Source organism: Nannobrachium achirus (assembly GCF_963921795.1).
Source record: "Nannobrachium achirus genome assembly, chromosome: 1".
NCBI lineage: Eukaryota > Metazoa > Chordata > Actinopteri > Myctophiformes > Myctophidae > Nannobrachium > Nannobrachium achirus.
The window spans coordinates 51206234-51257714 of NC_137810.1; the positions used below are offsets into that span (position 1 = coordinate 51206234).

The following is a 51481-nucleotide window of genomic DNA, read 5'->3' on the forward strand; positions in this document are numbered from 1 at the left end:
GCATTAGCATCATTTTCCATTGACTTAACTGAAGAGAAGACCAGAATTTCTCCATCCATTACATAAGAAATCTCATTGGAGGCCTATCACATTTTATGAACTGAATAGTTACAGTACTTTGCACAGGAAGTCATAAACAGATAATAAACACAGATTAAGAAACACAAGATACTGCTGTGTTGGAGTGAAAGAATTGGTCTATGACCATGGGATAAGGATCAGAGCTACATTCCGAGGATGGGCAAACCACATTAACACACTAAGAATTTCCAAAAACAGCCATAATAGCTGATCTAGAGCTCACATTGCATGCAATTTGGCATGAGCTAGTAGAACGGACATTCTTGGTATTATTGTACAACTAAATATAGGGCTTAATTGTCTTGTGCAAGTTGTGCCTGTCATTCTGTTGAGCAGAGGTCTGCAATGACAATGGGATTTGTAGTTATCATGACTAATTGCATGAAAGGTGAATGTATAATCAAGTGGTGCTTAGAGCTTGGTTGGCTCTCTAATGAAAACATTAGAACATCTTCACAGCAGCTATTTTGACAGATAAAAACAGCTGAAGTTAATAACATTAATTGTGGCTGTGTTTCATTTAAGTGTTCTGAAAGCCGAGCCACCAAATGCGTCAATTACCGTCTTCTTGCATTTTTAAAAAATATATATTTATTGATAGGACATTTAGACCAACAGGAAACAGGGGGAGAGAGACAAGGAGTGACACGCAGCAAAGGTCAGGAACGGGACTCGAACCCTCTGCACTCAGGCATCAGAGCCAATGTGGTACGCGCCTGGACCGCTGGGCCAGCCGGCACTCCCTTCTTGCAATTTGTGTCCAGTGCTGATTTAGTGTGTACTGTAGCTTGCTACCACACAGCGTATGTTGTGCGTTTACTGTTTATCTCAAGTAGCGTGGTGTCATTTTCGAACAACTGTGATTCGTCTTTTTGGGCCCTTGTCACTGCACTAGGGACTCTCTCCTTGTTTGTCAGGGTGCCTGTTCAACAGGGAGGGGAACTACGGAAGATATTGTGAACTCCCATGTGTGTCATACTCTCTTGCTGTCTGGTGAAAAGAAATGCCTCTATCAGGAGGCACACCCTCCCTGAGCCCAGCAGGGGCGTCAATTGGGTATGGCAGGGGTATGCAGCTGCCATACCCTGGGGGGAAATAAAAGTTACTTTTAAATGTAAATCCATGAATGTCTCTTTGTCTATCTGTGCTGGTTATTATGTTGTTAAAATACAGTAAAATAACTACAAATGCAAAATTTAACAAAATGGTCACTTTAACAAAGTATTATAATTATATTCTCCACACTTTTATTCTCCCCATCTTGACAAGATGGTATATTCCCAGGTTCCGTAGGTCAGCTGCACAGGTGAAATGCATTATTGTTAATTGTGGCACATTTACTAACATGCCAAGTTTAGCTGCACTTGAACAACTGTTCCAGGCTGCCATATCCAGCCCAAGAAACCGTAGAAACGGGGGAAAATTTTAATGTACTTCAAATAAATGTATCATGCCTGTTGCTAAGGTGTTGCCATACCTTAGGTTTTTCTGAACTGACGCCACTGGATCCCAGTAGTTAACTTAGTTAGTGGAGCCAGTCCAGATCCCTTTATTTCTGTGACAGGGGAGTCAGAAATATGCCAGTGAAAATGTAAGAACGTTTAAAAATGTGAGGGTTGAAGAGAACGGTTAAGGACTGGAAATGAGGAGGAGAGATGGATTTTGAGAGGTAACTACCGGAAGATGAGGAAAATAAACTGTAGGGGGGGAAAGGAAACTGAAAAAGTGGAGAAGAGCATAGTGGAGAAAAATGTGGAATAGACAATTTTAAGAAGTGAGGGGAAATGGATACAGAATCAATGAATCAATATACAATTCACAGATGATGGAGTGGAAGGTCAATATACAATGAAAAAAAAAAAAAAAAAAAAAAAACATGTTGCCTGGCTTGACGCAACTAATAGCAACACATCAACCCTTTTGTTTGAGGATGAGTCACACAGTGGAAGGCCATGGCCATCACTGTCAAAACGTATACAGTCACAACATTGAAAGACCATGAATATTTCAGGGCCAGTCATCTCCTGCATGCTTCATCTGAACCTCCGCCATGGCTGTTGATCCACTGGCAGGACCCTGGGGTGAAGCAACCTCACTAGAATACACAGAGGAAAGTCAGGAGAACAGCATAACAGTCCCTGGATCTCCAAACGTGATGAATTTTGGATTCCTTTTCTGTTGGCCTCTGAACTCCTTTCTTGTTATTTGTACGTTTGCTTATATATTATGTTTCGAGCTGCGACCTGGAGTTTCTAGTGTAGTCCAGCAGTAGCCTACAAATCTTCCTTTATATTGTGTTTTTTTAAAGTCCACTAGAGGTAAGCCACAAATCATCTTGCCAATATGTTTCAAGCTGAAGGCACAGGGGTCGTAAAATATCTGTAGCCAATTTAGCTTTCCTTGTAGGGCAATTTTACCCAAAAGACTTGAGATAGTTACCCACACAAGCCATTAAATGTGTGAAGCTAATGACTTATATGAGCTTTCATTTTGAAAAAGAGCATCGATATACGCATACATCCTTGAAATGTTCTATTGTAATGCCCTTTGGTGCACGTAATTAAAATAGTTTTTCACTCCTTTGTCTACTTTGCTTTTAAATGTGGACAGATTGGAACAAAGTAGTAGAGAACAAAGGCGGTCTAACACAGACAGAGAGAAAGAAACTTCAAATTGGTATGCTTTTTATTCTAGCTTTTCAACATATTCTTATCAGGATGTTCAAGGAATATTTAGTTGGTCCAACAAAAGAGAGTAATCTAGAGAACATAAACCACAATACAGCACCAAATTGACAAAACCTCCATTGACAAACCTCCTAAACTTAACCCTCAGCTAAGAAATCACACCTATGCTATTTTTGAGTCCTGCAAAGCTTGGCCAACGTGACCCTGGGCGTACAACAAACTTTGGGCGCTTTGTGCAAAGATGTAGGCCAAGATTCGTTGGCCAATGTGACCCTGGGCGTACAACAAATTTTGGGCGCTTATTTGTGCAAAGATGTAGGCCAGATGTACATGTAGGCCAAGCTTGACCCTTGGCATACAACAAACTTTATCCACCTGTTTCCGTGAGAATTTACTGTAGAATTATTTGTGGTACACTTCCGGAGAACAGCAGACATACAAGCTCACATCGCGTTGCAGATGCAACCGTTGTGAGCTAGTAGATCACTCTTGGCTGCAGCACCGGAACTGCCGCACTCCTTCTGCGCAATGCACGATGGGACGTTGGAAAGTTGTGGATACAAAGCCAGATTTTGGAGCTTAGCTCCTTCCAGGAGCACCACTCAAACTGGATATGACCATATTGGTGTTAGTTTTCCATCAGTCCCATCATTTCTTATGAGCAGCTGTAGCTTAGCGTTAGGAGAGGCTGTCTGGTAATCAGAAGGTTGCCGGTTCGCATCCTGGCCCTGGTCACTCTGGCAAATTGTCCCTGAGCAAGACACATAACTGCTGCTCCCTGCGCCCTCATCATAACCATCTGAACAACCATCAACTGGGTGAAGCTGAAACTCAATCCCCCCGCGGGACTAACAAAGGTCTCCTAAGTCCTAAACCATGGTTTTTCTGACCAATTCAGTGGAGGAGCAACATCGCTGAAAACATACACACGATGCTTGCCAGCATGTGATGCATTGTTAACTTCCTCTCTCTTGATATCATTTCCACATGAGTGTATTGCTGCTCATGTAGCCTACAACTACTGCACCGGCTTGTCCAAGGTTACGCCTTATTAATATGCTATTGGGCAGTATATCACAGGGGCAATAGTTCATATCAGGTTTCAACCTTGGGATGTGTCGTACGCTGTGTTGTATGTTACTGATACCTCATGTTGCAAGCCTCCGGAAATTTGTTGCAGGATGTCGGAAATAAGATTCCCATCAATGGCGAAGTGAAGATAGTTGCCGTGTCGAGATGAAATCAAGCTGCATCGGTCAGATATGAAAGGCTGGACAGTAATTGCTGTAGATTGGGGGTCTCTGACCTTACAGACACAGAAGCGCATCAGTTTAATAGGAGGGAAACAGTGGTGTAAAGGAAATAAGTACATTTACTGAAGTACTATTAAGTACAATTTTGATGAGGTATTTGTACTTTACTGGAGTATTTCCAATTTTCAATACCTTTAGTCTTTTACTTCTACTCCACTACATCTCAGAGGACAATATTGTACTTTTACTCCACTACAATTATTTGACAACTTTAGCTATTATTTACTTTGTAGATTTTGATTATTATTAGAAAAAATACATTAACCACTATCGGCCATTTGGAAAAAGCTGATCTACAATGCGTCGCATCACACGTATTGTGAGCTTGTAGAACTGCTATTTTCAAAGGATTTTAATTCATTGTATACATTTGAAAACTTGTGAAATGAGACATTTCTGCGTAATGAGCACTTTCTACTTTTGGTGTAAGTACATTTTGATACCACTACTTTTGTCGGTATTGAATTCCAGACTTTTAATTAGTAAAAGGCTATTTCTACATTTAAGTATTGATACTTTTACTCAAGCAAAAGACTGGAGTACTTTTTCCCCCCCGCTGGAGGGAAACAATTAGAGGAAAGACAGAGGGACAAAATAAATGTTTTGGAAACGATTCCCATGCAGGACACCTGAGACATCTGTTATGCATGCTAACGTGAAAACGGAACAAATGGTTTTCATTACGTTATAATTGTAGTCGCTGCTTTTGCTAAGACCACATCCTGGCTAAAGCGCTCTTTGATGATAATGGATATCTTATTGAAACAATTAATCTTTATGTGTAGAAACACATAAAGCTCCATAGTCTCGAGTCGTACCTGCAATTCAAAGGTCCTTGAAGTATCGATAGTGTTTCAGGCAGGTTCTTTTTGTTCACTTTCAAGTTGGGTTTTTCTTTGGGTTACAGTATGTGGCGTATATACATGTAGGCCTATAGACTTTAAATCATATGTTTTGTATTGTCAGTTACATTGCATTACTGTTTATCAAGCTCGGCGTTCTTACTCTTATACTGCCATACTGGTTGACTTGTCTTATTTGTGAACAGAATAAATAATCATTTCCATGAACCTTGCCAAAGCTACTCTCTATTTTGAATATTGATAAGTATGTGGAATTGATCCAGTGGTACTATCAACCGAGCAAAACATATGAGATCATCTGCAGTTAATATTTACTTCATGGAAAACAAGATAGGCCTCCTGGTTAGTGGGCTTATCATGATTGGTATCTCTCCAGGCAGAGAGAGAGAGAGAGAGAGAGAGAGAGAGAGAGAGAGAGAGAGAGAGAGAGTTGGGTGAGTCAGAGTGATCATTTTCTCCAAGGGATGAGTGATTTTCTTGTTATCTACTAATCTTCAATTACTCAATATCCAGAACTATTTTGGCCCCAATCAACTGATCCAGTGGAGCAGAGTTAAGAGTTAAGGAGGAACAGATGAGAGCCTTCGGGGCACTATGTTGGTAACCCCTCAGTCCTGGGAGAGAGAGAGAGAGAGAGAGAGAGAGAGAGAGAGAGAGTGTGTGTGTGTGTGTGTGTGTGTGTGTGTGTGTGTGTGTGTGTGTGTGTGTGTGTGTGCGACGTGCGACGTGCGTGCGAGAGAGAGTGATTTGGAGAAAAGCAAATCACCAATGGGAGCACATTAAATTCAAATTCATAAAATTATCAAACTTTACACTTGGAAAAGACTACCTGCTTCAGAAAACACATCTACAGTGTGTCCCCTGCCTCATTTATCAATATTATTCCCCACTGTCAAATGCTTACTTTCACCACGGTCCCTGCCTGGTGTAATCAAAACAAATCTGACACGTATGGCATACATTTCAAAACTGATAAAAACTGAAACTATTACAGCAAGACCAATTCGGTGGAGTGCTGATGGTATTGGGAGAGTATTTTGCCTCTTTTGTCTAGAGAGCCTAGAGGCTAAGAAAACACAAAGGTACACAGTGGAAACTCTAATGGTTTATGTAATGAAAACCTCGCCTAATGAAATAGAGGAGTTTAGGGAATTGGAATCTGTAAATAGAATTATAGCACGGGCCACTTGTGTTGAGGATACCCGGCAAACAGCGAATAGCTTTTAAATTGATGAAAAACCTAAAGTCACATGGATGTAATTTGACCAAAAAAAGAACATGGAACACCTGCAGAATTCCCAACATATTTGCAGAATTGGAGTCGAGAGATGCAGGTTGTGCATTTAGGCAGTGGTGGGCCAAGTAGAAAGTAAGTAAGCCTTGTCGAGCCGTGAGGCCCATAGAGCAGGAGCCTATCTAATGTTTCTGTAGCGTGAGGCAGCTTGATGTACAAGTACACCCCATGGACATGACACTAGTATGTCGCAGGCACTATACTCCAATTAAAAATTCTATAGGTATTCAAAAGTATATGCACTGTTAATGATTTTCCAGAACCTTTCGAAAAATATAAAATAGCAGATCTACCAGCGAACACTTTGTGATGCAACATGTTTGTGTGCTTGCAGATCTGTTATTTTCACTATAGGCTATTTGAAATAGGGCTGAATTGTTCATTCTGTTTTGTTTCTTTCTTAGGAATGTAGTGGAGCCAAATAATAAATATATATACAAAAATACAAACAAGTAAAGTAGCAAAGCGCCTACTCAAAAAGAAAGAAAGAAAGAAAAAAAAACTTAAGTACTGTGGTACTGAAGTAAATGATTAGGTAGCCTATAATTCTGAACAGGAAAGATTGCAAACTGATGCATGTAATAGTTTTAAGGTTATCTGCCATCAGTGGTGCCATGCAGTTTGGATGTTATCTCCTCTATAAAATGTCTTGAGTTCATCCCAGGCAGCAGGAGTAGGCCTACCCCTGTCCCTGTGTCCCTGTGTCCCTGTGTGTGTGTGTGTGTGTGTGTGTGTGTGTGTGTGTGTGTGTGTGTGTGTGTGTGTGTGTGTGTGTGTGTGTGTGTGTGTGTGTGTGTGTGTGTGTGTGTGTGTGGGCTGCAGCAGACAGCTACATTGAGTTAATGGACTGGCCAATACTGCCCTCGTGGGGTGCACTTGGGTAATTGCATAAAACATGCCATCCTGAATAATGTTGAAGTGAACTAGTGAGTGTGAAGTGGATAAATACTCAATAAAGAAGCGATCATTCAGATTGACATCTGGTGCGATGATGATGATGATGATGATGATCACATTATTGCGTACATTTTCCCATCTTTTCAGACGTTACTTTCGCTTCTGTATTCTGTGATATGATTGGTTGAATATCCAGCCACCATGTGCTCCCTCCCCGCCCCGCCCAGTGGTGGAAAGTAACTAACCAAGTACATTTACTTGATTACTGTAAGTATAATGTTGAGGTATTTGTACTTTACTTGAGTATTTCCAATTTCCCATTCGCATTGCGACGCATTGTGAGCTTGTAGATCTGCTATTTTCAAAAGATGTATATACATTTTGAACTTGTGAAATGGGATATTCTGCTCAATGAGTACTTTCTTCTTTTGGTAATTCAAGTTCAAGTACATTTTGATGCCAATACTTTTGTACTTTTACATTTTGAATTCGGGGACTTCTACATATTTCTTGCAGTATTGATGACACTTTTACTAAAGTAAAAACATTTGAGTACCTTTTTCCACCGCTGACCCCGCCTGTCTCTGTCATGTCATGTGTTCAATGGAGTTGCACAATAGTTTCTGTTGAAAGAACGGCTAAAAGTTGCTGGTTACTTCGTCGGTTCACGGGAGGACAGTCACTCACTCCGGACAGGAAAACATCAGTAGCCGCATCAGAGAGAAAGGTCAGTCCCATATTATAAACCTTTTTGTTGCTGTTCTAACCCCCTGATCATCAACTTTACGTTCATGTTTTTGTTTGTGGAGCTGCTTGCACAGCTGCTAGCATGACAAGCCATGTTTGTACTGTACACAACATTAAAGTTGATTTTGAAGGTTATTTTGTATGTTTTGTCAGTTGGGTTCTGGAATGAGAGAAGTGATGTTCGCTTACCATAGAAGGATGATGGACCAGAGCTACACTTTACCCCAGTGGTTCTCAAAGTGGATTCCAGGGACTCTGTGGGTCACTTTATGGGGGTCTAAATTGACCCTCAGAAGTCAGTAACTCTGACAGTGTACAAATGGAACCAAATGAACCCGTCATTTGGTTCCATTTGTACACTGTCAGAGTTAAGGGGAGACCTTGAAATGTGAAAGTTTGCGAAACACTGCTTTACCCAATGTTGATGAGGCCAGGGTCAAGTTCATGAATTGGACACGGCTACTACAGATTGAAAGCATGTTGGATTCATCATTCTGATCTGCAGAATGTAATTAATTCAGTTTTGTACTGAATAATACATTTGCGTGAGAGAGGTAAAGACAAGTGCTAAAGTAAATGGAGGGTCCCATATTTATATTTAATTAATTACATTCTTCCTTCCCTGGTTAGTAACTTTACCATGGAATTTGTATCTGTTGACAGTTGACCTAATCAAAGTTGGACCACTACATGATATGATGATGATACATACATTATGATACTTTGCCCTACCTGCTAGACAGCCAAGTAGTGTTACACTACCTTCATGTCAGAGATCATCTGGTCCAGATGGGAGAGGCAGTACCCCTCCCCTCCCCTCTCCTCTCCTCTCCTCCCCTAGACTTTGTAAAGAGACATTTTTTTTGTGATGAAATTTGAAAGGATCTAGAAGAGTGTGATAGGAACCCACCAGACAACCCTTTTGGCTCCTTTTTTATTAGTATAATTTGTCACAACACAAGGTGTAGGACATTTTGATAATAATACTAATTATTATTATAATAGCTGAGATTTATACAGTGCCCAAAGTCACTTTACACAAAGCGACTGCTTGATCTACTGCTTGATCTAGCGGTGTATTATAGTCTTCCGTATATAACTGTAATATAGCTAGCTACAACAATTTTTTATCTAATGTTTTATCGTGAACTTATTTATCAGGGAGCAAAATCTCAGACTTTGCTCTGGGACTGTAATGATGGAAGGGAAGTTTTCACCCATTGCCTTCCTGAACAAACCCCATCTTGCTTAACAAATATCTTCTACTGCAATTTTTGCAATCACTTGATGAGTCAAAACAGATTGCGTCAAGCACCAAGCTTCATACTGCCAAGATGGTTTGCTGACCAGACTATAATTGAGCAATTTTATGTCTTTGCTTGTGCCATCTGGAATTCTCTATTAAAACTGATCAAAAGGAAATAGCTTTAAGTCCATAGCTGTTATTGAGGCTGTAGTGTAAGTGTACTTAATTTGAAAGTGAAGGAATGAGTAATCAGTGATTGGACAAGGGACATGAGGCCTATCTCTATAGCCCATGGGTCTTCAACAGGGGGTCCGGGACCCCTAGGGGGTCCTCAAAGTTACTACAGGTGGTGATTTTCTCCTTTCTTATATTGACCACTTGAACCCTAGTGTCCATATTCTGAGAACTTTAGCCCAAAATAGCCAATCTACAAGCCCACAACGCCTCGCACCGGTGTTATGAGCTTGTAGAGCGGCTATTTTTTAGCAAAGAGCTTTGGTGTAGAGGGGGAAAAGAGCAGTCTAAGTACAGAGAGAAAGGTGAAGTTTATTAAGTATTGACGGTTCAAGTGGTTAAATATCTGAAAACACCAATTCACATGAATCCGAAATACACTGATGATTGAGCTGTCAAACGATGAAACTATATGGAATCTATGATAAGGTTGTTGGGGTCCCTGCTTCATCTCTCTCTCTCAACTAAGGGGTCCTTGGCCTGAAAACGTTGAAGACCCCTGCTATAGCCCACTACCACATGTTAATGGCAAATCCCCCCACAACACAACTGTCACACTTTGGCTGTTAGGAAGCCACGCAGCCTCTTCTTCTTTCCTGGCAATTCAGAACAGAGAGCATATTCTCTTGAGAAGAGACAGCTGGTGACAGCTGGTAGGCCACGCTCCGCACATTTGGCAGTGCAATCACACGTCATGTGCCTCCATGACCTTGTACATCAGGTCACAGATGTAAAAATGTTAATTGACGTTGCTTTGTGTTGTGATAGCTGTGAAGAGGGCAGGGTGGGTGGTAGAGCTGCCTTGGTTTTTGCCATCCACAAGTGGTGAGATGGTAGAGATGGTAAAAGACAGGCACGTGCACACATAGACATCAAAGGGGGCTTGAGCCCCTGCCCTTTTACCCTGCTGTAAAAAAAAGTGCCCACTCCAGACCATGAATGCATGCTTTTACTATGGAGAAAGAAATGCAAATGCCCCCCTTTCCATGTCCTATACCTATAGCATTCAGGAGACTTGTCTTTTCCGAACTCTCCTGAACTTGAATGCAACATTTTATGTTGAAAGAATGTGTCCTCTGTCTAGAAATCCACGTCGTAGGCCGCACAGCGAAAATAGCTGATCTACAAGCCATCGACGCGTCACAGCGCGACACGTTGAGAGCTTGTAGATCTGCTATTTTCGCATTCTTTGCCAAAAGAGCCCTTTTTTGGACATTTCAGCCCCTGCCTCTCAAACATCCTTTGGTAAAAGGGAAGATATCGCATAGACAGCAGTGGTCAAGGATTGATGAAGGTTCACCCACTGTCCCGTCCCCACTAGGGCTGGCATCCTTGAGGATTTTTTAACGATTCCATCTCCTTAGCGATTCCCTCTAGTCGGTCCGATTCCTTAACGGTTCCCTATAATGATTCCTATTGGCGGTTCTAAATGGCCTCTTACAGTCTTTAACTCAGAGAGTCTCCTTGGTGGTCAAAAATCATAGACAAAATCATAGCACCTTGTCTTAGTTTGAGAACCACCAGTATTGTAATTGTATAGCAGACGTGAAGTCCCCTGCCTCTCTAACATTCTCTGCACGTCCCTGGTAGAGGCCTTGATGAGAGAGCGCCTGAGGCGGCAGGCGGGGTCAATGTTGTGTTTATTCTACACAACGACACACTTTGCAGCAACTGTCTGGAAAGTTGTTTCAGACAACATGGTGTACATTTTTTATACAGCAGCAGGCTTTCAATTTTCACCAATAAATCATACATTCTGCCCCGCCATTGAAGCTAAGATGCCACACTGTGTTTCAATCCAAATCTAGTTGTTGCAAAACTTTTTGCTTGAGGAATAAAAACAAACCATGGGAAAGAGAAATCCATCATGTTATATTTCTACAGTACCTTGCTTTTTATGCAGTGTGGTTTCATCCCTCTTGCATCACACTGCTTGATAAATTAAGTGAACAACATGGTTGAGTTCAGTTGCCATCTATATTAAACCCAAACTGACAGAAAACTCCTCAAAGCATGAATCTCATAGCAGATGAAGTATTAGTCCTGAGAACAAAGGACAGAACGTTTCATCATGACGACAGATGCCAACTGAGGTGAATCTGTCAGTCTGTTTACACAGCTCTTTTCCGTGTCAGAGTTCAGACTTCAGAGCTTATTGATTGATTGAATCACTTTATTAACAGTTGCTTAAAAGTACAGTTAGGGCTGTCACGATTATGACATTTTACATGACGATTATTTGTCACTCAAATAATTGCGATTAATGATTTAATTGTGTTTTTGTCGTTGACAATTACATTTCTGTTTGGCTTTTAGGCTTTGAAGTTGCACATGGAAATCATGGCACATAACTTGAATATACAAAGAAATGACATATTTGTCAATTTTATACTTAAAAAAAGAACATTGATAGTGGAAATAGCCGTCGCGACGCGTTGTGAGCTTGTAGATCTGCTATTTCCACTACTAAGTATTTGTAACTATATTAACATTTCTCAACATGGAAACGATTATGTAAAATAATTGCGATTACCTCAAATAATTGCGATTAGACGATTATGTAATAATTGTGACAGCCCTAAGTACAGTTATACAATAATGCTAAAAGGATAACACAAAAAGCCCTGAGGGCTTGTTTCCATTGTGGTCCTATCTATTCAATTCATCAAGACATACAGTATATATACTGTAGTGTACACTTTAAAGACAACACAAGAAGTCATCAATACTAGGAGCAGTAACAGTATATTTATTCATTATTAGGTTGAAAGCAACAGTCACAATGGAAGACAGTGAGAAGAATGGTGGCGCGCCAGCTACACAGCCGCCTAATGAAGACCAACAGGTGAGGAGTGCTGTTTTCTCAACCACTTTCATCCTGGCTCTCTATTTTCCCCTAGGTTTGTGGAGTATGTGAGCATATATCTACAAGTGCATTAGCGCACACCATGTCATCATATCACATTGTTAGCTTGTAGAGATTGGCTATTTCTTTGCCACGCAACTGCAACACCATCGCACAGTGAAGTATTGTATGAAACGGGCTAGTGGTTAAGCCTCTTAGAAAACTTTTGGTATATTACAAGATAATCATTTGACCTTCAGAATCTCAGTTGGCTCACGTGTCGGTGGGTGGAAGTCCTCATTAGCTGACACAGAATACTGAAAAGCTATTCTGTTTCTGTGAAAGCAGCAGCTCACACAGAATACAGAAAAGCTATTCTGCATAAGCTATTGTGTGTAAGCAGAATGTCATACCCGTTACTGAGGAAGGCTTTGTGTGGGCCCTGAATGTTTTTCTCTTTCTCTTCAATGTGGGCCTTGACAACTACCATAGTCTCAAATATCTCCCAAGTCTTCACACTGTATGTCTTGTTGTTAACGTTGGTGTTGAACTCTTCCCAGAATGTTGTCTCCAGGGTGGGCAACCTGCCCCTGGTGAGTTCAGCGTGTGGAGTGGTGTCCAGCGCCTACAGTAGTACCAAGGACAGCATTCCCTTGCTGAAGGGGGTGATGGACGCTGCGGAGAGTGGGGTTCGAACCCTGGGAGCGGCTGCCACCACAGGGTCCAAGCCCCTTATGGACATGTTGGAGCCACAGAGTAGGTTCAAATTAAAGTGGTTACAGTTACATGTTAGTACTCTAGGTTATTTCCATAGTCTCAGCATAAAATAAGTGTGAGGTGACATTTTTAAAGAATCCAAGAATTGGACAGCATTGAGAAGATTGAGAAGAATTCAATGTTTTACTACTACTAATAGTGTAAATACATAAAGATGCCACATGAATTACAATAGTTCGATTTCTTCTTAACTCATTCCCTGCCAGGCCCGATAGTCCCGAGATTATTCCAATGTCTTTCCCCGCCAGGCCCGATAGTCCCGAGAATTTAAAAAAAAAAAAAAAAAAAAAAAAAAAAAAAAAAAAATTTTCAAAAAAATATTTTGACCCCCAAAAATGGAGTAGGCATGATAGCAATCGCGAAATTGCATGTTTAACCCCCATAGCAACCCCATCTTTCAAGCATGGCAGCCATTTTGGCAGCCATCTTTGTTAAACATAGTGGCTGTTATCTCATGAATGCCTGAACGGATTTCCATTCGGATTTTTTTGTTTGAAAGCTGTGAGCAATGTGGACACACGTGGTGCATTATCTAGACATGGGTGTGCATGATCCGTGCACACCCAATTACATGGAAGTCTATGGAGACGAATGGCAGGTGGGAGTACGGAGGTATGTTAAAATGGCGGTCAATGTGTTAATTACACTCTATTTGAGCGGTGGTAAGTCTCCTTAGCGTGACCGTGTGTGTAGCTATGCGTGTGTCTATGCGTCTGTGTGTCTGGAGCCTGGAGCCTGGCCTGCAATACCACTGGATGACCAGAGAGCTGCTGTTGAGCAGCCTTGAAATGTACAGTACATGCATGCACGCATGCACACATGCGCACGCATGCACACACACACGCACGCACACACACGCACACGCACACACACACACACACACACACCTTGAAATTAATGGACACCACGCTCAGTTCACACTGGTGTGATTTTTTGTAGTTTCTGCTGTGAATGACTATGCCATGATGGGAATGGATAAGATGGAGGAAAACCTGCCCATCCTTCAACAGCCGGCTGACAAGGTTAGACAGAACGCCATATATTCCAGTTCTACCACACAAGCAGACATCTTGAAACGTATCTATAACGTATAACATACAGTAATACAACTACATCAGTGCTTGTGGTATAATAAACTGCATGTAATCTTAACAACAATAATAAACACACTTTAACAGAAGGTGTTTACCAAGCAAAGGCATCTTTTGTTTGCTGTTTTTTATATTCATATTTTCAATTGTGAATTTTTGTTTAGTATGTGGTTGTAGTATAAGAATGACAATGCACTCCGAGGTGTCCTGAATTGATAAGGCAAAATAACAGAGCCCATTTAACTATATCGGGACACCTCAAAGTGCATTATCACTTGCATCGCTTTTACAATCTAGGTCTCATTAGTTTCAAATGGCCCATAAGTTCTTATCACAGTTGTAGATGCAGAAGGGTGTGCAATAACTGCAATACCGCCATACTGTGGTTGTGTAATGCATACCGTGGTGTCGAGTTCATAACCGCAATTATTATTATGAATACTTTTTTCATTCAAAACTAGGGCTGTCACGATTCCGATTCGAACCGAAATTGACGTTCGATTCAGTGAATCGAAATCACGCATAAAACCCAAAGTTTATATTGTATATGTTAAACCTTTTGTATTCTCATTTGTTATTCAAATAAAAGTGACTTATTGAACGTGTTTTTCTTTATAAATCAAGACAATAGCCTAAATTAATAGTCATATAACTCTCAATGCTGAAAAAGGGAGGTTTAAAAAAATAGTATATCTTATATTGAATCGGATCGAATCGTGACCATAGAATCGAAAGCTGAATCGAATCGTGGATTAGGCATATTGTGACAGCCCTATTCAAAACGACTTTTTTGGGGAGATGCCGCCATACTGTCAGTAAACAGTGATGTATTACCCATGATGACTACAAATCCATACCGCCCCAGCCCTGAATCTACTCTGTTCAAGCATTATTATTCAGGTTCCTCATCTTCTCCCTCAGGTGGTGTCAGATACAGTGGGCATGGTGTACCAGTCGGTGACGGGAGCCAAGGATGCTGTGGCTGATGCTGTGCAGGGATACTGGGCGGGTGGCATGGCGATGACCTGGGCAGCAGTCAGCGGAGGCATCAGTTCCGTCATGGGGAGCCGGGTGGGCCAGATGGTCAGCAGTGGTGTCGGGCTGGCTCTCAGTCGCTCCGAGGATTGGGTCGAGCTCAACCTTCCGCTTACTGAGAGAGAGCTGGGTCAGTAACTAGCTGTGTAGAGAGAACGTTAACGGTTGATGATTACGCCATTTGAATAATTAGTCTCCAACAGTAAAACATGGTAAGAAAGCAGAAATGCTTTTTAACACAGTAAGTGCCGTTCCCAACTGTCAGGATTTCAAATCCGACCGCAGAGTGCTTTTCCCATACGTCTTAATTCGGGATATAACTTTTCCTATTTTAAACCGTAGCGTGCGGTCTGTGGCACCTGGCACTGAAAAACTCAAATTCCCATAATCCTTCGGGAGATGTACTGTAGTCATCCGGAAATGAAAACCTCAGTTATGTGGATGTCCACGGTTGTAAATTTTCCATTCTGGGTGAAAGAAAATACGACCTTCGCAAAAGTAATCAGATTACATTTGGACTAGTGCGTTCAAGGAGCCTCGGAAATAAGGTAAAACACTGGAAAAACCCCTGCAGAATCCACTGAATTAATTAATGATATACCTGGCAATAGATGTGATTAAGTGATTCTTTGTTTGCCTTACACTTCAAAGAACAAATAATATATGGCAAACAGACATGACTGTACTGTATGTAATATTTCCTAATCACATAGGCCGGTCCAGATGATGGGGTAAGGGAGCAGTGATCAAGATGTAGTACAGTGACTCTATTTGAACACATGAACGGCTCAGGCTATTCATAGCTGAGGAAGACGGTTTGATGTAACACCCCAACTGTTCACTTGGCCCATAAACCTACAACGATCTCCAGCACTCACAGCTTTGACACCTGTTACTGATGATGTCATGTTACCGTGTACTGTAGACCTGCTGAACTGTACTGTACTTCCATGTGATCATGACTGAGAGACGGAGGTGTTCACATTGAAATCTGACCGTGCCCTTCAGACTGTGAATGTATAGTTGCCAGGGACGTGCTGGCCATTGGGAAAATCGGGACAACTCCTGAACGGCCGGTTCATCCCGGTCAGTCCAGGCCGGCCATTAGGAAAAAAAAATAATAAAATATCAGCCTTCGTTTCATTTTGGGGGCTGGGCGGCCAACAAAGTAAATCGTCACTGTCGGGCAGAAACCTCGTATCTCCAAGTTTCAAATGTATAATTTTTTTCGCAAAGCAAAGCCCTGCTTCATCATACAAGGCCATTGCACAAAAGTAGTGAAAACAGCAGATCTACAAGCTTGTAGATCGGCTGTTTTCACTAGTTTAAATCATTTTTAGAATGATAAATCGGTTTTGGACATACAAGGTTTCCACCCGACAGCGACGAAAATTGGCCCACTGGCTTGTCACTTGTCATGATCTGAAATGGCAAATCTTTGAGTAGCAGCAGCGCTATAGAGAGAGATCTTTCTCTATAGCGCGCAATGAGGGCCTCTACAACTCTTTTTCCCGGGCTGAATCAGGGGCCCAGCACGTCCCTGATAGTTGCCAAAACAAAAACCGTTGTTGAGATTATCAGTTGTTTAACGTTTCTATTCTCTCTGTTTCAGCTGCTGTGGCTGAGCCTGTCACCAGTGAGGTGGTGACTACCACTAGCCCACCCTCCAGCCCCAGCTATTTTGTGCGTCTGGGAAAGCTCTCTGCCAAGGTACAGGAGCGAGCCCGCGAACAGTCCCTGGTCAAGGCCCGCCATGCCAGGGACACCTCCTATGCTGCAATCTCTCAGATTACAAGCACCCTGGACCTACTGGAGAAAGCCCGCTCATCTCTGGGCACTGCCAGTAACCAGATCGGAGGAGCCCCGGAACAGCTGCTCCAGCTCTGGACAGAATGGAAGAAGAAGCAGCCTGGAGATGGACAGGTGGAGGCGGAGGTGGATGGTCCTAAAGACGAGAAGGAGGTGAGCTCCCATGAAAAGATATATTTGGCACTGTCACTTCACTTCTGTGTGCGTGTGTGTGTCTGTGGTCCATGTATTCCAATTAAAGCATTTCCAAGATTCCCAATGCTATGAAGTACGAAGTGAAATAGTTTGACAGATTTTGTGTAAATAATGTATTCCTACCAGAATCTTGCCTGATTGAAGGGGAAAACAACAGATGTCTCACTCACAGCATGAGCATTGCCTTGTATGGGAAGAAGACCAAAACCAGGCCAACTTTATTAAAATGATAACTAGGTTATCCCCTTCAGACGCATCACTATTTCAGGTTGCTCTGTGAATCATCTTCTGCCTACAGCAGCTGGAATGGAAGGCCCTCTCCATGGTGCGTGCTCTCAGTGACCAGGTCCGGGCAGCGTGCTCTGGTGTGGTGTCCAGCGCCCAGGGTCTGCCAGGAGCGGTCCAGGACCAGCTGGCCAGCGCGCGCCGGACGGCCGAAGAACTGCACTCGTCCCTGGGGAACACCAGCACCATCACACCCCTCCTGCTGGAGCAGAGCCGTCAACGCCTGACACAGGTACTAATTAATTACACCACCAGGCTGTTGGTGGTTATCGCTTGATTCAGTTCGGTTCAGAGCTGGAAATGTTTGCTTCACTTTTGTTGTGCTGCTGGAATCATTTAAGCACTTAACACTGTACACACACAGTGAGTTAATGCCCTCTTTACCTTTTCATTAGCAAACGGATCATCATCATCACCCATGAGAGCCACTGTAATAAAATCAGGTTCATTGAAAACACCAGGAAATGCATTATAAACAAATCCATTCCCTAGAGAATCTACTCATTTGCATGTATTTCGGAATCTAGGGCAAACCAGCTCACGGTTTCTATTTCCACTCCTTTAGTGACACCTCAATATTTGTGACACCTCCTGCATGACTATATGATGGTGGTAAGGATTTAGATATTGGGTTTAAAATAAATATCTTGCTGCTCTCAGGTCCAACAGTCCCTGGATGGCGTCATGGAGTATCTGGTCAACAACACCCCGCTCAACTGGCTGGTGGGACCGTTTGCCCCGATGATCACTGAGAAAGAAGAGGGGGAGCAGGCAGCTGTGAAGACGGACCAACCAGGTGTCAAGACAGACCAACCCAAATAAAGTTGTTCTGCTATCTTCATGGTTCGACGCGACAACTGGGCTGATCACTTTAAAAAATGTCATCGTTATCCATTGTGCCGCTTTAATGACTTGAGATTGTGTAGATACGTTTGCATTCGCGTGTGCTTATGTCTCAATCATGCACAAGCAACTGGTATGCACTACATATGAATATATAAATATATAGAGTACTTTATAAATGCATATTTGCAATTGTGTGGACTAAGGCTTTACAAATATATATTTTGAACACATTGCCATTTGAATATAAAACCTGTGTGTAAATCCTAAACCCAGGCCCCATTTTACACTGGCAGCCAAATCCAGCCTAAATCAGATCTGTGCCATATCCAGATTGGAATCCGATTTGTTTAATGAAGTCTGATCTGGTCACTTGTAAATAAATGCAGTGTGAACGGTCATGCCAATACATCGGATTTGACTGCAGTCTGAACAGGGCCTAAAATGTGAAATTATTTGTTCAGAAGATATTCTGATGGAGAAAGAAATCTATAATGTATCTTTGGACCTGCTGGGCAAAATATGCCTCATGTTATATATGCCTCAATCGGGTGCTCTTATCATCATCCTAGAAGTATTATAAATGGGACCAAAACCATCTTTGATAGACTTGTATTTATGGCAACAAAAAAAGAAATTTAATTTACAAAGCTAATGCAAACTATACTTGCTTTACCTATACATGGTTTCATCTTTTCAGGTTTACATATATAAACACACAGCATTTAATTTTTGTTGTAATTAATGTGGTTATTATTATGTTTGCACATTACTTTGTTGGTGGAAATGGCAGACTGGTTTGTTATAAAGCATTCATAACAACAATGACCTGTCCTATGTCAATAAAATTGGGACTGCACTTAGCATCTCAGTGTGTCAGTGTGATAATGATCATGTACACTGGATCAGTGGTTCCCAAACCTTCAGGTCTGGACCCAAAAGAGAAATGAGACTTTTGCCCGGGACCCAAACTAGTAAAAAACAGCAGAACTAGAACAGCAGAAGGGGGGGGGGGCATTTAATAAATGTTTTCATTCAGGAAAAAAAATGATTTTTTGGGAATGCATTTTGAAAATGTTGTGAAATAATAATTAAAAACAAAATGTAGATAACAAAAAAATAAATAAAGGGACCCACAAAAATGTGTCCCACAAATGGGATCCCGACCCAGTGCTTGGGGGACCACCACTGCCACAGTCTGATCTCCTCCAGAGTCCCATTTCATGGAATGATGAATTGTTGCTTGGGGTGACGTCATGCTCGTTGTGGTGCTGGTGTTTCTGAATGTCGGGAGCTAGCGCTGGTTAGGAGGAGGCCGCGCGCACAACACAACAAGAGGACAGGCTAAACTTGTCCGTTAAAATCTGAAGACCTGAAGGTCGTCGACAGCCCCCCGGTACTTTGACACGCAGGTATCGCTCTTGTCCCGAGTGACTTTGGGGGGTGGGGGGGATCAATAAATCGAGGCCGATCGAATCCCGTTAGACGAGACAGACCATCATCGCACCGTCTCTGGGGTTAGCTGATAGGTGTTAGCTGTCTGTGGCTAAATGGCTGCTATATAGTAGCTAGCTGTCGTTTAAAAGCGTTCAGGTTTAGGGGGTTTTATTCACCGAAAACAGCCGTTAACCGCGATCGGCGGTTAACGGTTGTTTTTCGGAGGATGTGTGTTTGTCTTCTGGGGCTGTCTGTGTTGGCCGTGTAGTTTGTAGGGTTCTGTTCTTCAGTGGCTTCAGTGTCACAGCCAGCCAGCCACAACAAGTCGGCCAGCTGAGCTGAGCTGACCTGGCCCGTTGGGCTAAACGTCGCTACTAAGGTTTTAAAATCATGCTTTTAATGTAATCGCACGGACGTGTCTCTGGACAAAAATGACGTAATTTAAACCGAAAACCAGTCCCGATACATTTTTTTTTCTTCCAGTTTTAAACTATTACGTCATTTTTACGGTTGCGCGACGAAAGTGTAGCCTACACATCAGCCTGTATTCTGTACTGTACTCTACATTATATTTGCATTGAGCCCAACAACAAGCCAGGGGACAGTGACACTGACTGTCCCCTGGACATCGATTGTTTTCGGGCTGCGGACAACACTAAAAGTGTCCGTGTGACGATGACAGTCATCTGTTAATTTGTTTATCCAGCTCTACTTCTGCCAGCAGGCTAACCGTTTTATTATCAGGAGGCCTTTTGTTCCATTTGTTGTTGTTTTTTCGCGTTCAGACTTTTCTTTGCTTTTGTTCTTTGTTGTGAACTTTGTTGCTGGTGCGCCGATCAAAACATCTTGCTGCTGCTGCGGCGGCGCAAGCACTGCTGCACATCTACAGCAACTACAGTACAGTTTAGTAGCACACACAAACAACCCATCTTTCTGTTGGTGTTTTGTTTCATATATTAAACCAGCTTCCCAGTTTTTGTGATTGTTCCGGACTGCCATGGCAACAATCTAGTTCATACCTTACCTATCTTTGTTTTTTTTTTTTTTTTTACATATCTACTGCATAGTACTGTGTTCTATCTGTCTGTCATTCAATGTTATATGAGATACTTCAATGGTTTCCAGTGGAAATAAGCTTAGTCTTTTCATGGATCTCCTTTTAGTAGACCTTGTACCAGTGAACTGTACCGTCATGAAACTGTACCTTTTCCTATGCAAACTTCTAATAAAGTCTTCAATCAATCAATTGTTAGTGCATTCAGGAGGAAAGAATGCAAGTGTTCTTACTTTCAGACTATATTTAAATCTCTGTTTACCCTTGGCAAAGTCGAATCCTGCCTATTTGGCATTGTTGTGGCCAGGGACATAAGCTTGGTTGTTAGTTTTCATTAGAGGAAAATGGCCCCTTTGAAAATTACACCCAGTGTAACTAGGCCTGTAACTATAACCCTTTAAATCTAAATGACACCAGTATAACCCTTACAATTACACACTAGGTCTACTCGGGGGAACACATTTTAAGTGCCAACACTGCTCTCATGCTCCAATGCCAGTCTCCAAGCTCTTTTAGCTAGTTGGAAAAATTAAATAACCAGATATAACCAAATAGACACTAATAGTTTTGACTAACTCTTCCAACCCCATTTTCAGGAATATCCTCTCCCATCCCCCTTGCCCCTTTTGTCAGAGAGCATGGCTCAGGAGACCAATCAGACGCAGGTGCCAATGCTTTGCGCAATGGGATGCGGTTTCTATGGTAATCCCCGCACCAACGGCATGTGCTCGGTCTGCTACAAGGAACACCTGCAGAGACAACAGGGAGGGGGGCGATCCAGCCCCCCGGGAGAGAAAGGTAGGAAGATGGGAGAGGGCCGACCTAAAAAATTAAACAAATTTATATTGAGTAGTATGGGCCAGGTAAGAAAGAACAACGGGAATATTACCCCAACATGGGCTAGGTACGTTTAATGTGGTTGCTGGAATCTGCTAAAAGGGTCTGGAGAAAATAGGTAGCAGTGGCTGCCTGTACTTTGGCATTAGAATCCAAGAGAGTGATTTCTCCATTGTTAGTTGACAATGACTCATGATAGCACATCATGCTAGTCCAGTATAGCTGACGAATAGCATCACCATGTCATTTCAAGTGAACAAACATTGTAAGCTGTGAGGATAAATGGCAAAACCTACAGGGGAGATTTTTACTAAAAAATCTTTCATGACTCTCCTGCACAATCCCTTTTATGTTATGTTTATGTTTCTTATTTAAATATATATTGTTTTGTTTTATCACCCCTGTGTGTGTTGTTCTAATACATTTGGCACATGAATTCAATGCAAGTGGCAGGTCACCCATTTTTAGTGCCTAAGTTGTGGACGTGTGTGTGCGTGTTGTGTCCTATTCTTCACAGTTGCGACGTCACCAGCAGGGTCCCCATCAGGAGCAGCCGCTGTGTCTGTAGAAAGCACGACCCCAGAGCCTTGCACAGAGGGGGTGGGAACGCCACCCGAAGAGAGAACACCCAGGTATGTTGAATGACTAACAGGAAGTCTGCTCAGCCCAGTTGACTGCGAAACGCGTGTTTCAAAAAAGCACCACCGGTTCAGTTAAGACCCGCCCGTGGAAGCTTGTGATTGGCTGAACCGGAGGTAGGGAGCGCTTTGGTGTGTTCACTTGGACTGTGCGGAGGTGCTCGGCGGTGTCTCAAGGTCACCTAAGACGGTGCGCCTCTGTCATCTCCAGCGAAAACAAGCGCTCCTTTCCTTTACAAGAACCAAACTAAACCGAGGTGCTTTTTTGATTCACGCCATTCACGCCTACGAAACACATGGTTTCTAATGTGTGTGTGTGTGTGTGTGTGTGTTTTCAGTCCCAGTTCACCCAGTCCTGTAACACAGCAGATGACAGCCATGAGCATTTCCCAGGATTCAGGGGCGGTAGACTCTGACCGGGCTGAAGCAGAGGAAGAGGAGGAGGAAGGCACATCCAAAAACACAGGTCAGACAGGAGCACAGAGACATATCACACAGTCATGTATGTTGAGAACAAGGACGTGCAAAAATACAAGAATGTTTGTTTGTTTGTATTCTCATCTGTGGCTTCCACAACTCTCGACACTGCTTTCATCATACACTTGGCTCAGAGTCCACCTTTGTATTTGTGAGATTTCCACATCTCCCTTGAGCTGAATGAAGAACTTACCCCATGTTGCAAATCAGAATCAAGAAGATTTGTGTACAAGCAGCGACAAGGTCCACAAGCCTGTGCTAAAAGCAACTCGGTACAACAAGAACAATAATACTATACTGGATATGATTAGGCCAGGAGTGCTGGTGAGGATTAAAGTAAAGCAAAAGATCACCGTTTACCCCCCTGACTCAAAAGATCACCGTTTACCCCCCTGACATCACCAGACCAATATATTCGTGAATTAGTCTGGAAACTATTGTTTAATTCCAGGGGGCATTATCAACAGGCATAGACTAAAAAACCTCTGGACATAACTGTATAGCCCTATGATCAATCAGAGCTATGAAACTAGCCCTAGAATGGTTGTGATATTACATTAATTTCATGTATTCCAGACACACAGCCATAGATCACTCCTATGAGGAAACGGGGAGAGAGATGGGGAGAGACGTGCAACAAAGATTGTCGGTAACGGGACTCGGAACAGGCTACATTAGACCCAAGTGCCTGGACCAGATGTAGGAGCTTAGCTCCTTCCAAGAGCACTGCTCAAAAAAGACAAGTTAATTTGGAAGCCTATGGTAATGCTCTCAGTCCTCATCCTATCAAACCCACCTCAAATTAGATGAACAATTGATTAGACCAACCCAAGCCAAGTAGGCTGGACGGAAGCAGACCCAAAATGCATCTACAAGATCAAATACAGCATGAACTTGCAGATTAATCTGGCTCCCAGGATAAAATGTGGGGAGTAAAGACAAAACATTTAAATGTTGAGGTTTTCCATTTCAGCAACCGAAGGATGGACTGGTGTAACTGAGCTCATCCAGCTTCTCTTGTTCTCTTGTACCAGGGCCAGTAGGAGAAGCAGCACAGACTTCTGACGGTGACCAGACCCCAGATAAAAACAAGAAAAAGAACCGCTGTTTCACCTGCCGGAAGAAAGTGGGCCTCACTGGTGAGGAAGAGAAGTTCTACACAGCAATTTGTTCTAGTTTACTACCGACAAGGTTCAAAGGTTTATGGGTCACATAAGCTGTGAGCTAAGATAATTTTTATTTTCCTCAGTTTCAACGTTCTATTTTAAATTCAGATGCAAATTTCTTGTCCTTTTTATAAGTCTACAGTATATGTTTAAAGGTTATTAGACTTCTGTGGACACTTTGGGACCTATCCTCCTAGTTTGACATAGTTACTTGCATCATATTGGTCATTTGGTGCAAAGTGTTGAAATGTGTGGTTGTTGTATAGAATAATATTGCCAGAGTGCCCTTTGGTACCAGAGCAACAAAGTGGGCCATTGGCAAATGCATTGTCAGAAGAACGCTTATTTATGGGATTAGGTCACCTTCTCAGACTAAGATACAGTAGCTAGGAAACCACCCTAAGATAGTGTTTACACCCTTAGTGAGCATGGCTCACTAGGACTCTGCGCATACAGTCATTTGGGTTTGTTATAATGCTTATTTTTTATTATCAATACTGAAAATTCAGCAAGTAGACAAACCGATGTGGTTATAATGCTTATTAACGGTACAGGTAGTACTGTTAAAGGTTTTGCTAACAGGATAACACAAAAAGACCCGGGGGCTTGTTTCTATATGACCGCAGAATTTTAATATTCAATCTCCATCCTTACCCGCATCCCATATTTCCGAAATCACCATTTGCAGTCCATGATTTAGGCAAATGTGGTCCACCCCGCCTACCACTGTAGTGAGAGCAACATACTGCAGGCTAGTGGTGCATTTCACGGTCCAAGGCATTTCACAGTGCACTGCTGGCTTGCACACCAATGCTGAACTGGCCAGCCTCAAAAAACAGTCTCCTGGAGTCCAGCTTTCACTTTTCTCTTAAGTAGACGACATGCACATTTGTAATCCTTTTTAACCGGTGAACTGTTTTATTTTGATTAATGTCAGAATCAGAAACACTTTAATTGTCAGATATATTTGCATGTAGGAATTTGACATTGGTATACCGTCATTTGCAAACCGCACTTCACAGAAGCCAAGCAGAATAGCAGATCAGTATAGCCATGACCCACAGGACAGACAGTACCTCACAAATAGGGATCCGTGCACTGATCTGGGCAGAAATTATAATAAATTATCTGCTTTTGTGGATGACAATAATAATACTTTTTCTTTTTTTTTTGCATTTAAACAAGTTCAAACTATAATACACTGTTTATGTAATATGGGTTCTGACTGACCACTTCAAATATGCCCCCCCCCCCTTTAGATAGACAGAATACTTTAATTGGCAAGCAATTAAAAAATAAACGACAGTGTCACCAAACAAAATCACCGATGTGGATTTAAAAAAAAGCAAAACTTTCTATTTTGGTCCACTATATATACTGCTGTACAGACTATACAAACAACCATAATGTGCAACAGGCAGCTACAGTAACAAATAGGACAGAAGACTATGGCTAAAAAGCCTGCAAGAAGAACATGAGGGCAAACCCATACAGTAACCAATAACAAATGCTCTGCTTGATTACTAAGTGTAAGAGATAAAGAACTAGGGACTATAATATGGATGTTAATGATTGTTAATGATAAGAATCAATCAACTTTAACCTGTAGATTGTAGAAGGTAGACACTTAAAGGTTCGCCCCCAAAGTGACTTTATTTCTATTGATTACTCACGCCATGGAGACTTAATGTGGCGGAGAGAGTCGCAGCCCCAGCCTGAAGCCTCAAAAGTCTAGTATCTGCCCTCATTCCATAGGGATATCCCTTTGGAGTAATGGTTAAGATATTGGACTTTCACGCGGGAGACCCGGGTTTGAAACTGGGTGGGGAGGTTCGGATCACCTCCGTTACATTAACATCAATAATAATTTGAGTTTTTGTCCCAAGATAAAAATTAGGGATGAGGCCGAATATTCGGCACCGAAAATTTTCGGCCGAAAATGGCTAAAAATGCATTTTCGGTTTTCGGCTGGATAGCTTTTAAAACCGAATAGTTGAGCACCGAATAGTGTGAAGGACAGGGGTCCATGGGTCCTCAATAGGCGGACCGCAGTCCATGTCCGGACCGCGGCGCACCTCCGTCCGGACCGCGGCACATTTCTGAGAAATCTCCGCACAGTTGTATCTGACGATCGGACTGACTGTGTGTGATGTGTGTTTGTGTGTGCGTGGGTGTGTATGTGCTCATTCGCTCAAACACATACACAGGCTCACAAGACACACCCCTACGCCAATTTGCAAGCCCACAAAGCGTCGCGGGTGCAACGTGCTGTGGGCTTGTAGATCAAAGGTTTTCCTTCCCTCCGAAGCAGTCTGCTCTCCATGCTGCTCCCCCCTCCCCTCCCCTCTTCACACACTCATTCCGCTCGCTGCCTTAAAAAAGTTGCTAAAACCTCTTGGAAACCATTGCTCCCACTGGATTAATAACTTAGAGATCGTCTACCTTTGGCTGTTCAATTGGAGAGGACAACAGCAACACATTAATATCCACGATGTAAGGCTCCAACTGCTTGCATTAGACGAGAAATGGTCGCGAAACTCGCGATGCGTGATCATGCGTCTTTAACAATGTGATGTGTCGTCGCATATTATTGCCAGCTATCCTAGGCTGTGTTAGGTTAATAACTATGACTCGTTGACCCTGATTTGACTGGCCATTTGACATAGTCAATCAGCACAGTCTGGTTTGTGCAGTACGTGTGTCAACTAACTGAATGTCAAGTAATCCTCTCCCCCTCACGCTAAGTTCCACTTTATTTTCCATTCTGAACGACAAGCCTAATATTGCATTTATGCTCTTTAGTTTCCAATAATTAAACTATAAGCCAGTGTTTTATTGCTACACAATAAATGTAAATAATGTAGCCTACTCTACATGCATAAATAATTATCCATTCATCCATCCATCCATCTTCAACCGCTTATCCAGCATCGGGTAGCAGGGGTAACAGTTCCAACTGAGATTTCCAAAGTTCCAAATAATAATAATAATAATTAAAATAAACAATTCTAATGATTATAATAAACATACACATACATACAGTACATACTGTATAAATGTATCCGCCTTATTTTGCCTTCGCCTTTTTTTCGGACCTGGACCTGTTTCAAAAAAATATTTCTGGACCTTCAAGATTTGTATTTGAGGACCCCTGGGCCCTAGATCATTTTGCAACATACAGTATGTGCATTTGTTGTTGAAGGCCTGGCTGTTACAGCCCTTGTGTTTACAATAGTATTTTGTTGTAGGCCTAGATCATTCTGCAGTTTTAAGCACCTTGTTCTGATGCACTTTTATCTCTGTAGGATACTACTGCATTCAAAAGTGAGAAATAAATGTTTTATGGAACCATATGGTGATTATTATTTAAGTTAGGTTTTGCCATAATCAGGTAGCTTTACAACAAAGGTACAGCAATGGTACAAACATTTATTATACAAAATAAATTATATACATGTATTATTCGGCTATTCGGTATTCGGTATTCGGTATTCGGCGGAATGTTTCCAGTATTCGGTATTCGGTTTCGGCCAAGAATTTTGTATTCGGCCCATCCCTAATAAAAATGTTATTATAGTAATGTACCCCCATAGATTCGGGATGGGGATCCAAATTTGTTTGGAATCAATCAATGGGGTACATTTATTGTATGGAAACATAAGCTGATAAACAGCCATAAAGGCCATGCACATCCAGAGCCATGTAGGCTGGGTGCTAGACTAAAGGTAATCAACAATAAAAAGAGAAAAAAGTCTGCAAACCAATTTTGCTGTTCCCAGTATATGGTTTTTACTTTGGTTTCGAGCCAGATGGCTCTTCTTCAGACCTTAGGTCTTCGTCTTATACTGGGAACAGCAAAATTGGTTTGCAGACTTTTTTCTCTTTTTATGGTACATTTATTGTAATCAAATTATTGTGTTAGGAATGCAACAAAAAATATTATTGAACTCAAGTGTCCATGGCGTGAGTAATCAATAGAAATCATTTGGGGGTGAACTACTCCTTTAGGAGTAAATGAGCATATAGTTTCCGGGAGACATAAGCACAATTCAGAACTGATACAGTACAGTATGTCCACTGGATGGTGCTGTGAGGGATATATTTTGATTATAACAAAAAGTGTTTTTTTTTTTTAAATGCTAAAGCTCTATATTCTCACACTAATCTTTAATGTATAGTTTGTTCAATAGAGTCTCTCCAGCTCTTTAGTAAACAGAAAGTACAAATTCAGGTGAGGTACAAATTTTATGAGATTTACCAGCTTAAAATTTATTGTGATCCGTTTTACTTCTTTATCCTGTATCCTGAGGTTTCTCTCATGATTGGATGAATTTTGTATCCCAAACTGAAAATGTATTTTTTAATGGTGTTGGGATCGGGTCAATCGGGCAGGTTGAGGAGGGATACTGGTTCTGGCCTGTAGCGCCTTCCAAAGGGGAGTAGCTGGCATATAATGGCTTCTGGTGTAATGACAGAATGAATACATTTGTGTCTTGGATGTTGATTACTGTTGACCACGTTTTCCCCCTTTCTTTCTTTTTTTTTAAGGTTTTGACTGTCGCTGTGGTAACCTATTCTGCGCCATTCATCGCTACTCTGACAAACATGACTGTCCCTACGACTACCGGGGCGCTGCTGCTGCCCGTATACGCAAAGAGAACCCCATCGTGGTGGCTGAGAAAATTCAGAAGTTATGAGGACTGAGCACTTTAATATAAAGTCTCTCCCGACACACAGTGTGAATACAGAACAATGGCGACTTGGATGAAAAACACATGATGAAATGGCTTCATTTTTTCATGGTAGTCTAAGATGGGTGGGGTGGGGTGATGCAGTCACGGCCCCTGTCCAGACGCTCCCTTCAATACCATCTCCCTTTCTCTCTCTCTCCACCTGCGACTACGATTGAATGCATTTGTGTGTGTGAATGAAAGTGTGTGTGTGCGTGTGTGTTTCCCAGAGAGTCGGGGAGAGAGCAGTAAGGATATGGTGGGCATTAGTGTTGCTGTGGGGAGGGAAGACATTTAATTAATTTTTCTTTTCTTTTTTTTTATCCCTTTTTGTGGTTTCTCAACTTGGGGAACATGTGAGTTTATTTTTATACAATCCCTGTGAGGTAGTTAAAACGAGACAGTCACAGGGGTAAGCTGTTTAAGAGCGCTGCCACGGCTTGGCTAAGGACATAATGACAGAGAAAGGTCAATTGGGAAGGCTAGTAAGCTAAAGAACTGACTGGGTCCTTCCACGCATCAGCAAGGTCTTTTTAGGTCTAGGCATAGATCATCCCCCCCCCAGACTAAAAATGATGTCAAATTGACCTATTTGTTTTATTTTCTTCTCTTTCACATACCCTTATCTTTGGTTCACAACAGGTTGAACTTCCAGATCTCTGCATTTTCCAGAGATTCTCTTTATATCGTGTTAACATACGGATGTTGGGTGCATGAACAGTTATTGGAGTGGGCAGGTTGGGTAGGGAGGGGATCAATTGAGGGGGATATTGAGACCCTTGACTTAAGTGAGTGATTGAATTCTGTATTATGTTTTCCTTTCTGTTTTAATGAGCGTATGACATCAGAAGATCTATATTAATATATTGTAGTTAGCTTGAACTGTGTGATTGCATTCTATTTATTTTATTTTTTTCATCATTTGGTTGGTCTGTGCTGGAGGATTGGCAGCATGTGTCAGCAAATCATAGTGATTTGCACTTAACCTTTTCAATTATATTTAAGTGATTCCATTTTGATTATGTAACCATTTGAAGAAAAAAATATACAAGCTCTGATATATGATGGAGTAGAGTCCAGTTAATCCGTTAAAGATTGTGCAGTACAAATGTCAGTTTTTTATTTTTTTTCCTCTTTTGGATTTGGACACCAAGCACAACAAAAATAAAGTGTTGTCAACTGCAGAGCACAATACAACATGCTTGCCACACCTGCTCAGTTTTGTTCAGCATCTGGGTCATTTCTAGTTCTCGTTTAGAGCCGATCAGAGTGTAACGGGCTTGCAGAACAATTTGCCTGCTGGCTGATTAGTCGGACATCCGGTGATAGTAGGATGCAGTGTTGAGCTCTTGAATGCCCTTTTCTGTTCCGTGGAGGCACGCCAAGTGGATATCCATGTTTCTCCAACCACCAGCAGACCACTGACACATGCTGAATGAAAACTGAACTGGGTTGCAATGACTCTGTATGGCGATATGGAGACACCTTTTGCTCTCAGCTGAAGTGAATATTGTTGCAATACTACGGAGATGCAGCGTGCTGTGCTTTTACGATGTGCTGAAGATTCAGAAGAGTCCTTGCTATGAAGATTGCTTCTAGCTCGCTACTCCTAGGAAGATCCAATTTGCATGCATAAGTGTGCAGTCAGACACATTATTCTTTTGTAATTGACTGCACTGTTTGAAAACGAAGCAAGAATGTTTTAAAGACACTGCAGTAGCACAATGCATGCATGGCTGGAACCTTGGCTGTCTGAGGTTCAAATTAACAGGACTCTACTGTTTGTTTCAAATGTAAATACCATGTTGCTCCTATCCATAGTATAATCCTATGTAGATTGTTGCCAGAGTGGAGGGGGATTAAGGTCAAAAATAGAAATATGTGTATAAAAGTGCTTTTCATAATTATCCAAAAGGGAAAAAAAAGAATGTGCCTGAGATGGCACTTATTTGTTTTCTTTTTACCCCTTTAATTCACTGGTTATACCTGCCTAGTATAAGCGGGGGTAACTATTGTCAGACTAGAGAAGTGTACCGGCTTGTAACCACCACTAATGTCCTCATGCCGGATTGCTCCAAGATCTGACCAGAAGCTTTATTTGGCATTTCTATGAATACATTACCCATATATTATATGTAAAGTATTGATAAGAACTGGCTCATCTCTGAGCAAGGGCCCCTAGGTTTGCAGTGGCTTTATAGTGTTCAAGATGTCCCTACATGCCCCTACCGTTAAGCTTTTTGTATTTAGCCTTGCTGAAGTACAGGATCCTAATCCATGCCTTTATCGTTATAAATGACTGTTCATATAATAGTGATGATATTGAAAGTTCTTAGGCCTATGAGGTGTGCACAGAGGTTCCCTGCTACAGGTCATGAAGAATTGCACTTTTCCTTCGTCATGAAATATATAAGGCTTGGAAAAGATGCAGGGGATGTCCACATGCATTAAGTGATGAGAAGTACTCCATTTCTCTGCAGCATATCACCTGTTTGCTTGGCCTGTATTTATCCATCTCTCCTGTGAGTGAATAATTAGCCGTTGTCACGATTCCCTAGAAAGTCTTACTGATGGGCAGGTCTAAGTGGATCAGTGGCTTGGCGTGCAAACTTGAAGGCTGCCTATTAGCTGCGATAAGGCCCCTGAGTATTCAGGGAGATCAGAAAATCGGCCTAGTTATTTTAATTGCTCACTAATGATCATTGACTTCAAAAAGCAGTTCATAGTTGATTGGTGTGTGTGTGATGGAAATGTACTTTAAAATAATCTTATTTCAGGATACTTGTGAATGGACCGTCCCAACAATTTCCCCATTTCCCAGTGTGTGTTGTGTTTTAAGGACATGTCCTGCTTATAAGCAATTCTGCCTTGCCTGCTGGTTCGAGTTTCACTCTTAAAAGCTGGCCCTTAGAAAATACTCCCCTCTCCTTGACAGATCTAAGATTAAGAAACAACACCTGTCTGCTCTTTCCCGTTTCTGGTTTGATGTACATGCCGGGCCTACAGCACTTTTCACGTTGACAGGAGGGAGTCATTTCTTGAAACGGGGCACAGTTCTGATGGGTTAGACGTCCTTTTAAAGCTACAGACTTAAATGAACTGAACCATTCTGTCTTTCACTGTGTGTATGATTGTTCAGATGTGTGGACGTTATGCTTGTCATCATGGTTTTACACATGCTGTTTTATATTGACTGCTCATATCGCCCTATGTTTTATTTTTCATTTCATTTTTTGTGAAAATGTGAGCGGTTTGAATGTAAACCACCACAATTCATGCAATGGAGTGTCATTTTTCATCAAGCTATACCTAGCTTATTGATATTATTGACGTGTTTTATTTTGGGGTTGGGGACGTATTGGGGGGGCAGATAGAAGTGAGATTGATGAATCACTGCAGAGTGTTTTGTGGTGAGGGACTTGGCACCAGCAAACTGATATTATTACATTATACTTTTCTTCCCCCTTGTTGATTTCATGGAGTTTTGATGTGTTCGATCTTGTCTTTAGCACAACTTTACATAATCATTGTCTTCATCAAACAAGGCTTATGGTTGATGGTAGTGATGGTGAAGATAAACCCGCTTAACCACGCGTGACTGAATAATATGGTTAATATTCTCTTGTGTTACAGCAGCACATGGTATCTATGCGAGACAGTGAAGATGAAGTAATGATTTCTGTCTCGAGGTTGAGGGACACCAAAATGAGTTCTAGAATGTTCAACAGAGTTGATAGTTCTGTCCAGCAGGAAATCCTTTTGGCACTCCAGTCCCCCAGAAACACCACCAGATAACTTTTTATTTTGTTTTGTTTTTCTTACAAGAAAAAAGAAAAAATAGGATTGTATGATGTGTAAGAGTAAGTATAAAACAAATAAAATCACAAAGTTTATTTTAAATTACACTTGTTTTTTTGCATTTATTTGCCTAATTTGAGCCTTTTGTTCTGCAAAAGCTTGAGAGGCTGAAATGATCACTAACAAAGTAACTCTTAAAAAGCTGGTTTATGTAACCTAAACGTATCAGATGGCAGCTCTAACACCAATGCTTTCTTTTAGGTGCTGTACATCTATGCACAGTAGGCCTACCGCTTTGTACTTATGTATTTTTCGCAGACTCAGTAAAACGCCATAGACAAATGGCTCTACACAATGTCACCAAATGTTTAGCTGGAAAGTATGCTGGCTGTAACAGGAATTTACCATGAGGTCTGTCACCCCACAGAGTTCAATACCTTTCCCTGCGTCACTCGTACTAAACCCGGTTTACATGTATGATCAATGGCCATTATGACCTTACATGGAGAAAAAAATCATGTAGCCTAGTTACTAACCATTTATGTAAAGCTATTAACTACTTCTATACTAATACTGACCTGCTCCGTATTAACTATTTGTTTTGTTAGTTTTCTTTAAAAGAAAAGCATGTCATTTTTACTGGTATTGTATATTGGCATGCTATTTTTAATGAAACGAATGTTCATATTAGGCAGATGCATATTCCTGTACTTGTCAAAATCATGTTTAGTAGGCTATACACTTTCAGCTAATCGCATAAAGCAGAACTGATTGTTCTACACATATAGCCTAATAGCGGCTCATACATAACAGTACCAACAGGGAGCCCTGCCCACTGCCACATCAGCGGCAGCTCCCCTTCACTACATTGGGCCTTTTTACAGGTGGCATCTGTATCCAATTTACATGAGCTAAGCTAGACTCCTGGCTGACCTGCTGCTGTCAGACAAATCAAAGCAACCATGCAAGTTGGATCCTCAGAACAAGAGTATTGAAGGTTTCTGAATACCATATTGTCTTGTCTTTCACTTTTTATAGACATTATCATTATCACCTCTGCTTCAGTGAAGTTCGGTCTTTCCAAACATAGTATTAGGCTACTATAAACCAACTCTCATGTAATTGTAGAAAGGTGATTCCTGGAACAAGGTTTCCATGAGCACCTCATCACCACTATTTTCTCCACACTATCTCTCTCTCTCAGTGCCAGTGGTTCTCAAAGTGGGGTTAGGGGCCCCCAGGGGTCCACAATCCACAGCAAAATGGATGAAAGTTATGAAACAAATGGAATAGTGTTACCCAATTACTGAGGTTTTTCTTCAGAATATGTACAGTAGCCTATGACACTGATTTCTATGACACTATGTGCATATTAGGGAGTCCAATGGTACAGTGATTCTAACAAATGAACCCGTAAGGGTCCATTTGGTTCCATTTGTACACTCTCTCAGAGTTACAGACCCGTTATGGTCATTCAGGGTTAGCTCTTTGTGTTTCTGGTAATATTATTGTTTGCTCATTTTGTATGTCTGGCAAAAAGAATATAGGCCTATATGTTGTCAAAAATGTCCACCCCACAGCTCACAACAACAAGCTTGTAGATCTGCTATTTAGTATTTAACATACAAAGAGGAAAGTGTTTTGGTTGTAGAGTGAAATGGACCTGGTTTGAGTATAGTATTTAGGTGGATATTTAAGGAACAACAGTACACATTGCCATTTATTTCTTTGAGACCAAAGGGAGCCAGAGTACAACTTTCCCATGATGACGAGGCAATGGAAAATCACTCCGTCACATCCTGTCAGCTGTCACTTCCGGAAGCGGTGAAACGGGAGAAGGGGAAAAACACCGCACACACACATTCATATGGATTAATTTAAATGACAGCCGTTTTGCCTGTTTAGGCTAAAACTCCAGCCGTTAAACCCGCTTCGCGTTTGTCTCAAGGAACCGAAATCCACGTTTTCTTTTAAAAAGCCGTGTTTTGAGTCTCGTGGACATCGAGTGGGAGAGCCAGTTTGGTGTGTTTGTGTCCTGCTAGCTCTGGATACTTCACGTCACCGCGTCGTTAGCTGGACCTTACACACACACAACAATGTAAATGTTGGAACAAGTGTGATGATTTTTGTCATACATCATTGGTATTTTAGTAATTGCCTTCGATGATTCTCTCCTAGTCGTTGCAGTTTGAAAAGTATCCAGAATTATTATCCTTTTTTAAATAATTTTTTACCCCCTCGAGAAGGTCAAGACGGATTGCATCGGGAAGGAATGCTCGGTGTCAACATTGCTAAAACGAAAAGTAACACAAACTAAACGGGAGGAAGACGATATATATTCCTCCCAAGGCCGTTTTTGGGGCCACTTCTTGGGCTTTGCGTCCAACGCTTTTTTCTGAAATCGTCCTGTGGTGCAACCGGGAACATAATGGATGTGATGTGGACTTCTTCAGCAACAACTATACAGTTGACAGTTAACCACATAGGTTCAAAATAACACGTCGCTGTCAGACAAGTAGGCTTAGCTTTTTAGCCTACGTTCTGCTTTCAGCTCACTGGACTCTTAGTTTTCTGGGTTTGTGTTCAGTTAGCTAACCTTTTTGGACTTTGTTTTTTTTGTTTGTTTCTGTTCCACATATTTTGCCCTGAGGCTCCAATCAACAGGTAGGCCCATGTTTGTTGTTATCATGTTGAACTGTAATTATGCCAAGAATGATACTGTGCATTGTTCACTTTGCATGAGCTATAATAGAGCAAAATGACTTTTTTTCCCTATTGATTACTCACACCATGGAGACTTGAGTTAAAAAATATGTTCTTGTATTTGTCACATTCCTAAGACAATCATTTGATTACAATAAATTTACCCCCATTGATTCTGGATGGTATTTGGCCCCCCATCCGGAATCAATGGGGATAGTACATTTACTAAAATACATTTTTTGTCTTGAACTACTCCTTTAAGGAATTGTGCATTTCCTTCCTCACTGTACTTTATTGAACTTGGATCAAGACTAGTATCATATCGAGTCTTGACTTTTGCTTTGGTATCTAAGCAAAAGTCAGACTCGATAAAATACATCTATGATGGCCTTGAATCCAAGGCTAGTACTTTATATGCTATATTAAATAAACACATCATTTTCTGGTGCTCCAAGACACTGCATGTACCCTTTATGAGTTATGACATTGTTATAATTATGCCATTGTACTTAGATTGGGGTTCAGTGTACAGTAGGGTCATTATTATGACAAGTGATTCTCTTGTTCTAATGCCCCCCCCCCCTGCAGATAAGGATGAATGGCCTTTCTCTCAGTGAGCTGTGCTGCCTGTTCTGCTGTCCCCCCTGTCCGGGTCGCATCGCCGCCAAGCTGGCCTTCCTGCCTCCCGAGCCTACGTACGCCCTCCTGCCCGACCTGGAGGCGGGCACCGCTCCTGCTGCCGCGCCGGGCGGCACGGTGCCGGCGCCGGGCCTACGGGCTCGGAGTGGCACGGCCGTAGGGGGGAGCGGTGGAGGTTCCGGGGGCGTGGAAGGGAAGTGGAAGCTCCACCTGACAGAGCGGGCAGAGTTCCAGTACTCCCAGAGAGAGCTGGACGCCACGGAGGTGTTCCTCACCCGCTCTAGCAGGGGCAACAGAATCGGCTGCATGTACATCCGCTGTGCCCCGACCGCCAGGTGGGTTAAGCCGCTTTGGACCCAGAACGCATCTGTGACGCATTCGATTTGAACCACTTTTAACCGTTATTGTCAGGGGTGCACATAACCTTTTGGGGCTACTCAGCGGAGCACCTGGAGATGTGGTGAAATCTCGCTTTTTCGACGTCCCATCATTTCGACTAAGGGTTAGGTTTAGGCATAGTGGTTAACATTCACCAGGTTAGCATTCACCAGCGACGGCAGGTTAGCATTTCACTAGGTTAACATTCACCCGAGTCGAAAAGATGGGACGTCGAACAGATGTTATGTCGAAATGATGACACGAGATGTTGCTTGGTGCTATTTTGCTGAAAATTTTTGTTTTATATACATGACCAAATAGAAGGCTGCAATGCAAGCGTTTCATTGCTGCACATTACATAGTTATGTTCATCAGTGTCATATGATATGAATATTTTTTTTGGCAATGAATAGATGGTGAACTATGACAGCAGATGTTCATGCAACAAATAGATATGCTGTGCACATCCAGTAGTCGCTTGTGCAAGACAAAATAAATAATAGTAAAGAGAAAAGACACCGCCAATGGCCGATCTTATTGTGTACCTGATAATTGCACAGTAAGCGTTTTATTGGAGCTACAGCTCTATGAAAACCTCCACTGATAGGACAGTAGACTGACAGGAAATGGGGAGAGAGATGGGGAGTGACACGCAGCAAAGGTCGTCAGGATCGGGACTCAAACCCGCGGCACGCTGTCAGGCATCAGAGCCTATGTGGTATGCACCCGGCCCGGTAAGCCAGCGGGCGCCCTGAATACAGTATATATATATATCTTTAAAGCGAACATTTGTAACTCAAATCTTTGCTCCCTGGAAAAACATATTTTGAGATGGGGGGCCTGCGGCCAAATAAATATATTTTTTTCAGAAAACCATTAGGATTTAGATGACATTTGTACTAGTTGTTCACTAATCAATGAATAGCTTTATGCATTGCATTGTGCTGACTGTTTCCTTTGACCTTTTGAACCAGTCGGTATATCACACTTCCTCAGAAACATCCCCACACCCTGCTGTGTCTTGTCTCCAGACGTAATGTCTGTCTCTTTCCGCTCTTTCCGCTTATTCCAGTTTCTTTCTTTTTACTTCTTGCACTTGCTTCACTGTTGTGTCGATTCAGCTGTCTCAAAGTTGTTCTCCTCCCGCCTCTCACATCAATTGTTTTTCACCTATTCTGTCTGTCTTTGAACATTTTTAACTTGACATTACTTTTAGGAAGAGATAAACTTTATTATTGGGAGTGTTAAATAATGTGATTTAAAATCAACATGTTTATTTAGCCTCTAGATTTGTGCTAGTGAACCTATGGGCTTTGATTTGTTCTCGAGAGACAAGAGTAGTGGCAATCTTGCCAACTGGCTCCACGTGAGCTCAATTTCATATGTTGAGAGGCAAAATAACTTGTCTGCAGCCTGATCCCCTCTCTGTTGTGCTAGACTACTGCTCATTAATTTACCAAATCAATTAAAAAGACATGGACAGGATTGTGTTACAGATAATGTCATTCTAATGTTACACAACAATGAATACAAACTAGACCTGATATGGACCTCATTGTTATGCCATTTTCTGAGCAGTACGGCCAATGGCAAAACCTCAGGTCATAAGGGCTTTCAAACAAAACCATAAAGGGAGGAGCTCAAACTATCACTGAGTAAAAAAAAAGTATCGGATTGCTTTGAAGAGACCCAACATGCATTCATGAATAAAACGAAAGGGCTACAATACCTGGGGTTTATAATGGATACCCTGCTACTCAGGTTGTATAAAATGGCTAGAAGTAAGAGTCCCTTGACATAGATCCAGTGCCGTAAACCAATCTTGTTACACTGCGCTGTTCACCCCACAGACCTTTTGGCAGTAGAGGCAAGTTGGTCTGTCAGATGATCAACAGGTTCCTTAACCTTAATAGCCTGCAGTCATCTGTATGGACGCAATTATGACTGGAGCAAGTGTCTTCATTTTTATTTATAGTGTAGTCAGAAGAATATGCTTTTTAATGGTGTTTCCAAAGGCGCATGGCTGTTTGTTTTCATTCATTATATTCTATGTCTATTTCAGTAGAACAAACAACCTACATGTAGGCAACATACTGTATACCATGTACTTAAGTCAACTATATAACCTAGGTCAGTGGTAAGGTTTGACATTTTTGACTTTGCACGTAACTCTATATTTGCTGCCTCTACTCCTCTCCTGTACTCCCTCTCAGATTCACAGTGTTGTTCTCCCATGGTAACGCAGTAGACCTGGGCCAGATGAGCAGCTTCTACATCGGCCTGGGCACGCGCATCAACTGCAACATATTTTCCTACGACTACTCGGGCTACGGCGTGAGCTCCGGCAAACCCTCCGAGAAGAACCTGTACGCAGACATAGACGCTGCCTGGCACGCTCTGCGCACACGGTATGCCACGATCTATGTCCATTATGCCGTTGTTGTATTGTGAATGCTGTTCTTTGATGGTTTCACTGTCTGTTGCTGGCGACAGTGTGCTTGATGATGTCTGTACAAGAAACGTTAAATAATAAATAATAAGAAACTGGTCTCTATAATACCTCTCCCTGGCCTGATGGAGGGGGAAAGGAATTGGTTATATAAGGAACTGGGAATATTCAACCCATATAATGTTGAATATTCGATTCAGGCATTAAAGATCCAGGACAAACACATCCTCCCACTTCCTCCCGCATCTCCACTTCAAAGGGGGGAAGTGCAACCACAATGTGTTTGAGTCTCAGCCATACTATAAAAGGAGTTTCGGGCATTCATTTCCGGTACAAAATAAATAAATACTTCTAATAACTTAACATGGGCATAAACATGGAAATATAAACATAAAGAACCAAAATAAGAAATGCATAATTATCCTGGCAGCCACACTCCCACCAAATCTTACACTGAGATTTCTTTCATCTTAAAAGTAACCGCATTAAATAAAGACTTCACATGTTCAGTTACCAAATGAAACCACAAACATTCTGCAGTAATGTGAATCTCCATTCACATTAGTGTACCATAAACCTGTTGTACGACCATGATTGACATCAGGGATGTCTGTGTGTTCCGTTTGGGCACGTACCTTTTAGGCGAAGCCCGAACTGGCGAAGTGGGGAAATGTCCGATACCGTAGCGATCTGGCGAACGTCTTCTGGACAGGGCGTTTATCGTGCGCTTGCCCAGGCCTTACGGCCTGGGCATAAATATAACGATTGCATTCACCACGGCTTCGTAACTCGCGCGGCGCTCCGCCGGCCGCGCGGCCCTGGCCCGCTCTTCGCGGCCACTCGCGCCTGCGGCGCTCGGGGGCGAAGAGCAGGACCAAGGTCCGCTGGCCTTCGCGCCGCTTGCAGTGTCGTGGACAATCGATTCGCCAGATCGCTACGGTAGGAGACAAATCCCCACTTCGCCAGTTCGGGCTTCGCCAGAACAGGACTTTCCCGTTCCGTTTAGGGCCGTTGAGGGTTGACATTATTCTGACATGATCACAGTATATTGTGTTCACTCTTGACTTAAAGGTCACCAGCCTCAAAATGCAAGTCAAACCAGTTGAGACCATGTTTTGGTGCTTGAAGCACTGACCGGTCTTCCTGTGACTTCCAGAACTGTGATTGGTTAGCTCTGAGGGAATCCAGTGACTTTCGGCACTAAGACTGGTTAGTCCTTAGGGAATCCAAGTTGTTATTCGTGTTCTACCACTGGTTGTTACATACCAGGATCACTATCGTGTATGTCTTATCACTGGAAACCCACACAAAAAAAAGCGTTGCTCGTGCACTTTGTTGTGCGCGAGGTTTGTGCGCGACTGTTCTGTAGCGTGGCCACAGCAGACGTCTGGTCAATATATTTCACTGAGATTGTGCACGGAAAAACCTTTTTTTCTCACCCGGCGCGGAAACAAAATGTGCATCCGTGCGCAGCCAGTGAGAACGGCTACATTCATTAACATGGGGCGGAATAAAAGCGGTGTCCAAGCGTATATAGCTGTATGCTGAAGCTACAGAAGCCATACAGCTAAACATACTAAATGCGTTGTGCAGGGCTGAAGAAACCGGTGTCCATGTTTTATGTTATATTAAATGACCACGTTGTCAGTTAGCTGTGTCACTGAGAGAAAGAATAGAGATAAAATATTAGGAGAGATGGGGATTCATCCATGGGTAGTCTGGCCTCAACAGATTATGAGAAACTCTTATTATGCTGTCAGTGTGTTCACTCTAGCAGCGACAAAGCAACAGTCTGCACGTCATTCTCAGTGGAAGCCAGCAACACAAAGGTACTAAGTGATAGGGGTGGGTATGGGGCGATAATCGCGATATGGATACTTTGTATACTGTCAAAGTTAAGGGGAGACCTTGACATTTTAAAGTTAGAGAACCACTGATTTAGACCAAAATACAGATTTAAATGAATTCTGCAATGAATCTCTGTATTAACAATTCAACAGGATCTTTTATAAGGCTCCCTCATTGTATCACGATATATATGATATCTCTGAAAAGGCATATGGTGGATACATTGTATCGTCTCAACGATATTTATCACCATATCGCCCACCCCTACTAAGTGCTGACCAACACTTGTCGCTGCATGACAGGCGTGGCATGCTACAAGACAAGGTTGCGCTGACCTTTTTCAGACCTTGGGCGGCTGACCTTTTTTCAGCTGTCCAGTGACGCAGTGAAGTGTCAGTAAATCACGTTTTTGTTTCACCATTGGTTTCCTTTACACTCTCCTTACAATACGTGCTCTCTTGCGAAATTCTTGCCTTTAACCAGTCCCCTGTAGTATTTTACTTTATTTTTTGTCAGAGGAAGTAGCCTTGCATGATCGCATCCACTTCTGGTTTCCTCAAGCCTAGATTTTTGCGACTGAAGGTCCCAGTTTACCATGAGAAATGTCACAGCTAGTCTGCGTGTAGACGTGAAGCTGTGTGTGTACACATTTTTACAGTCTAGTTGCCAGGCATTGTGAGCTTGTAGATTATCTATTTTCACAAATTTTGCCTCTTTCTTATATTATTTGACAATTTGGTTAATGTTTGACCAGTTCTATTGTATCATTTGTTGATTACTTTTGGTGCAGCAATGTATTTTTTCAAGGTCCCTTGCCCCTTGACTTGGTTGGGTTGTGGCTTCTACTAGACCCCCACTAAAGCACTGGAACTGCACTCTTGCAGTGTAACACAAGGGTGGAGTAGGGAGCTGAGGTTATGGAAGGTGTAAAGAAGGAGACTGGGATAGTGAGAAGACGAAGGCGACAGTAGAGCGGTGGCTCGTAGGGATGCAGAGGAGGGCTTTGTGGGGGGATGGGGTTGAAGAGATGGGAGAGTAGGGGGGTAAACGTCTCTCAAGGACATTGCAGTGTGATAGAGTGTCTCATTAGTGGGAAGTGGTGCTGCCTCACTCACTGCAGCTGTTGCCCTTGGGTAGCTTGACACAGCAGAGCATCAACAGCGCTCAGTGTTTGTGTTTGTAGCCTTATATTCATGTCTCCACAATTACTCACCTCAGTCACCTGCTCGTTCTGCTATAAATCCGTTTGTCTTTTTTTAGATTAAAAAGTAAATATTTACCAACATGGACACACTCGACTAGTTTACACAACATAATGTAACTGCACCACTTAGCGGGTCCTCCAAATCTTTGTGTGATAGAAGCTTTTTCCCTCCTTTTCTATATTAACCACTTGAATCCTAACGTCCATATTCTGAGAATTTTAGCCAAAAATAGCAGCTCTACAAGCTCACAATGCCTCGCGATGCAAGGCGCTGTGAGCTTGTAGATGGTCTATTTTCGGCAAAGAGGTTTTTCTAGAGGGGAAAGAGCAGACCAAGTACAGAGTGAAAGGTCAAGTTCATTAAGTATTGACGGTTCATGTGGTTAAATATCTGGAAACACAAATTTACATGAACCCAAAATACAATGATGATTGTGCTGTCAAACAATGAAACTATATGGAATCTATGAAAAGGTTGTGGGGGTCCCTGCTTCATCTCTCTCTCTCGACTAAGGGTCCTTGGCCTGAAAACGTTGAAGACCCCTGGTTTAGATCATACGACGACAAAACCTCATTCTCTATTCTAATGCTTGTTCTGAACAGGTACGGCATCAGCCCAGAGAACATCATCCTCTACGGACAGAGCATTGGAACAGTACCCACAGTGGACCTGGCATCACGGTACGAATGTGCCGCTGTGGTGCTCCACTCTCCTCTCACCTCGGGCATGAGGGTGGCCTTCCCTGACACAAAGAAGACTTACTGCTTTGACGCCTTCCCCAAGTGAGTCTCCCTCAACTTTGTCTCTGCTGCCACCAGTATTACTTTCAATGAATTGTCTCTGTCGGGTGGAAACCTCATATGTCCAAAACTGCTCAAAATTAGCAGTCAGATCTACAAGCTCTTTTCTTTGACGCTGTCGAGTCACACGAAATCATGTATCAAGTTCGGGCGTTCATTTTTAAAAGAACACAAGGTTTTTGATATGTGACTGTCTCTTACTCTGTCCCTCAGTCTTTCTTTAGTCCTGTCTTGCTCCCTCTTAATCCCTGCACATGTTGGACAGAGACAGGTTGTCACGTACGTCGGGAGTGAGTAATGGTTGAATTTGTCTCCCCTCCGCTCAAATTGTCTGCCCACGGGTCTTACAGACACTATGTATGGGCCTTCAGATGTGTGCTTGCATGAGTTCACAGAGCGGTCGGCTTCCGGTTGGCATTTCCACACAATTAATAGGCTTGGCAGGGCTGCATGGACATTTCGACTTGCAGTGTCATTTGTGAAAGTATTGTTCAAGTCAAAGGGCCATGCTTTTAACACATTTTGTGTCGGGCATTAATTAATTCAGTAGCTTCTGCCAGGGTTTTCAGTGCTTTTAGCTATTTTCGAGGGCACGCGTCCGTGTCTGTGTGGATGTGATCGTGTTAGAATTCACCCAGACAGGAAAGATATTTCTCCGGTTGTAGCTTCACCTAGTGTCCACTAAACACAGCTTGTGAATGGACTATGACTGTGGAAACCTAGAACCAGAGATAATCCCATTTCCCTGCAGAAGAAGTTGAACCGGATAGAGCTTTTTGAGCGGTGGTCAGACCACCACTCATATTAAAATGATATCAAGACAGAGACCTCAGGAAATGTGTTAATATTCCTTTTATTTCTTCTGCATTTCAAAGCGTTGTATGGTCACTAGGGTATTTGTGTAGCCAGTAGAATCCCCCACTATGTAAGCTGTGCATTACTCTCGTGATAAACCCAGATAAGTCTTTATATGACACCAATAAATCATCCTACTGTAATATGTCTTCTTCGTACTGCTCAATAGATTTGGACAATCACAGGGTGCATGAATGAAATAATCAAGGGCCTCCCCTCGAGTCCCCTGTGTGTTGTTGCTTTTGTCCTAAATGACACTCGGGGCAAAGTAAATGGGAGACAGTGCCGGCCTTTGCACAGTTAAGTCCCAGATGGTACCATTGGGTGGGGAGAGGAGACGGCGTAGACCAGGGAATGCCTCTCTATGCACAGTGTACTGTGAGAAAGCCTCCAGTGTTCGTGTTGTGCCTATTGCCTACTGTATCCCCCCGGGAATCAGTCTGTATTAGGGGTGGGCGATACTGGAAAAAAACATTATCACGATACTCTTCATGTAGTATCACGATACACGATATTATCACGATACTGTTTTATGCGAGTTTTTAGGTTTATTATGATTATTAGACCCACACAGATATTCTATTGATAATATATTCATTGTTATGCTGCATATAGAAAGATAGATATCCTAATCTATGATTTCTTTAATGATAACATTTTGATTTTTGATTAAACAATTAACATCTTTTACCTCAAAATATTTACTAGTTGGTGTGATGATGGTTCAGGTCATTCAAATGGGTGCAAGAAATGTTTTATGGGTTCCCATAAAATGTTTTTGAGTATTTTCAAAACAATTTGGCTAAATCATTTCGGGACCTCTCACAGGTTGACAACCCATGCCTTACCATTGAAACTTGGGGGAAAACAAATTACCCTACGACCAACCAAAGTCAGGAGGTTTGTTTTGATACAAGCTTTCTTTTTACAGAATTACTCCGTATTTTACAATACAGTTATCATCCTAGCTTTTAGCTTTTCTACTAAACAAAAATGGCATGGTTTTATAACTAAGCCAATTATGAAATAGACGCGAAATAGACGCTACGATTTCACCGCGAGACACACGCATGCTTCAACGGTGAAAGCATAACAAACAAAGCACTTTATAGCTACTTGTTTGTAGTTAATAAAAACAGAAGCATGCATTTACAAGGCGATCTAAATCACCTCATCAATACTGCCAGAACACACAGCTGTGGACTCCACTCCAGCGCGCACACACACACACACACACACACACACAGCTCAGCAGTTTGCAGTGAGATGGCTGATAGCGATAGCAGGACGGATAAAGTAGTTTGCGTCCTGTTAGTTTAATGCATCCATTATTAAAAATATGCTTCAAAGAATGCAGGGCAAGCTGCATCACTGCTTTATAAAGTCCCGTGAAAGTGAAACTAAATCGTGGTCGTGGACCAGTGTGCCGTGCTGCTCGGTGCTCCGGTCAGTCACTGTAGTAGAGTGTAGACACTCGTAGCCTGTCTGCGTGCTGCCCGGGGGCGGGGCCGTGAAAGCAAAGGGACAGATCCTCAAGCCATATGACACGTTGAGCCGCGACACGTTGTTAGCTTGTAGATCTGTTCTTTTTGGTGAATTACACCACCGTACTATAGAAGTATAAATTAAGCAATAGAGCAGCGACTCATAGAACGTGCACTCGCTGTATCCAGAGCCTTTTCTGTATGACTGTTTGTATCACGAGAGAAACGATAATCTGAAAAGGCATATCGTGGCAAAGCTGTATCGTCGAGACGATAATTATCGCCATATCGCCCACCCCTAGTCTGTATTATTATTATTTCAATGCTGCTGCTTTGTCTCTGAACACGTACACACTTAAGACCTCATATAGTATACAATTAACATGCTGGATTCTCACCAGAGCTATCAGCTGTTAAGCGCTAAGCGTAGAGAATTTCAACAGAATTGTTTGTAGGACTTTATTTCCTCTCCCGTAACCCTGATTATTGTGCTGTCGTTGCTGTCGGACAAAAACCTCTTATATCCACATTTTAGCTTTTTGTGTTTTTTCCTAAATGAATGCCCTACTTCATCGTAATAGTGCAGAGTCACACAAAAGCATCAAAAGTAGCAGATCCACACACAAGCTCGAAACGTGGTGCGACGCGTTTCTTTTAAGCTTGTAGATCTGCTACTTGTGAATTTGAATCCTGAGTAGTCACAGATTTGTTTCCACCTGACAATGACATAATATCACATTTTGTATACAGTATTTTCCGGACTATAAGGCGCACCGGACTATAAGGCACACTGTCAATGAATGGTCTATTTTCGAACTGTTTTCATATATAAGGCGCACCGGACTATAAGGCGCACATAATAGACGCTACTGTTGCGTTATGCATCCAACAGATGGAGCTGTGCTAAAGGGAATGTCAATGTCAATGAGTGATCCATATATAAGGCGCACTGGACTATAAGGCGCACTGTAGTTTTTTGAGAAAATTAAAGGCTTTTAAGTGCGCCTTATAGTCTGGAAAATACGGTATATATAATTACATAATTACATGTGAATGACAGTTTGATATCCCAAGATTTATTCAACTGTCAGAAATGACAGCATCTTTAAACTGTCCTTGTCAAATTGTGACAGCTGTGCTCTGCCACGTCATATGAAATGGGTCAATCTTTTTACATTCTCAGTTAAAATAGCTGACAAATGATGTGAAAAGTAAAAAGTAGGAATTGAATAAATCCTCAAAACGTAGCACATCCAAAACTTAAAATCAATGGAGGACAAAGTACTAACATTTCTACTTTTTTACTGGCACTCACCAACAAACAAATGCTTAACACGTTTCGGCTATGAGCCTTCATCATCATGATGCTTTGATGAAGGCTCATAGCCGAAACGCGTAAGCAACTGATCAGCATGATTGCAGCAATTGGGAAATCCCACGTTTTGTTTGCAGTATGCTTTAAGGCAGTGTTTCTCAAAGTGGATTTAAGGGACTCTGTGGGTTCCTTTAGGGGGGTCTAATGGACCCATGCATGTCTGTAACTCTGACAGTGTACAAATGGAACCAAATGGACCCTAACAAGTCCATTTGGTTCCATTAGTACACTGTCAGAGTTAAGGGGAGACCTTGAAATGTAAAAGTTTGAGAAACACTGCCTCGGCTCTTACTACTTTGTTGTAGATTCCTGAATGAATGCCCTAACAATCCTAAACGCTGACCTTCTTTTCGCCCATTCTACCCTACGCTTGCTTTCCTTGTCTCAGCATCGAGAAGGTCTCCAAGATCACGTCTCCGGTGCTGATCATCCACGGCACGGAGGACGAGGTGATCGACTTCTCCCACGGCCTGGCGCTGTTCGAGCGCTGCCCCAAGGCTGTGGAGCCCCTCTGGGTGGAAGGGGCCGGACACAACGACATTGAACTGTACAGCCAGTATCTGGAGCGTCTGCGTCGCTTCATAGGACAGGAGTTGGCGGTGCAGCACGCCTGACTGCTGCACCTCACCACCATCACCATCGTCCTTATCAGAACTGTTGTCGTCATCATCATCATGATCAATGTTTCTATTAGGCTCCTCCTGGTTCATCTCTCTGTTCCATCCACAGCCCTGCTCCTTCCATTCAGGTCTGGATCAACCTGTTTAACCACTTTAACCATTATTTTATGCTTTAGCTATAAAAGAAAATAGCAGAGATACAAGTTAGATATTTTTTTCTTTTTTGAAAGATCGTGTAATTGTGTGCAAATCTTAAGTGAACATTTTGAACTCAAATCTTTGCTTCTGGGGGTCCCTGGAACAACATATTTTGAGATGGGGCACGCGGCCAAATACATAATTCTGGGCGTCCTTGACATGGAAAAGAAATGTAGAACCACTGATGGTAGAAAGATTTGGAAGGATTTAGAAGACATTTATAGAATCGGGTCAATATATTCTGACTTGCACACATTTTCACAATTTTTTAAAAATAGCAGTGCTGCGCTGTGAGCTTGTATATCTGCAATTTTTTTAACAGCTAAAGCATAAAATGATGGTTAAAGCGGTTCAAGTCTAACGCGACACAGACGCGTTCCAGGTCTTAATGGGTGACTGGAGTCCCTCAGGGCTCTACACTAGTGTATTTTCTCTTTTCTGTTACTGTGGGTAAAGCTCACTCGACATTTTCTGTGAAAGCTTTGACCCACAATTTAGGATGCTGGGGTTTGTGGTTAGAAAGGGGAACTTCTCGAACCTTACTTAACTTGAATCCTATTGTTTTGTTGTTAGGGGAACCTGTGAAAATATGCCATAGTCTATCTACCGAGTGCATGATTGCGTGGAGGATCACTACGAGTTTGGAAGACACAAGAGATGTCACTATGTGATTAAGGACCCTGCACTTGAAGAAGCTGGCAGAGAGAAAATCATCAGTAACAAACACTTCAGGATAGTCAAGGAGGGTACCATCGGGTATGTTATGATCTGAGATCTGAGCTTGGTGGCGATTTTCCAGCGTTGGCTTTCAAGAAAGCATTGGGAAGTGTTCCATGATCAGATTTTCTTATGTCCGCTTCACAATAGAGCGATAGGATTCATGTTAAATATGAGCAGAGTTTCCCCTTTTAAGGGTGTCTGATGGAAATGGCTGTGTCACGAGTCACGACCCTCTCTGCTGCAGAACACCAGCAACTTCCTCTCCAGTTCTAGTTCAGTTTTCAGAGGACCTCCAGTCCTCTCCCTACAACAATATGCCTGGTGTGCGAGTGGGGATAGATACACTCCATTGAATTGGAAGGACAGGAGTTCAAGAGTCTCTCAAAACGAATGGTCCCTGTGAGCAGCTGCACTGTCCTTTTTGTTTGGATTTGACCCTTGTTTATGTCTCATACCTGTTGTTAATGGCTGCTGGTGAAGCACCACTCTCTCGTTTCCATCATCCCAGGAGACGGTGCAGGAGCACTAACATTGTCCAGGCCTTGGTTTTCTACCGCCAGCCTGTTTTTTTATTCAAGCCATTTCATCAAGGGCCTGACGACGCTCAATGTGAAGACACCTCTAGACTGAGTGTTCTCCTCCTCATTGATGAATGTTCCACTTTTGGAATTGTTGTAAATTCACCGGAATTTGCCCCAAATCCTGCAAACGACTAAAACACGCGAACAGACTTTTCTTTTTAAAACGAAGAACTAAACATTACTGCACTACCGTTCTTCTTTTAATTAGTTGGCAGTTTATTTGTGTTCAATGACTGTTGAAGGCTGCGGCAGAGCTGCAATGAAATACTGACATTTTAGCATTTAAAATTGGATTGTGGTTATCCTTTGGTTTTATTTTTTTGCTTTTACGACACTTGTCTCCAGCCGGAATTGAACTGTGGATGTCCGATCATCAGCTAGACAGCTACTGGTTAGTGGTTATTATATTGTATTAAATTAGACAATATGACATGATTATTCAGCCACTATGACATGTTAAAGGAAAAACTTGGTTGTGCTTGACAACTGATGACATACAACCTTTTCTCACTCTGTTCCTTTTCTCCCTCTGGTTTACAATATCTTAACTCTTTTTAATATTGGTCCATGTTGGTACAGTACATGGATGTATTCGCTGACAGTGGAAACTTGATTTTATTATTATTATTATTAAGCTTTAATGTTATTAAACTTATTTCATTGGAATCCAAAAGGCTAGGAGAGCGGGTAGTTCTATACTAAAGTATGGGTAGTTCTATACTAAAGTATTTGCTCTTATTTTGAACAGACCATAAAGGTTCATAACATCTTTGTAACGTTTTCAAATATGGCACACTTTAATTTGACTGCACAGTGCTTGGTATCAGAATGTGTTGTACAGAACCTTTATAGCTGATGGTGTGACCTTTGACCCCATCAAACCTCTAGTTTAACGTATCACACACCTGTGAAAAATGCTTTTTGCTCTTGTTGGGGGTGATATCACTTCATTTGAACCTAGATTTACATCATTTGTCTCGTTTGTCTAGATGCAGGCTATATTTTCTAATAAAATATAGATTTTTGCAAATGCTTAAGCTAATTCCTAACCCCTCCGACCTTTATTGAATGTCTAACTTCTTCCTTTTTAACTACATTTTTAAAACACACTCTGCCATTTGTATGTAATCATAGTAGGGTGAAAGCAACGCTTAATTGTTTGATTGTTTTGAAGCGGTATAGGGATTTACAACCAAGTTCAGTTATTGTATATATAGAAACCAAAGTTTTACAGATACTATTCATTGGCTGTACATTAGCTTCTCCTGCACCAAACATCATGTCTGTCTCTCTAGTACTGGATGTACGTGGATATGAAATCAAAAAGCATTTTGTGTGATCGCTCCCTCAACAAATTCCAGAGCAATCCGGTGACTTATCATACAGTACATCTTTGTTCTTCTATTCATGTGTGTGTTTTAACAAACAGGAACACCTTTGAATTCCACATACAACAAATACAGGTTGTGGGCTGTTACTTCAACGCAGTTTATAAAAAAAACTAGAGGCTCATGGGTGTTTACTCAAATTTTGATGCTTATTTGTTAGGGAATATAAATCACTATAACTTGTGTTAAAAGAGGTATGTGTGTGTGTGTGTGTGTGCGTGCGTGCGTGCGTCTACGCGCGCGCATGTGGGGGTGTGTGTGTGAGAGTCTTAAAGGGAAGATAATGACTGACGAAAAGCTCCAAACAGACGGGAAAAGTGTTTGTTTCAAAATATATATATATATTTAAAGAAATTATTTCTTTTGTATCCGAATGAATTATATGAGTCTTTATGCGTTTAGATTTGGGTGAGAGTCTGGGAAATTAAATGGTGGATGGAGGGCCAGTTGGGGTTTGTTCGTCATATATCATGTTTATTATTTCCTGTTATTTTTAGTTTTAAAGATATCATCTTTTTCCAAGAATTTAAGAACATAGTAAATAAATGAATTGATAATATAGAGTATAATGTCCATTTCTCTGTCATTGTCTCTCATAAACATTGTGTTTCCGTTTGTTTTCAAGGACTCAATGTTGGGTGTCCTCCTAGGTGTTTGCATTCACTTCATTTAAATCCATGAAATCCAGATCAATAATCAGTTAAATAAATGTATGGCCATATCGTCACTGTCGGGCAGAAACCTTGTATCTCCACGTTTAAAATGTGTAATTTTTTTGCAAAGTAAAGCACTGCTTCAACACACAAGGCCGTCGCACAAAAGTAGTGAAAACAGCTGATCTACAAGCACACAACGCCGTTGTGTGCTTGTAGATCAGCTGTTTTCACTAGTTTAATCATTTAAAAAATGATAAATACAAAACAAACACTTTTGGACATACAAGGTTTCCATGCACCCGACAACGACCATATAGAAGTCCAATAGATCCTGTTGGATCACTGGTAACCCGTGTTTAACAGATGGGTTTGGGTTATTATCTTGCCAAATGTTCTGTTTTAATTCTAGTAGCACAAGGCCTTTAGTCTGTCCTAACCTCAGTCTGACACCATGAAGAGATGGGGGAAACAGACAGATGGGTCTTAAGCTCAAACCACCATCCCCCCTAACACACACACACACACACACACTCCTGTGTCTTTGTCAATGGACTACTACACAAATAGTCTGGTATCCCACTCAAATGCTCTTATGGCCTGCATGGCACATGGATATGGATTATAAGGCAGATGCAACACTACATGCCCCCAGCAGCACATGGCAAAGTTAGTGCAGCTTGACCTGTATCAAACACACAGCCCACACTCCCAGACACTAGATACAGCCCCGAGGTATGATGTTGGCCTAGACAACTCTGAATACCACTGTGTATTATTGATGTGCGTGTGTGTGTGTGTGTGTGTGTGTGTGTGTGAGAGAGAGAGAGAAGTACTGTACTATCAATATCTACATATCTGTCTGTAAGTGAAGTGTATGGTATATCTCTATCTGTGTGTGTGTGTGTGTGTGTGTGTGTGTGTGTGTTTTAACAAATGCTGAACATCATAACTTGTAATCACTAAAAGAAAAGAATATAGGCTAATAATAGGTGAACAAGATACTGTAGGCCTATTCGCATTTTCACAAGGCCAAATATAAGTCACTCATTATTCCTAAACACATACAATCAATGATTAGACTATTTATGGTCTTCACGGTGGGTAGGCTACATGCGAATGGACGAGGAAAGGGTAGTACAAGTAAAGGCAGCAAGCAATGTGCTGACACGCAACTATGCTGGGTGGGTGGGTGTCGTCACTGCG

At 42.0% G+C, this 51481-nt stretch overlaps 3 protein-coding genes across 7 annotated transcripts; all 3 read left to right on the top strand.

The window, feature by feature from the left end:
- Positions 1-7730: 7730 nt before the first annotated feature.
- plin3 (perilipin 3) lies at positions 7731-19106 on the top strand. Its single transcript, XM_080724213.1, has 8 exons — positions 7731-7862; positions 12126-12207; positions 12768-12963; positions 13924-14006; positions 14997-15240; positions 16723-17072; positions 17413-17631; positions 18060-19106. Exons 2-8 carry the CDS (start codon positions 12145-12147, stop codon positions 18219-18221), a joined length of 1317 nt encoding a protein of 438 aa, XP_080580339.1. The 5' UTR covers positions 7731-7862; positions 12126-12144; the 3' UTR covers positions 18222-19106.
- Positions 19107-19384: 278 nt separating this feature from the next.
- Positions 19385-29305, top strand: LOC308291165 (AN1-type zinc finger protein 5). Of its 5 annotated transcripts, none has more exons than XM_080733110.1 (6): positions 19385-19654; positions 21330-21531; positions 22088-22202; positions 22547-22674; positions 23720-23824; positions 28400-29305. In XM_080733110.1, exons 2-6 carry the CDS (start codon positions 21372-21374, stop codon positions 28546-28548), a joined length of 657 nt encoding a protein of 218 aa, XP_080589236.1. In that variant the 5' UTR covers positions 19385-19654; positions 21330-21371; the 3' UTR covers positions 28549-29305. The 5 variants fall into 5 exon arrangements, with proteins under 5 accessions (XP_080589236.1, XP_080589240.1, XP_080589237.1 ...); XM_080733114.1 differs by having other exon boundaries at positions 21367-21531; XM_080733111.1 differs by having other exon boundaries at positions 19385-19638.
- A 5640-nt stretch (positions 29306-34945) lies between these two features.
- Positions 34946-46851, top strand: abhd17ab (abhydrolase domain containing 17A, depalmitoylase b). The gene is made up of 5 exons (XM_080725894.1): positions 34946-35043; positions 35671-36056; positions 38313-38507; positions 42204-42383; positions 46504-46851. The coding sequence occupies exons 2-5, from the start codon at positions 35677-35679 to the stop codon at positions 46727-46729; spliced, it is 981 nt and encodes a 326-aa protein (XP_080582020.1). The 5' UTR covers positions 34946-35043; positions 35671-35676; the 3' UTR covers positions 46730-46851.
- The last annotated feature ends 4630 nt before the right edge of the window (positions 46852-51481 follow it).

Excerpts from the sequence above, each read along its gene's own strand:
- abhd17ab (XM_080725894.1), top strand. The coding sequence starts at position 35,677 with ATGAATGGCCTTTCTCTCAGTGAGCTGTGCTGCCTGTTCTGCTGTCCC. Across the intron at positions 38,508-42,203 it reads TGGCACGCTCTGCGCACACG|GTACGGCATCAGCCCAGAGA; the intron begins GTATGCCACGAT and ends TGTTCTGAACAG. Across the intron at positions 42,384-46,503 it reads TGCTTTGACGCCTTCCCCAA|CATCGAGAAGGTCTCCAAGA; the intron begins GTGAGTCTCCCT and ends TCCTTGTCTCAG.
- LOC308291165 (XM_080733110.1), top strand. The coding sequence starts at position 21,372 with ATGGCTCAGGAGACCAATCAGACGCAGGTGCCAATGCTTTGCGCAATG. Across the intron at positions 21,532-22,087 it reads CAGCCCCCCGGGAGAGAAAG|TTGCGACGTCACCAGCAGGG; the intron begins GTAGGAAGATGG and ends TATTCTTCACAG. Across the intron at positions 23,825-28,399 it reads GAAGAAAGTGGGCCTCACTG|GTTTTGACTGTCGCTGTGGT; the intron begins GTGAGGAAGAGA and ends TTTTTTTTTAAG.
- plin3 (XM_080724213.1), top strand. The coding sequence starts at position 12,145 with ATGGAAGACAGTGAGAAGAATGGTGGCGCGCCAGCTACACAGCCGCCT. Across the intron at positions 12,208-12,767 it reads CGCCTAATGAAGACCAACAG|AATGTTGTCTCCAGGGTGGG; the intron begins GTGAGGAGTGCT and ends AACTCTTCCCAG. Across the intron at positions 17,073-17,412 it reads GTCCTAAAGACGAGAAGGAG|CAGCTGGAATGGAAGGCCCT; the intron begins GTGAGCTCCCAT and ends TTCTGCCTACAG.